This window comes from Lepidochelys olivacea (assembly GCF_965140295.1).
Source record: "Lepidochelys olivacea isolate rLepOli2 genome assembly, chromosome: 2".
Taxonomy (NCBI): domain Eukaryota; kingdom Metazoa; phylum Chordata; order Testudines; family Cheloniidae; genus Lepidochelys; species Lepidochelys olivacea.
In genome coordinates, this window is record NC_140412.1 from 260,378,673 (window position 1) to 260,450,761 (window position 72,089).

Below are 72,089 nucleotides of genomic sequence, written 5' to 3' on the forward strand. Positions count from 1 at the left end.
TTTATGTTAACTGAAAATTTTAATGGGTAGATTAATAAAGTTCCCACTGAATTCCTGTAGGAGATCTTGAAATTCAAATCCAAAAATGATTGCAAATTCCATATGCTTGACATGCACAACAAAATTACACAATTAAAGAGGAATATGTTTTTTAAAAATAAGTTCTCATGGAAAAGTACAAGACAGGGCCAAATTCACACCTGGTGTAAGCCTGTGTAACTCCAAAAATTCAATGGCACCATGCATTGCTTTAATTTGTCAAAATACAGAACTATGTAATTCATATCTGTCTCAAGTAAATGTAATTAACTTCATGCTGTTATCTGCTATTAATTATGTAAGTAGGACTCAGAATGCATGAACTGGGAAATAAACTCTGCTAAATTAAATGCATCATTACTGTTGTCAGCCATCCAAAACGTTACAATCACTTTGACATCAACATGGTGGAAAAGAAAGCCGGTTAAGGCTATTTGTGTTTATATACATGAGTCATGTTTAACAGAGGAGAGTGAACGGTGAATTGCTAATTGGGGAAGGTTTACAGATGAAAAGGTGATAGGTGGAATGAGGGATTCATTGACGAGCTTTGCATCACTTGGCACCTGGCTTTACGTATGTTTAAGTTCAGGAGCAAGAATATAGATGTGTTGCTTCTGACAGTTAGGGATGAGCTAGCATCATAGGTTCTATTGGAAGAAGAGACAAATAAGATGCTTATTTGAGTCCTTTAATTCTGCTGAGGGTACTTCATCTCTCCCGGCTTGAACACAAGCCTAACTCTATGACATACCCATGGCCCCTTAGGTAAGGATCCTTCATTTGCTCCCTACCCTTTGCCATAAGCCTTCAGTCCCCTACCTCTGCTCCATAGCTCCTACAGCTGTGAACTAGTTACCTTTTACAGTGCACCAGCAGGGTCTACGTGGTGCAGTTATACCACCCCGCTCTATCATGCTTGGCAATGACACCATGCAGACTACAGCTACTTCCACCACTGGCCGCATGTAGGACATATGAGGCTACTACGTGGGGCAGTGAAAAGCCTGCTGTGTCCACACGTGTAGTTACATGTCCGTGAAAGGCTCTGATGGGGGGAAGGGGGGAGAGAGCACTGGGAAAAAGCTTCAACAGCTCCTCCCTGCCACAGCCTTTCCCTATGGAGGGGACAAGCTCTTTCATTGGGAAACTGGTGGAGCCTTTCCCCCGCATCACAGCCTTTCCCTGCAGCAGGGAAACGGTCCTCAGTGGGGAGTTGCTCAAACCTTTCCTCACTGCTTCCCCCCATCCAGAGCCTTTCCCCACCCAGCAGTCTTTTCCTGCAGGGAAAGACTAAATGCAGAGATGAAAGTAAGCCTGTACTGTCCGGTGCGGCGAACTGGCAAGAGCCGGTACACTGGACTGGACCGGCTTCCCCAGGCAGCAATTTAAAGGGCTCCCAGCAGTGGCTGGAGCCCCAGGCCCTTTAAATTGCTACCAGAGCCCTCCTGCCGGAGCCCCCAAATAGTGGAGGTGGCCGGGACCCCCGGGGGAGATTTAAAGGCCCCGGGGCTCCGGCTGCGGTAGCAGCGGCTGGGAGCCCCTGGCCCTTTAAATCACCACCGGAGCCCTGCTGCTGCTACCCCAGGGCTCTGGCAGCAGGGTTCGGGGGTGGGGGCAATTTAAAGGGCCCAGGGCTCTGGCCATCGCTACCACCCCGGGCCCTTTAAATCTCCACCAGAGCCCCGAGCCTCAGGGTAGCGGCAGCAGCTGGGAGCCCCCAGGGCTACATGGGTGATTTAAAGGGCCTGGGGCTCCCAGCCACCACTACCCAGCCAGGGCCCTTTAAATATGGGTGTAAAAGGCCCAGAGCTCTAAAGGCCCCGCCTCTTAGAATCATAGAATCATAGAATATCAGGGTTGGAAGGGACCCCAGAAGGTCATCTAGTCCAACCCCCTGCTCGAAGCAGGACCAATTCCCAGTTAAATCATCCCAGCCAGGGCTTTGTCAAGCCTGACCTTAAAAACCTCTAAGGAAGGAGATTCTACCACCTCCCTAGGTAACACATTCCAGTGTTTCACCACCCTCATAGTGAAAAAGATTTTCCTAATATCCAATCTAAACCTCCCCCACTGCAACTTGAGACCATTACTCCTCGTTAGTCAGATTAGATTAGTCAGGCATGACCTTCCCTTGGTGAATCCATGCTGGCTGTTCCTGATCACTTTCCTCTCATGCAAGTGCTTCAGGATTGATTCTCTGAGGACCTGCTCCATGATTTTTCCAGGGACTGAGGTGAGGCTGACTGGCCTGTAGTTCCCAGGATCCTCCTTCTTCCCTTTTTTAAAGATTGGCACTACATTAGCCTTTTTCCAGTCATCCGGGCCTTCCCCCGTTCGCCACGAGTTTTCAAAGATAATGGCCAATGGCTCTGCAATCGCAGCCGCCAATTCCTTCAGCACTCTCGGATGCAACTCGTCCGGCCCCATGGACTTGTGCACGTCCAGCTTTTCTAAATAGTCCCTAACCACCTCTATCTCCACAGAGGGCTGGCCATCTCTTCCCCATTTTGTGATGCCCAGCGCAGCAGTCTGGGAGCTGACCTTTTTAGTGAAGACAGAGGCAAAAAAAGCATTGAGTACATTAGCTTTTTCCACATCCTCTGTCACTAGGTTGCCTCCCTCATTCAGTAAGGGGCCCACACTTTCCTTGGCTTTCTTCTTGTTGCCAACATACCTGAAGAAACCCTTCTTGTTACTCTTGACATCTCTTGCTAGCTGCAGTTCCAGGTGCGATTTGGCCCTCCTGATATCATTCCTACATGCCCGAGCAATATTTTTATACTCTTCCCTGGTCATATGTCCAAACTTCCACTTCTTGTAAGCTTCTTTTTTATGTTTAAAAAACATAAAACATAAAACATGTCTTCCGGTTGAGGCCCCGCCCCCTGCTCAGGACTCCGGCGTACCGGTAAGTCCTTTAAGTTACTTTCACCCCTGACTAAATGCTAAACACAGTGGTGTAACAGGGATGCAAAGCTTAGGCAAATAGAGCACAGGCAGGTTAGGTAATCACATACATACCCACACCTTCCAGGCTGGTCTTTACTTGCCTAAGCCATGCCTTACTGGGTACACTGCTATTTATACTTGTCCTAGGGGGCTACGAATGAATGTATTCTACACACCACCGAAAGAAGCGTGTGCTCTAGCTGTACCATACATTTCAAAGAAAATTGCTCACAAGACTTTCTTTTTGTCATCCCACTTACAGTTAATATATTAGTCCCAGTCATTTGTGTGTTCTAAGTAAATCCGGACATAGAATAGTTCCCCCCTACCCCAATCATTAAGTATGGAATCATCTTCGTCAAGAATAGCGGTTCGCACAGTATTATGAAATCTGTTTTCAGATCCCAGTTAGGCATGCTAAATTTGGCATGACTAGGAACCCTGGTAACGGTTTTTGCTAGACTTACAAATAATTCTAGATTTCAAAGCAGCTTTTATCGAGAGATGTAGCAGTATTTCCAAAAGGAGAAGACCTCAATATGAAATTACTAAGGGTATGTCTCCACTGCCCATATTACAGTGCGGCTGTGGCCACGCTGACATGGGCAGTGTAGTCATGCTTTATCACCGGGGGAGAGCTCTCCCGGCGATAAGAGACCACCCTGAACGAGCAGTGTTAGTTCCCGGCGATATAGCGCTGTCTATACGGGTGCTTCTCAGCACTAAAACGTTTGTTGTTCAGGGGGTGTTTTTTCACTCCCCAACCGACGAAAGTTTTAGCGCTGAAAGTGGCAGAGTAGACAGAGCCTAAATTCAGCAGTAGGAGCTGCTTCCAAATCCAGCTGTTCAGTGTAGCATTGCTGCCAAGTATAGCTGCCACATGTGGCAACGGTTGTCACGTGTGGCGGTAATGCCAAATACTTAAGTACAGGTGTCGTTTCCTTAACATGCTTAATTTTTTTTACAGTTCATTGCCCCTGACAATGGGGAAATATGCCAAGTACAAGAGGTAGCCTACAGCTGAATGGGAGAAGATGAATTAAATGGGAGGATGCATGAAGCAAAGTCAAACTAATGAGGATTCAGCATGCTGTATTGCAGGCAGAACAGAACTGTGACCCCAGCTAAATGACCTAAACATAATGCTTCTGCCAGGAGGAGTCAGCAGCAAGGAGGTCCGGGTTCAATATCCAGAGGTCCCTCTCAACAGTGTAACACAGAACCAGCTCAAGTCCCCCAGGGAGGTGATCCACGCTGCATCCGGCATTTCTTGCCCCTTTTGGGAAGACGTAGCCTCCCCAAGTCTTTTATACCCGCCACCCATGCTCTCTCCTGTGACCTCCGTGAGTCAGTCTCTTGAGGTTCCACCTGGCTCTCAGTGATTTCAGCTCTCAGTGGGGGAATTTCGCTGCTTGTGTGGGCTGGGCTATCTCTTTTACAGAAACACTGTGCAGCAGCAGGTTTAAGCCCTTACACCTGATGATCAGTGATTTCAGCTCTAGTGGTCACTTAACAAAACAAAAGACTCTCAGTGGAACCTAATGAGCTCTATCTTTAAATAGGGGAGAAGGGCAGGTCAAATGGTGCCTGTAACTGTGAGGCAGAGCACACACCTCCAGGCAGAAACATTGTCCCCACCTGCTCTCTCTTTCCAATGGGATTTGACATCTGAACCCCCTGCTTAGTGAGTGCAGTTAAGTTGAGGGTGACCTACTCAGTCAGGACAGTTCTGCTGCCCTTTACTCCTGCAATAAGGAAAACATTTCATTACCCCTGCATTCCATATTAAAGTGATTTGTAACCCAACGCCAGCCAAAATTAATCACTTTGGCAACACAGCTCTGTCAGCTGGATACCTAGGCAGAGTAGAAAGAAAAGGAGGACTTGTGGCACCTTAGAGACTAACCAATTTATTTGAGCATGAGCTTTCGTGAGCTACACTGAGGAAGTGAGCTGTAGCTCACGAAAGCTTATGCTCTAATAAATTGGTTAGTCTCTAAGGTGCCACAAGTCCTCCTTTTCTTTTTGCGAACCTAGATTTTGTTTTCATTTAGCTCCCTCTTGACAAGGCTGACTTTGGTTCATAGGGAATTGCAAGCAGCCAGCCTTGGTTTTGATTTCAAGACTACTTTGAAAGAAAGCTTTCTCAATTTTCTGGAAGTGGCTGTGGCAGAAGTAATGAAGAAACTTGCTTCAGCATTGACTGTACTTTACAAAATCAAACACTTTTCTCTGGCTCTTTGTTTGAACCAAATCTGTCAAGTGATTTTCCCAATATTTTTTTTTCCCAATGTGACCTGCCTAACCTGTGGAAGCATTTAGTGGTGCAATTTAGCATTAGTAGATTGGACTGCAATAACTGGACCAATCCCAGTGGATGTTGCCACTTTCTGGTGCAAAGTATCTGACTACAAGGATCTGCTTGGCAGACATCCATTTAGTGAAATTTCACAGTGTGCATACCTGCCAATAAGTAATAGTATGGCTGAAAGCATCTTTTCTATCATGAATTTAGTAAAATGCAAGATTCAAAATAAGAGGTTGGCCGTTTATTAAATGCCATCTTATATGATCAGAGTTTCCCCTCAACAGCCATAGACTACAAATCATTTACTCCAACAAAAGAGATGATTGTCCCGTTTGAAACAGACATGAATGATTTTAAGCAATAATAACAATAGCAATGGCTGTAGCACAAGTAATTTTACTCTAGCAGAGGACAAATTGGACAATTCTGAGAAGATATGATGTGTGCTGGAACAGGGGAATGCAATACTTCTTTTCTAAACAACACGACTTTTGTACTTTTTTTTGCAGGGCGGTTGGTAGCTTTCATATCTACTTTCAAATAAACTGAGTACTTGGTGGAAGTAGACATATTCTTTTGAAATGGCAAACATTCAGGATTTTTTTACCAAACTGTTCGGCAATTTTTAGGATACGTTTCTCACGCGATTGGCAATAGTGGCCCTGAGGACTCACCAGTTGATAGAGGCAGGGCCAAGAATTGTTTCTGCTTTGAGGGCGGGTCCCAAAACCTGTTTCCTTTTGGATATAGGTGAGTGCCCTTTCAGCTTTATTGGCTACAGAAGCCCTGCAATAGGGTAAAGTTTGATCCACTGTGGTGTGTTTTATGAACCTACGGGGGGGGGGGAGGGCATTTCTCACCTCTAGAGACTACAGAACCTGTGGAATTTATATTTAGCTATCAGCTAACTGCTTTAAACTGGGATTCTGTCACACTTAAAGGGAGAATGGGGAAGTACTTAGTGAGGCATATCAATGCTTTGACCACTTTAGAAACAGGTGTACCAAGCGTGACCCCTGGGGTATTGAGACAGAGTCTGCAGAAAGTCCTCCAGCTTGTATGTAGAGGGCCCAGAGCGGACACAGGGAGTTGCTGACTTTATGGCAGTCAGAGTGGGAGGGGTTTCCCCCTCCAGAGGCCATGGCCCTGATGGAAGGGTTTTTGAATTGCTGGTTCCCAGGGGGCAGGGGCTATGGCAATCACAGATGGTAACTGGGGAAAATAGGCCTCAGGATACCGGATGCTCTTAGGTGGGCGGATTACAGTTTGGTGGAGTCAGATGGCAGTTGTAACTGTGGGTGAGCAACCCCTTTTCTTTTGTTTGGAAGCTGGTTCCAGGGCTGCCCAGAGGTACCAGACAGCCAGGACTGGATTACCCGATAGGCAGATGAAGCATGTGCTTAGGGCACCAGCAAAGCAGGGAGCACCAAAAAAGAAGAAATTTCTTTTTGGAAAAGAATTGATATTTGATATTTCAAAACAAGCATCGGAATAGTCATCATGGGAAAAATCAGAACTTTGTTAGACTTCCTTACACTCCACTACACACTCTTCCCCCGTATTTCTGTTCTCTTTTTATTAGTTATCCCCACCTAAACCAAGGGGGCATCCTACTAACGTAGATCAAAATAATGCGAGGAAATCAGATCCTGTCATGTATTGCAATAAATTTATGTTTTATTATTGATATATTCTTCTGAGTTATATGTACTTGATTTGTTTTTTTTTATATACATAAAAATAGTGTACGTTGTGTAATTTGTTTTTTTTGTTAAGTTCAGATAACTGAGATAAGGGGCAGGATGAAATGTAACCAACTGAGTGGAACATAGAAATGTAAACTGGCGGAAGAAAAGAAACAAAAAACTAGTGAAATTTTCCAAAATCTTCCAAAGCTGACATCATTTTTCAAAGCGAATCCATCAGAAGCAAGATATTCTCTCAGTAGCACAGACATCGTTCCAAAATCTGTAGGCATTTCAGAGACTGACCCTTCTTCCATTGGTGAAACAAACACCATTCCAGAACATGTGGATGTGTCAGAGACTGCAACTGATCATCCTACTCCTGGTGGTAAAACAGACACTGTTCTAGAAGGTGTGGATGTGTCAGAGACTCAACCTGCTCATGCTGTAAATAATAGGAGAAAAGATCCTGGTATGTGGGTTGATTTCAGTACCGATGATGTAGCTGACTGGATAGATCATGGACCAAATGACTCTCAGCACCACACTGGGCCATTTGAGAAATCACGTCAGACTTTTACCAATGGCAAACAAACAAGATATTGTCCACAAAAAATATTTTTTGGCATGAAAGCGAATGGTGAGCAATACACTCGAGAATGGCTACTGTGTTCACTATCAACAGGGTCTGTGTACTGTTTTGTTTGCAAACTTTTTGCATATAAGCCTTCAACATCCCGGTTTGCTGCAGATTTAGTGACTGGCAGAATACATGAAAATAGCACTACCCAGAGAGATTCAATGTTGACATATTTAAATCGAAGACAGCTTTGGATTGACACAAAAATTTGAAGAACAAATTAAAGGGGAGCATGAATACTGGCAACATGTCTTGCAGTGTGTTATGGCTGTTGTTCAAACATTAGCTGAATGTGGTCTGCCTTTCCAGGGATCAAATGACACATTTGGATCATTGCAGAATGGAAATTTCTTGGGATTGTTGGAGCTTGTGGCTCAGTTTGACCCATTTTTAGCAGGCCACATCTCAAAATATGGGAATGCTGGCAAAGGTAACCCATCATACTTATCCAAGACAATATGTGATGAACTCCTTGGTCTAATGAGTGACAAAGTTCGTTCAGCTATTGTGGATGAAATAAGTACTGCTGGATAACCAGTTGAATGATTTATAACATTCCTCAATTTGAAAAGCCACACTGGTGAAGAAATGGCAAATCAAGTACTGCATTATCTGTGCCAAGTTTGCAAAATAGATTTCTCAAAGTGCAGAGGTCAATCTTATGACAACGCTGCCAACATGTCAGGGCGTTATCAAGGAATGCAGAAGAAGCTTTTAGAACAGAACAAATATGCCATATTCATACCATGTGATGCACACTCTCTCAATCTTGTTGGCCGCAGTGCTGCTGATTCTTGTCCGGTGGCAATAAGTTTTTTCTCAACAGTCCAGTTACTTGATACATTTTTCTCTGCCTCAACACACCGATGGGCAGTTCTTAAAACATATTTGGGCCATGATCGTGTGTTGAAATCTCTTTCTAATACTCCGCTGAGAGGCACATGCAGTGGCAACAAATGCAATTCTGAAGTCCTACTCAAAGATTGTGGATGCATTAGAAAGTACAGCTGAAGACCAATCACAAAAGGGAAAAACTATATGAGAGACAGAAAACATTGCAAACAAGATGCAAGAACTAGTTTGTATTCATGTTGACCACATGGAATGAATGACATTTTACAACACTTTTACCACACAAGTCAAGCTCTCCAAGAAAAAGAATTGGATTTGAAAACATGTGCAGACTTCTGTCAGTCATTAGCAGACCACTTACACACTTCGAGGAATGATTTCAAAAGATTTGAAGACATATCAAAAGAGATCTTGCCTGATACTAACTACAAAGAAGCCCAGTCCCGCAAGCGAATCAGGAAAAAACAGGCAAATGATAGCCGTGCAACAGAAACAGCATTGAATCCAAAGACAAATTTCACATATCTACTTACTACGCCATAATTGATACACTTGAAGCTCATATGAAGAGGAGAGGTGAAGTGAACAAAGAAGTATCAAGTAGATTTTCTTTTCTGAACGATATGGACTTATCTGACTGACAATAGTCACAAGGTTCCTGTTAGCCGACGGCCAAGGATGTTTGGTGAGGTGCCAGCTATGCCCGTTTATACCATCCGTGACTTTAACCGCTAGGACGCACTGTCCCTTCGCGGCGGGCAGCCCGGGCTAGGCTGACGGATGCCCCAAGGTCCTATCCACCCGTGACTTTAACTGCTAGAGCTCAGAGCTCCTTCGCAGCGGGCAGCCAGGATTGACTGACAGGTGCCCCAAGAGTTTGCCCCGTGGAGGCGGCACAACTCAACGCTAGGCTCTTAGTACTCTCACCTAATGGCCAGGCTTTAGAGCCAAAACGGCTGAGGTTCTTTAATTGTGTTGGCTGCTTTACAGTAAACCAGAGAAAACAAGTCAGGCTTATGCATAAATGGTTACCATAATTTATTAAGCTAGATTCTAATCATGTGGTTACAAAATTGCTAGTGCCTACTTATTTAAATGTAGAGATGTTACACACACAAACAAGTTACAAAACTGAAGCCACAATCCCAAAGAAAGAAAACAAAGTATAGAGCTCTATTTCAAAATATGTGTACACTAAAGATAGGAGATCAGGTGTGGGTGCTTCTTACCCTCCTTGCATCTCTCGATTCCAGCGGTGCCAAGCCAGGATCGGTCACTCAATTCCGCGGAAAGACGAATAAGGGACAAGGCGTAGGGACCCTCTTAGCTGCAGAAGCCTTGGGAGGCTGTCACTTATCTGACCAGCAGATAGATAGTGAAAAGCACTCAAAAATCATGGTGCTGTAGGTCCCCTACTTATACCTCTGTACTCCTTTATTCTCTTTCTCCTTTCTTATGCCAAATTGAGGCTGGTCTGTCGGGGTGACGCCAGCTTTCGCAAGAGTAGTTTACACTTGCAAAGGAGAGAAACAATAAGTTTCGACTACTGGACATTTCTTTTATCAGGGTAAATATTTTCCCACCTAGGATGTTGGTGTGTGTGCATCACGCTATTTAGTAGGGGCTAAGAGCCATGTCTGTCACAGGGCCTCTGCCTGCTGTGAGCTTAATCCTTGTATCTGCTCCCAGAGGCACATTGTAGCAGCACACCTGTGCTTTCACAGCTTCAAAGGCTGTGCTGGAATATATGTTAAGTGCCCTGTTCCTGCTTCCTCCTGTGTTTCCAGCAATGCTGGTCTGAGGGGGGGGGGGGGGGGCTGGCTGTCTGGCTACAGTTCCCAAAAGCTAGTTGTCTCATACCCTGTTGACTTGAACATGAATCTCTGTGGAGAAGTGCGGCAGTTCCACTGTGATATGCGCACAAAGTTTAATAAAACAGGAAAAATGAAATTCAGTCACATTGATCTTCATGACACAATACTGAAAGACGGAATACAGTGTGTATTTCCGAATGCAGAGATCGCACTACGTGTTTTTCTAACATTGATGATTACTAACTGCTCTGCAGAACGCTCTTTTTCTCAGCTGAAAAGAATAAAAAACCCTCAGAGAACAACAATGTGTCAGGACAGACTTGATTCACTTTCCCTATTGTGTATGGAAGCGGACATGCTTCATCGAGTCAGCTTCGATGAACTTATCCAGAATTTTGCAATCAGAAAATCTAGAAAGAAGCTATTTTAATTTCAGTATACATGTAAGTTTTGTGTCATTTCAAAAAATAAAATTTTATTTTATGGTATAGTATTGTTTTTATTTTGAATTACATACGGGGCGGGGGTGGCACCATAATCTTTTCAGTGCTTAGGGCCTCTAAAGGTCTTAAACTGGCCCTGCAGACAGCTGTACACAATAAAATGTTCTGCACCGTGTAAACAATTTCCTTGCGCCCAATTTCTCCAACTCTGGTTCCAGTCATCAAACCCAGAACTTCCCTTGGTCAACATCCACTCTGGCACCCGAGATCCCTAACCTTACCACACAGGGAAAAGGGAAGAAACAGACGTGAGTGCTGTTCAAGCTTAATTTACTTGGGAAGCCCTCTGTTAGGATAATGTTTGCTCCACCACAGTGTTTCATGTCAGGAACACTAGTAGATTTACTGTCTAATAGCGGTTGTTTAAAAGTTATTCACAGTGTTCCAAACATAATTTACAATGAGCGCTCCTCACCATCTAGTTACACAGAGTCTCTATGTACAAAGGTGAACTTCATCTACAGTGAGTTGTCTTTATTAAAGCAGTTTGAAAAATAAAAGTTGTTCAAATATCCCCTGAAAGAAGAAGTGAGCAATAAGGGAGAAATGGGGGTGAGGGGCACTAAACTCACTCAAATTTTCATTGGGGAAAATATGCCTATTTGGAAATTCTCCTGACTTAAGACTCCCAGTCATTAAAACAACCACAGGAGTTTGTGTTGTTTAAATCTAGCAAGAAAAGTAAAACGTTAACAAATGTACAATAGCAGAAACCATTAATGCAACCTGCTTTGTGACAGCACACAATGAAAAATGTTTCATTCTGTGCAAGGCCACATTATATTTATTTTTGAGTGGCTAGCGTGAAGTAGTATAAAATGAAAACTTCTAATGCACTCCTTTCTCTATGATTGCTTATTTAAGCCCACGAGAACTATTGCTGTGTCTGTTCAAACCACATTTTCGATATATAACTTTTTATATAGAAAATCTTATAAACTCACTATGTTACATAAAACAATATTTAGCTTTACTGCTGCAGAATTCACTGATGCAAGATATCATGGACACCAAGAGTTTAGAAAGATTGAAGGAAATGATCAGGTATACTAGATAGATATGATTTTTTAAAAGGATATATAAGTCCTCCTGCATCAGGGCACAAGCTATCAACTGATGGGGTATGGAACTCGGGAAGTAACATTCTCTAAAGACTGGTTACAAGGGTTTACTTTGGGATTTCTTGTACCTTCTTCTGAACTAGAGGACATTGGTCACTAAATCAGGATACTGGACTAGATGCAGGAACTGGTCTGTTCAGTTAACTACCCCAGCAGCCTTCCTGCCACCTGGAGTACACAACTCAACATCAGTCGCTTTCCTTTGCTCACACAGCTCAACATTGCTCCGGTAACCTGCCTTCTGAGGCTGCATCCCTCCTCCCAGTAGCTCTCCAGGGACCCAAATCTTGAGATGTGCCAGGCACTTCAGCTCCTAGTAATTTTTCTTGTAACATGGGCAGTCTGTGCAATCAAATGTGATCCAACTGAAAATATGAGAATGGCCTTTGGAGAAAGAGTTGCCTGAAGGCTAACTGCACTTCATATGAATAATACGAAGCAGCTGTCACGTTGCTTTAGAGTGGGGCATGTGCTCCATTAGTCCTCACCTAGCTGCACTTTTACAGAGGTGCTATGACATGTGCCTTCCCATTTTATCTCCACGCCTCCACCCCATTCACCCCCACTTGCTATTTGCATAATCCTGCTTCTGCTGGTGAATTGAGCAGTGTGAGAGTGGTCATTGTTGTAGGGAGTGCCCAGGTTAATGGAACTGTTGTTTGAAGTAGGCAGGCATTCTCTGATGTCAAGGGAGCAATGAGAGATACAAAGTGGTCTACAGTAACTGCTTATCCCACTGCTCACGTCTGAATACACTGGGAATTAAGAATTGATTACTGGGTATTGTAGCACAGAAAATTGAGACAATGCCAGAGGGAGCTGCTTCCACCGGCATCTGATGAGCTGCCTGCCTCCTACTCATTTGATCCTTTCAATGCTCACTATAAAACACTTCAACAGAAGACAATGCATTTCTTTCTCTTTCTATTACATTGTCCACAATCACCTACAATGGCTTTGAAGCCAACATATCAAATTATATCTATTTAGCTAACAACTGAGCAATGTGGGCTGCAGGCAGATAAAAGACTATCAAGGTAATGGACCATGGCCTAATACATATGCAAGGCAAGTACTGTTTGGGTATTCTCCTGTATATATATGTAATTGCTTCCCATGACCTCCAAAACCATCTGTTCCAATGGAATCATGAAATTGTTGACAAGGAGTGGGGGGTAGCGGAGAACTTATGAAGTGTGGGAGAGAGCGTTCATAGAAGTTGGACCTAGACTATGGGACTCTGACTAGTGACCTTAACAGCTTCAGAACTAAATGCAAACTTCATCTTCTGCTGAGCTTTCCTTTAGAAAACCTCTCACGTACCTGCATGTACACCTCCACACTAATCAAGCCTCAGACTGGGTAGGAAGAAAAATATGTTCAGACAAGCAGTGTGGCCCAGTGAACAGACTCCTAGCCTTGGAAACCGGGGGTCCATTCCCAACTCTGCCACAGACCTGCTGTGTCATTTCACCTCTCTGTAGGCCTTTCTGTTTCCCCCTACCGTTCTTTGTCTCACCTATCTACATTTTAAGCTCTTTAGAATAGGGGTGGCCTCTTATTACATGTTTACATAATACCAATTACAATAGGGCTCTGATCTCACTTGGGACCACTAGATACTACCATAATTCAAACGGTACATATTTCTATTTTCAAATTCTTAGATGGCATTCAGGAACTGCAGTGATAGGGGCCATAAATATCCAGATACAGGGAAAATGTCCTTTTACTCTTAATTAAATTCCCATCACACCTAGATGTCATGTTTGATAGGCACTTTATAAGCACAAAAATGTTTGATCTAAATATCGCAGTGAAGAACAAAGATTTTGAATTGCCATCTGGCAGAGGCTTCTCCTTCCACTCACCAACAGGAGGGAGTATTTCCTTTTGCTCTGATACGTCTTTCCTGTGTTGCTGTAATGTGCTGTATTTAATGAGCTGATTAATTGATATTTAGAACAACCTCTCTCCAGCTTGACATCTTAACTGCTTGTTGTATGCAAATAGGATACCTGTTGGCTCTTTTACCTTTTTGAAAAATAAGATGTTTTAACCCATCATAACTACTACTTTTGTTTGCTTAAATATCAATTGTGACATATTTTAGTCACAGTCAACCAGTTTTCCAGTATATCGTGCTTATGAAGCCAGATTTTTGTTTTCTTTTTTAAAAAATGTCCCATTTTTGCCTATAATTTGCAGACACATTGCAGGCAAAATTTAGATAATTTATATGCATGTCTACATTTACATTTGCAAGTAAAAACCTAGAAGCTGGATCCACATGGATCCTACCAATTATTCCCGCTAAGCCGCTGAGTTCCACTGCCTAAATAAAGAACACATCCAACCGCAAATAGCATGCCAAAAAGGTGGATCTGGAATACAGATCATGCAAATTTTTGTGCCCACTCCCCCAAATTCCACTCTCTAAATAAAGAAACCTCTAACTGTTACTTATGTGCCAAAGTATTCTGGAGTACTGCATATCTTGGGGCTGCGACATACTAGATCCAGGACATGGATCCTGCCAATTTTTGTGGCCAAGTTCCCCAAACTGTTCATAGTTTAGTCAGCGATTTTTTTCTAAAAAAACAAACAGGTAACTCCAATATGAGAGAATCGTTTCAATGGAGTCTTTGTGGAAATGATACATTAACAGCTCAACGACCATGTGTCAGACCACAAATTAGATTACACATACACACACACACACACAGAATACCTATCTCTGTGTCTTTTAATAAGTAATACTTAATATCTTTTATTGTATAGCACCTAAAGTGTGCTAGGCAAATTACAGATCACAGGAAGGGCATGGTACATTCCCTGCAGAACCTCAGTCTCAGTATAGACATAACCGTCTGACCTCAGGTTGTAGTTCTACTGGCAGGATGTAGAACTGGGGGATAAGCAGACGGCAGGTTCATTATAAGAAAAGATGGCAGGTTCATTACAATAAAATTAAGATCTACTCTGAGGGCATGCTTATTTCTGGGAGGCTTTTAACATAGTGCCTGGTGGCATGGGTGCAATCTCCCCAAACATGCACAGATCCATTCAGCACTGTCTTCAGGGGACAATGGGTATAAATATGGCCCCATCCACTTTTGGGAGTGAAGCAGAAATTCAATCCCCCCAGGCTATTGTGAAGCAGGAAGAGCAAGGTGTTCTGGGGTTGTTTGTTTTTTAATAAACAAGAAAACCCTGGCCAGTACTGGGGACTCGGGTTGGGGAGACGAGACGGGGAGGCACTGCCCCCCTGCACTACTACCCCGGCAACAGGCCTATAGAAATGTGTTGGCTTCCCTGGATCTACAGAACGGTTTTGTACTGCAAGCAAATTGTTCCTTCTACAGTAGAAGAGGCTTAGGAGATTCTATCATGTCCCAATCAAAAATTTAATACTCATCCCCATGTAAACATGTTCCTATGCTGATGTGTTCCTAGCCCTTTTAGAGGTTGGTCCTGTAAGGGGAATGAAGGGTGTGATCATTATTAATGGTGGCCAACATCTTTGGCCAAAATCAATAAGTGTCTAAACTCTGGACATTTAAAAATCACAGAATCAAAACTCAGTCAGGTACAGGAAGTTTTGATAGACATGGTTACAGGCTGAGTGATTTGGAATCCAAAATGGCCCTTTTACATTATATAGAAGTGTGATGGGGCGTATTAGGCGTTTGCTGCCTCCTGCTGGAGGCGTCACCGCATTGATGCACCTGGTCCTAAGGTTCCAAGGTAGAAGGAAAGATCAGAAAGTTCAGACCTCCAGGAGTTGCTCAGAGGGGCTTCCCAGGATCAGCTGCAGGCAGAACCAATCAGAGTTGGTCCTCCAGCACCTACACAGACTAGCAGCAGGCAGAGGCCAATCAAGGCCCAGCATGCCAGATAAACAGGCCTACCTGCATTTCTAGTAGGGGCCAATTCTGGATGAAGCCAAGCCACAGAAAAAAGGTGTTTTTTCTGCCCTAACCCACGTAACCTGGGCCAGCAGTTCAGGGCTTAACCCTGATAGTATTTGTCTTGGATCTCTGTTATGGACTTCAATGCCCAGGGGGCTATTTTGAGTTCAGCATAAACCTGCTTTCCTATAAACCTGAGGCAAGCCTGTTCCACAGGTGTCCGGCTCAGACAAGCCCTTGACAAGGAGATAAAAAAGGATTCCACCCGCAGCCTCAGAGAAACAGGTAGTAGTATTTAGGAAGCAAACATGCACAAACCACACCTTCAATAATTCGAAAATGATTGAGGAAGCTAAAATGTATCACGGCTGTGTAACAAACTTGTACCAAGTGCAAATCATATACTTGCCAGCATAGTCAAGATACTTGGAAGTACGGAACCAACAAACTGGAGAGTCAAAGCTAGAATAAAGTCATGATGACATATATATTGCATATGGGCTCCCTCTCCCTACCTTCCCCCCTTGTGGGATTACAACAGAATGTTGCCAGCCTCAGCAGAAACCACAGAGGAACTGGAGCACTCTTGACGGGGTTAGGTCCCTACTTCTCCAACCACTCTCTCCCACCTCCCCTCCATGGGGGTGATACTGAAGCAGGGGAGTGATGACCATTCACTTTGGAAAGGAAAAAATGAGGAAAGGAGAAATGTTCTTCAACTCTGACAGTGCAGGAATGAGGAAGGTGACTGACACTTGTCTCCCAGCCCCTCCCTGAAGTACAGGAGCCACCTAAAGGATGCTACATTTCTTACAGGTAAGGGACACTGAGTCTCAGCCTGCTCTTTCAGTACTGGCTACTATCTTCTGGTCAGGGAGGCCCCTTTACTGCTGTAACTCACATGTTACTAAATAGTAAATACCATCTCCTTCCCTCAAACAGCACTAGGGGTGCCATGACACATGGCAATGTCTGGAACCACTTTTTTAATTGACAGGTTTCAGAGTAGCAGCCGTGTTAGTCTGTATTCACAAAAAGAACAGGAGTACTTGTGGCACCTTAGAGACTAACAAATTTATCTGAGCATAAGCTTTCGTGGGCTACAGCTCACTTCATCAGATGCATTCAGTGGAAAATACAGTGGGGAAATTTATATACACAGAGAACATGAAACAATGGGTGTTACCATACACACTGTAATGAGAGTGATCACATAAGGTGAGCTATTACCAGCAGGAGAGCAGGGGGGAAAAAGCCTTTTGTAGTGATAATCAAGGTGAACCATTTCCAGCAGTTGACAAGAACATCTGAGGAACAGTGGGGGGTGGGGGAATAAACATGGGGAAATAAAACTGGGGGGAACTGTAGAAGAAAAACAGCAAAGCAAGCATAAAGAAACCAGATACTAGACATCTACTACCTATCCACTGTGCAGGACCATTATGTAGGCATGGGCCTGAAGCAGGGAGCATAGAGTGACGTGAACTAAGATTGATGAGGATAAGCGCAACATCTGTTGCCAATAAACTGATCAGTGATGAAGCACCTGGCTGGATGATACCAGGAGCTTTTTTCTGCTAACCCACCTCATCCCTCCAGACTCCTTGGCCTATCACAGACTCTGACATGGCAAGAAGGCAGGCAGCACAACATTCATCTTCTCTGCAAATTAACAATCCAAGTGAGGTTCCTCAGGTAAGACAATTTCATTCAAATTCATTCGTCTAAGAATAGAAGCCAAAGCTAATAGATTTTATGCTCATTTACACACCAGTGCAAACTAAAGAATTCCTAAAAGAGCTCACTGATCCCTTTTCAGTGATGGTGATGAAATACCCCAAACTTCTGGTCCGGTGAGATTTCAACATTCAACAGCTGCAAAAGCTCCAAACCACATCTCCACCTCTGCTTCCCTAGGTCTCTCTCAGGTCATCTCTGATCCCCCCTGAATAGCTGGTCACACCTGGGACTTGATCTCCCACCTAGGTGTCAAAACTGAGGAAATCACAACCCAGCCACTGTCTTGTACAGACCCTCACCTCACTGAGGCAATGGCCAGAGCTCTCCCAGCTCCCAAGCAACAAGACCCATGATACTGATTTGGCCATGAAAACTCATGGACTCCATCAAATTCCAAAACCTGCTAGAGGACAACAGCATTCCACCTACAGGACAAGGAGTTCAGGATCTGGTGAATCATTAACACTATATACTAGCCTCAACCATTGACACACTGTCCCCCAAATTGCCCCTCCTCCCCATCGCCCACACAGATTTCCTTGGTTTTTTGACACCATGTGCCAGATGAAGAGAGAGAGGCAGAAACCTGACTGACAGTGGCGGAAAACAAAGGCGGACACAGACAGGATGAAGCATAATGCCTGTTTCTAAGCTTATGCTGATGCTGTATTAGAGCCAATAGAATCTTCCTATCAGCTTCCACTGAAGCTGCCAAATCCTGACCCAAGAATTTAACCAGGGTGGAAAATCACTTCATTAAGGCTGAGAGCTTACAGCTTGCATCAAAACTGAGCACCAAGCACTGCAAAGAGCTATAGTCCTACTTTGTTGAGTAGATCATGTACATGCGGGAAGATGTTATGAATAAGGGAGCTGAAACAGACTTGTGGACTTGGCAGCTAAACAAAAGAGGACAAAAGTGTGTCTGGTGTGTCTGGCCAACATCCCAGAGCCTGTGCCCCTCTGGACTTAGGGATATGGAGTCTCTATCTGACTGGAACCTGAGGAGATGGATAACTGTTGAATCTGGGACTCCAGTTGCTGCTGATTGCGAGTATCTTTGGATTTCTTTTGCTGAGGTGATTCTGAAGAGTTTGTAGGAGACCTGAGGCTGCCAACAGACAGGGAGAAACCTGATCTTCCCCATTCCGCCAAGAGGCAACTCAATTTTTGGAATGCTGTACTGTTACCTCGATAGGCCTTGAAGCCTCTGACCTTCCAAGAGTAAAGAACAATCGGTCCATGGGAGAGGTTGGCTGGGTTAAAATTGATCCCTTGATCCTGAATAGAGGTGATTCCAGCACCAGGCAACAGAGACGTCTTTGTGTGTCCGAGATTGCTGCTGTGCCCAGGGATGCGGCACCGAGGGTTTGTGGTTAGGTGCCGTTGGCTTGGGCGTCTCGTATTTAGCCACGCTGGGTGCCGGTGGGCCCATTGTGGTGTTGTCAGCTGGTCCTGGGTGGCGTATTGGTGCCAGTGGTGTCATCAGTGCCAACGTCCTTGTTGGCGCCCAGATGAGTTGTATGAAGGGCACCGACTCCGACATGGGTGTCATTGCCTTTGGTGCCGAGGAGACCTGTCCATTTTGGAGTCTCGACTCCTTATTTTTCTGCACCATGTGCCCGGTGCCGGGGTAGTCGTGGGTGCTGACTCCTGGGGCTGATGGCATTGCTGGCATCGTCCTCACCGGGGACCGTTCCTTTTTACCTGTTTGCCTGTGTGGGGAGGTCAAGGCTCTCTTCCTCTTCTCGTGAGAGGGTGGAGCCGTGCTCTTGATTGGTTCTGACCTGGCTGGAGAGCAGCTAAGAGAGGGTTTTGTTATGCCCGTCTCCGGTCCTGGTTGGAGAGATTTCTCCATAAGGATAATTTTTAAACACAGGTCCCGGTCGCAGCGAGCCCTTGCTTTCAAATTGTTGCAGTGAACGCACTTTGCTGGGAAGTGCGTCTCACTGAGACATTTCGCACAGAGTGAATGTCCATCCGAACATGGCATGGGGTTCTTGCAGGAGCCACATTTTTTAAAACCAGGAGATCCTGGCATCTTGAGAGTTTGTCTTGATAGAAGGTACAAGAACAAGTACTTATGGGGGGTTCACTCCTGAGGGAGCACAAAATTGGAAAACGGGGGATAAACTAACTTATCTAAAAATAGGGTAATCACTGGGATGTTTTTATCTAAATTTCTCTAATTATTCTCTCAATAGGGGAAGAGATTCAGCACTGCCCCAAGTTCCGTGTTCAGCCGAGGACGGTTGAGAAGGAACTGAGGGGGTCAGGACGTGCACGTGCCAGACAGACTCCAATGATGCCACAAGACAGCAACTGCGCATGTGCATCCCGATCAGGCACTGCTACCGAAGATCGATCAACAGCACCAGGACGCACCATCACCTGGAGTGGAGCACCCACAGGGACAGTTTACTTTCAGCCATATATCGGAGGTAACATCCTTTACAGTGATGCTGTGTTTTAGCTATTACCACAGATGCAACACAAAGCCTGACCACTTCAGCAAAAGCTCCAACCTCAGCAAAGATGTAATGGTTGTCTGTGGTTGGTAAAGCTAGTAGCTGGTTCAAACACCTGGTCAGTTTATAGGATAATTCCTAACCTTACCCAAGGTGTTTGTGTTGTTACAAGGGACCAGATTTTTAAAGGTATTAAGGTGACTAACTCATTGAAATCACTTGGAGGTAGGTGCCTAAATACATTCAAAAATCTGGGTCCAGGTGACTTGTGAAGTGTCATTTATCACTAACCATCTAACTGGGACATCTACCCTCCTCAGGATTTTTATGCTGAGCTGTAGATTAAAACTGTTCCTTTCAGAAGAAAATAAACGGTGACAAACATGTATTTTCTTTAAGAAACAATTATTTTTTCTTACAAAAGCATGATAATGTTATAAAATTAATCATGAATAGTTCTTAATTCTTTTAAACAACATGCAATTACATACTAATGCAATCAAGTTTAAGTGCTCCAATTCCATCAAACAAATAGGAAGTATTTACCACTTTAGTTTCTCCATAGGTTTAATACATCTGGTACACAAGATGTATTTTAAACTGGTTCCAGGGCTTCAATTTACAAAATCAGTAAATTGTCCCATCACTAGATTTAACTGAATTAGTTATTTCTGAAAAGGTAATTGCATTTCTCAACTATTGATGTTAACTCGTCCAAATTATAACATGAGATTTTTTTTTTCCAAAATGTTTTTCAGTGCTATTTATAATTCAAAATCACAACCACAAGATTATCCAAGGAACAGGAAAATAAAGCAATAAGAAATGCTTTAAAGTCAATACAGAGAAAAACCACATAAAACAGCAGTCCATTAAACCATCACTGTTTGGAACTGAATTTAAGAAATCAATTAAGGAGGAAAACTGAGTGGGAGGAAATAATTACCACTAATTATCTCAGAAAATGTTAAATGAATCATCTATTAGACTACAATATAGTAGACATTTCCCACCTAATAGGGATGATAGGAACAATGGAAATACATCATTTTAAAAGGATAGGTTTCAGAGTAGCAGCTGTGTTAGTTTGTATCCGCAAAAAGAAAAGGAGTACTAGTGGCACCTTAGAGACTAACCAATTTATTTGAGCATAAGCTTTCGTGAGCTACAGCTCACTTCATCGGATGCATTCAGTGGAAAATACAGTGAGGAGATTTATATACACACAGAACATGAAAAAATGGGTGTTATCATACACACTGTAAGGAGAGTGATCACTTAAGATGAGCTATTACCAACAGGAGAGCGGGGCGGGGGAGAGGTGGGCAGAAAACCTTTGTAGTGATAATCAAGGTGGGCCATTTCCAGCAGTTAAGAGGAGCATCCAAGGAGCAGTGGGGGGGGGGGAATAAACATGGGGAAATAGTTTTACTTTGTGTAATGACACATCCACTCCCAGTCTCTATTCAAGCCTAAGTTAATTGTGTCCAGTTTGCAAATTAATTCCAATTCAGCAGTCTCTCATTGGAGTCTGTTTTTGAAGTCTTTTTGTTGTAATATAGCAACCTTTAGATCTGAAATCGAGTGACCAGAGAGATTGAAGTGTTCTCCAACTGGTTTATGAATGTTATAATTCTTGACATCTGATTTGTGTCCATTTATTCTTTTACGTAGAGACTGTCCAGTTTGACCAATGTACATGGCAGAGGCAATGTACATGGCATATATCACATTGGTAGGTGCTCAGGTGAACGAGCCTCTGATAGTGTGGCTGATGTGATTAGGCCCTATGATGGTGTCCCCTGAATAGATATGTGGACACAGTTGGCAACGGGCTTTGTTGCAAGGATAGGTTCCTGGGTTAGTGGTTCTGTTGTGTGGTGTGTGGTTGCTGGTGAGTATTCGCTTCAGAATGGGGGGCTGTCTGTAGGCAAGGACTGGTCTGTCTCCCAAGATCTGTGAGAGTGTTGGATCGTCCTTCAGGATAGGTTGTAGATCCTTGATGATGCGTTGGAGAGGTTTTAGGCTGGACTTTACAAAAACTAGACAAGCCATTTACAACACACACTTTGCTTCTCTACAAAAGAAAAAGGACACTAAACTATCTAAACTACTACATGCCACAAGAGGCCACAGCAATGGTTCCCTTAACCCACCCAGCAATATTGTCAATCTATCCAACTATACTCTTAGCCCAGCAGAAGAATCTGTCCTATCTCGGGGCCTCTCCTTCTGCCCCTCCACCCCCACGAACATGATACAGTTCTATGGTGACCTAGAATCCTATTTTCGATGTCTCCGACTCAAGGAATATTTCCAACACACCTCTGAACAACATACTAATCCACAGAGACCTTCCTACCAACACTACAAAAAGAAGGATTCTAGGTGGACTCCTCCTGAAGGTCGAAACAACAGACTGGACTTCTACATAGAGTGCTTCCGCCGACGTGCACGGGCTGAAATTGTGGAAAAGCAGCATCACCTGCCCCATAACCTCAGCTGTGCAGAACACAATGTCATCCACAGCCTCAGAAACAACTCTGACATCATAATCAAAAAGGCTGACAAAGGAGGTGCTGTCGTCATCATGAATAGGTCGGAATATGAACAAGAGGCTGCTAGGCAGCTCTCCAACACCACTTTTTACAAGCCATTACCCTCTGATCCCACTGAGGATTACCAAAAGAAACTACAGCATTTGCTCAAGAAACTCCCTGAAAAAGCACAAGAACAAATCCGCACAGACACACCCCTGGAACCCCGACCTGGGATATTCTATCTACTACCCAAGATCCATAAACCTGGAAATCTTGGACACCCCATCATCTCAGGCATTGGCACCCTGACAGCAGGATTGTCTGGCTATGTAGACTCCCTCCTCAGGCCCTACGCTACCAGCACTCCCAGCTATCTTCGAGACACCACTGACTTCCTGAGGAAACTACAATCCATCGGTGATCTTCCTGAAAACACTATCGTAGCCACTATGGATGTGGAAGCCCTCTACACCAACATTCCACACAAAGATGGACTACAAGCCGTCAGGAACGGTATCCCCGATAATGTCACGGCAAATCTGGTGGCTGAACTTTGTGACTTTGTCCTCACCCATAACTATTTCACATTTGGGGACAATGTATACCTTCAAATCAGCGGCACTGCTATGGGTGCCCGCATGGCCGCACAGTATGCCAACATTTTTATGGCTGACTTAGAACAACTCTTCCTCAGCTCTCATCCCCTAATGCCCCTCTCTACTTGCGCTACACCGATGACATCTTCATCATCTAGACCCATGGAAAAGAAGCCCTTGAGGAATTCCACCATGATTTCAACAATTTCCATCCCAACATCAAACTCAGCCTGGACCAGTCCACACAAGAGGTCCACTTCCTGGACACTACGGTGCTAATAAGCAATGGTCACATAAACACCAGCCTATACCGGAAACCTACTGACAGCTATTCCTACCTACATGCCTCCAGCTTTTATCCAGACCACACCACACGATTCATTGTCTACAGCCAAGCTCTACGATACAACCGCATTTGCTCCAACCCCTCAGACAGAGACAATCACTTACAAGATCTCTATCAAGCATTCTTACAACTACAATACCCACCTGCTCAAGTGAAGAAACAAACAGAGCCAGAAGAGTGCCCAGAAGTCACCTACTACAGGACAGGCCCAACAAAAATAATAACAGAACGCCACTAGCCATCACCTTCAGCCCCCAACTAAAACCCCTCCAACGCATCATCAAGGATCTACAACCTATCCTGAAGGACGACCCATCACTCTCACAGATCTTGGGAGACAGACCAGTCTTTGCCTACAGACAGTCCCCCAACCTGAAACAAATACTCACCAGCAACCACAAACCGCACAACAGAACCACTAACCCAGGAACCAATCCTTGCAACAAAGCCCGTTGCCAACTGTGTCCACATATCTATTCAGGGGACACCATCATAGGGCCTAATCACATCAGCCACACTATCAGAGGCTCGTTCACCTGAGCACCTACCAATGTGATATATGCCATGTACATTGCCTCTGCCATGTACATTGGTCAAACTGGACAGTCTCTACATAAAAGAATAAATGGACACAAATCAGATGTCAAGAATTATAACATTCATAAACCAGTCGGAGAACACTTCAATCTCTCTGGTCACTCGATTTCAGACCTAAAGGTAGCTATATTACAACAAAAAGACTTCAAAAACAGACTCCAACGAGAGACTACTGAATTGGAATTAATTTGCAAACTGGATACAATTAACTTAGGCTTGAATAGAGACTGGGAGTGGATGTGTCATTACACAAAGTAAAACTATTTCCCCATGTTTATTTCCCCCCCACACCCCCCACTGCTCCTCGGACGTTCCTGTTAACTGCTGGAAATGGCCCACCTTGATTATCACTACAAAAGGTTTTCTCCCCCCCCCCCACTCTCCTGTTGGTAATAGCTCATCTTAAGTGATCACTCTCCTTACAGTGTGTATGATAACACCCATTTTTTTCATGTTCTGTGTGTATATAAATCTCCTCACTGTATTTTCCACTGAATGCATCCGATGAAGTGAGCTGTAGCTCACGAAAGCTTATGCTCAAATAAATTGGTTAGTCTCTAAGGTGCCACAAGTACTCCTTTTCTTTTTGCGAATACAGACTAACACGGCTGCTACTCTGAAACCTTAGAGAGTAACAAATTTATCTGAGCATAAGCTTTCGTGAGCTACAGCTCACTTCATCAGATGCATTTTTTCCACTGAATGCATTCGGTGAAGTGAGCTGTAGCTCACGAAAGCTTATGCTCAGATAAATTTGTTAGTCTCTAAGGTGCCACAAGTCCTCCTTATCTTAAAACAACTCTGCTTTTTACAATGGCCAAGCATAATTTAAACAGATGCAATGGTAAACTACATTACATTGGTTAAATTGTGTCCTTTGCTGTCCCTATCAGGTCACTCATGGGTATTACATTTTTGCATCTGCTTCTGGAGACGAAAGATGAGTATTTTTCAACATTTATATTGTAATACAGGGCAGGGCAAAGTACGGCCTGTGGGCCAGATCCAGCCCGTCAGGGCTTTCAATCTGGCCTGAGGGATTGGCAGTCCCATGGTGCAGCAGAGTTAAGGCAGCTCCCTGCCTGCCCTGGCCCCATACCGCTCCCTGAAGTGGCTGGCACCACATCCCTGCAGCCCCTGGGAGAGGGGTGGGGCAGAGGGCTCCATGCACTGCCCTTACCTGCAGGCACTGCCCCCTGCAGCTCCCATTAGCCAGGAACAAGGAACCGTGGCTAATGGGAGCTTCAGGGTACCCACAGGCGAGGGAAGTGCGCAGCAGATGGGGCCACCTGCCCCATCCCACTCACAGGAGCCACTGCCGGACATGCTGGCCACTTCTGAGAGCAGTGAGGGGCCAGGGCAGGCAGGTAGCCTGCCTTAGCCCCGCTGTGCACCACTGCCGCTTCGGAGACGCTCAAGGTAAGCAGCGCCGGGCTGGAGCCCGCACCCCGAACCCCTCCCGCACTCCATACCCCCTGCCCTGAGCCCTCAACCCCCTGTCCGGAGCCCCCTGCTGCACCCTGTACCCCAATCCCCTGCCGTGAGCTCCCTAACCCCCTGCCTTGAATCCCCTCCTGCAACCCAACCCCCTGCCCTGAGCCCCTTCCTGCATACTGCACCTCCACCCCACCCCGCGCTCCCTCCTGCATCCCAACCCCCTGCCCCAGCCCTATATTCATGGTCCTACATACAATTTCCCCACCCGGATGTGGCCCTCGGGCCACCCCTGATGTAGTAGTATCAAAAAGCCACAGACACATTTGATCCCATTGTACTGGTCATGATACAAATAAACAACAATCCCTGCCCCAACGAGTTTACAATCTAAAAACAATCACACACGTAATGTGGGTATGTACAGTAATTTTACCAAAAGTAGGTAGCTCCTTGGCAAACAAAAAAAAAAACACTGCAAGCCTACACTGCCTTTCCACATCCTTCAGCCAGAGAATGTGTGACAAAACATGGTGGAGGAGGGGCAATTCTTCAAAATGTAGACACTGATATCTTTGAACTTGTTTAAGTAAAATGTTACCTATTTGTGTGAAATATTTATATAATAGCATATTTTAGTGGAACTTTTTTTTCCTAAAATTTCATCTCCTGCTTTTAATTCTCTTTTCTATCTCTCTGCAAAATCTTATTTATTTTCCCTTAAACTTGACTTTCTGCGAATTACATGCATTCTGATCACTGACAGGACTTTTACATTGCTTTACAATTACAATTGATCCTCAACACATCTGTCAGATAGTCAGTGATGTTAGCCATACTGGGAGAGAGTGTGGCTGCCAGAATTACAATTCAGGAGTCCTTTGACTCAGTCCCCATGCTAAGGAACCTAAGGAAAGCCTGGAACAGACAAATTGAAATAAGACAGAAAAACATTTTTGCTGTGTAATAAGTTTTCCAAAAAGCAGGCTACTTTCTGGAAGAGTAATATGGAAGTTAACTGTTCAAGATACCTTCTGCTCTGATAAACCTATGAAAATTAAAGATCTTCTTTCAGAAAGTGGGGAGAGGATTTCTTCTGATCAGCTGAAGTTTTTTCTCTTCTTGAAGAAGATACTGGCTGTTCACCAAGTCAGCCTGAGGACAACAGCTTCACTCAAGCAGAATCCTCCTAGAATTAGTACTGCACCTCGGTGCCTTAAAAATCGATCAGCTGAGAAAGTTTGTTTGTTTCACTTTCACATAAATAATTCACAGAAGTTTGTGATTTATTTTAGCTTTGTTTGCCCCTGTCCTTCACAGGATTTGCTCAATATTAAGGATCTGAGACTGCCAATGGAACACACATCTACAGTGTGAAAGGTACAGGCAGGAAAATACGTTGAAACACACATCTTTTCAGTGCTCTCTGTTAGTTCTTCATTTGTTTCCACTGCAAAAATGAATAAAAGAAACTTTGGTCTAATTGAAATCTTTAAGATCCTAAACAGGCTGATCCCATCTACATCAAAAACCATCTCTCCATTCATGACCAATCGAGACAGCAGTATTCCTCAGGGACAACACAACTAACAGAATCTGGCTTGACTCTCACAAGTGCTGGACATAGGCTGTTCTCCTAGGGTGCTCAACTGTGGAATGGACTGATGGAGGAGATTAAATTTAGCACAACCCTAACTGTTTTCAGAGACTTTTGAGACGTACGACTTTTGCCTTTCTCCAATCAACATGAAAGGAACTGCAACACAGTATGCACAAACTGCCACTGTGGACATTTGTTCAACATCTTTTGGACTACTCTAAGGACCTGATCTTGCTTCCACTGGTCAATGAAAGTGATGCTGCTGATGTCAGCAGGAGCAGAAATCAAAAGGTGGGAATCCAGAAGTTCTCAACAATGCCTAAACTACACCCATTGACTTCATCAGGAACAGAGTTAGGCCAACACTAAGCACTTATGAAAATCTCACCCTAAAATGTTGAAGGCAAGTGTGGAAAATAATGTCATTGTGTAATTAATGACTGTTCTAAAATACATAATAGCAAAGTGGCAGAATTAAGGCTGAACAAACAACTTTAACTTTCTTGAGCTTTAATTGTTCCTCTTTGCTGCCTTAACGTTCCTCTAATGTAATTCTTGGACAGAATTTTCTGTGTTGTTTTTAAATATGAAAACGGTGAAGGAAAAAAACTGCAGCATGCCAAACCATTTACTAACCATCAGTAGACTGCATCACTGAGTGCACTTCTTGTGCAAGAGAGAGCTAAGCTCCTGTGAAAGCCCTGCCTCATTCACTGCTCAAAACTGCACACACCGTGAGGCAAGGCAGAGCACATCAAACGACTGTTGTTATGATTATTTATTATTTGTATTACCATGGTACTTGGAACCTCAAGTCATGGACCAGGACCCCACCGTGCATGGCTCTGTACAAATGCAAAACACAAGAACACAAAGATGAGACTCCAGTGAGCTGACAATCTAAGTTTAAGACAAGAGACAACAGATGGATAAAGAAAGATGGGAGAGTATAAAGAACAAACAAGATTGGTCATCGGGATGGGCAGTGCCTTTAGTACACCAGAAGCCTAAACATCATTGTACTTGTTGCCATGCATTTACACTAGAAGTGTTCTTGTGGTGATTTTGAAAAGCTCTTTATTATTCACACAGTAGATTAGAACACATTACTGATGTTCGTAAATAATTCACAGTTATAACAAGGACACTCTCATAGGTCATTTAATCAGGGAACAGGAACAATACTCCGAGTTGGAGGACAACAGCAAATACTCATAGCAACCATTTCATGAACAATCCTGAGGCTAAATTTGTTCACATACGTGCATGCACACACTTCAGAATAACTGGGAATAGTAAACAAATTAATAAAAAAACCTCACCTCCTCATCATAGTTAATTCATGAATGTAAAAAACAGCCACACTCACACACTAAATTGCTGGTTGTGTATAGCTCATCAGCTGTGCGATGTAGCACTTGTTTAAACATCAGCCTGATCTGAAAACTATATTTAAAGAGCCTTTAGTTTAATATGAACTAATTGCTTTTTCTAGCTCAAAGCAAAATTTGAAATAAACCCAGGCTATTTATCCTCAGACTGCCACAACTGTTGCACGAAGAAATTATATTGCTTAAAGATTTCCATTGCTTACACAAAATAGATATTTACACCAGAGACCACTGCTCCCATCAATCAAGTAAATAACAGGCTCTTAAAAACTTTCAGAATTCATATTTACTTGCAAAACTCCCCCTCAACAAGAGTTTTCCAGCTATCATTCGGAACTGTCAAAACTCATACAACCATGCACTTCAAGAAGAAAATATTTTCCTTTTCTGTTTAAAGTGCCTAAAACTGACGATACAAAAATTGTGAGCCTCATCCTTTCCCTTTCGAATTGTTTGGAAGCATGAGCAGGCCCAGTGTTGGTTGCTTAGACTGATGATAGCTGGTATATTTCTGGCTCTCCGTATACTGAATGCATCCGATGAAGCTCATGAAAGCTTATGCTCAAATAAATTTGTTTGTCTCTAAGGTGGCACAAGTCCTCCTGTTCTTTTTGCAAATACTAGAGTTACGAACTGACCAGTCAACCACACACCTCATTTGGAACCGGAACTATACAATCCGGCAGCAGCAGAGACCAAAAAAAAAAAAAAAAGCAAATACAGTAAACAAACTACTAAAAAGGGGGAAAGTTTAAAAAAAAGATTTGACAAGGTAAGGAAACTGTTTCTGAGCTTGTTTCATTTAAACTAAGATGGTTAAAAGCAGCATTTTTCTTCTGCATTGTAAAGTTTCAAAACTGTATTAAGTCAGTGTTCATTTGTAAACTGTTGAAAGAACAACCATAATGTTTTGTTCAGCGTTACGAGCATTTCAGAGGTGTTTGTAAGTCTGAGGTTTTACTGTACTTTCTACATGTACAGATCTATGGTTTCATTCTAGTAATATTGTGCTGCTTCCCACCACCACTGTGTTCTGGGCTGCTTTATGTCAGGCCTCCGAGTAGTACTGGGGTCAGCTGTGGAAAGTCTGACCCGAAGCTATAAAACTAGCCCAAAAGAAAAGACAAGAGTTCAGAATCTGCTTGGACCTGTGCTGCCTGGAGTCCTAAATGCCTACAATTTGCAATTTGATGTTTGCAGGATTATTTTCATCTACACAATTTATTTGGCTTTAGGTACTTATATCGCAGCAGTATCTGAGCACCTGAAAAACGGAGAACTTTCTATACAAGCACCACAAATTAAATGTTTTTTTTCTAATAAACCTCTTCCAAAGCTTGGTTGCCCCTGCCCTCTTCTCAGTATCTAATGAAATCCTTAGCCATCTGTTCATCACACTTCTTACCCACTGCGACCACCTTCTCTATGATCCTTCCTGAACCCTAGCTTTCTACATCCCAGCAAGCGTAGACTGCTGCTGCCTCTTTCTCACATGTATTACACATCATAGCCTTATCATCCCCATCTTCAGACAACTCCATTGGCTCCCTATTGATTTCAGGGTTAAGCTCAAGATCATCTCCCTCTAGGCTTTCCCCTCCTGCCCACCTCAGTGTGTTTTTCATCTGTTTGGTAATGACTGCTAGCGTTTTCCTTCCTCCTGGAGCTTTCTTAGGAGCCCGGCTAGGTCTCTTGCAGTTCCCTTGTGTACAAGCAATGCCATCACTTTATTAGATAGAAATCAGGGTGCTTCAGGTGGCTTTCTCATGTACAAATGGATTTTTGAAGAGTAGTAACATTCAGGCATGAGTACAAATCTGCTAGAATGCAATACCTTGCACGCTCCAGAAGCTCTTTTATGATTAGGGTTTGCCTGTCTTCTTTCCACCATGACTGCTTCACACCTCCCTGGGGGTTTGTCCCCTTTTTCTCTTGTTGGTTCTAAGGCATCTCAGTGCAAGGTATGGATTTTTCCCCTCCCATGGCTTGGCTTTCTCTCTCTCTGGTATGACATATCATCCTCAGTCCAAGGCTCTAAATTAATTGGCCACTAGCTTTTCTCCGTGGGTTTTCTCATGCTCTTCCAGGCATAGCCTAAAGCGAAGTAAATTGCAGTTCCAATGAGAACCTTGGCTTGTAGTGCTGCTGTGCTACGGGGGAGGAGACGGGGGAAAGCTGTGGGAAACAAAATGGATTTCACTAAAACAAGGCTCCACTGGAAAAAAAAATTTCAGCATACAGTACCTCTATTCTCTCCCTTTACATGCTTAAGTACCATAACTACGGACAGTTTTTAGACATTACTGAGTACAGTCAACAGTTGAATGTGATGAAGCAAGATGATACTAACAAACGGGTATCCTGAATTACTCACAGATATTGACAGCCTCACATATTTACCTTTTCTGATAAAAGCAAAGATTTCCTCACTTTTTTTCGGGAATGAAGAGATCTTTGAAAAGTGAGGCAACAGCACTGACTGGATGCTGAATATCTGTGGTATCAAATGGCTTATTAGGTCCAGCCACAAGACTTCTGCCACCTAGAAATGAATTATTAATCTGAATTGGGTTTTTGACAGTAGTTGCAGTGCTTATTTTTCTGTGAGCATTTGGGCTTCTGGATTTTTAATCTGCCTTTACTTTGAAAAATGCTTCACAACTGGCCTTAAATAGAACACTTTCAAACGGAAAATAGTGGTTTATTTTTAAGGACAGCCGTTTCTCATCACTCCTTGGTACAATGTCTGAACTGTACAGGGGAAGGGGGTAATGTGCCATTACTGACACAACAGTTTCAGTATTTAGGCCACTGTCCAACACGTCTATTATAATATTTGGCTGTTGTGCAAAGCTAAGGAATTTACATGTTGTACATAAGGCATTTTACATATTTTAAGAGAACATTTTCCAGGTTTTACAGGCTTATTTGTTTCTTTTTACTGATTTTAATCTAAATCATGGACCACCTGATTACAGGAAAACACTAATTATGTTAAGAACATCCAGTATATTAGGTGGATGTGTTTAATTAATAATAAACTAGTCTGAGTGTAAAATGCAAGGCTGTCATTAAACCAAGGCAATGTAGTGAAAGATATATGAACACGCATGTGTGTGCACATGTGAATGTACTGTAAATGTCAATCCCACACCTACCACATACACATTACCAGCTTTACAGATAACTATCTGCCCTGTGAACATTCAAAGCAAATATAAATTAACTCTTTTTCATGCTAAAATCAGTCAAAAACAAAAAAAAAAACCTGCATCCAACTATGTTTCAAAACATAAGGTTGTTTTTGAAAGTTAAAAAAAAAACAGGAAAAGACAGTTTGGTTGAATGCTCAGCAAAGTTGTGCCATGGAAATTGACATCAGGCTGACTGGATTAAAGAACATGTGGAAAGCAAACACTTAAGGAAAGAAGAAATTGAAAATAAAAGCAAACACATTGGAAGCAACATTCACACAGGCACGGCAGAAAAATCAAAATCAGCATGACAAGGGGAGGGATAGCTTAGTGGTTTGAGCATTGGCCTGCTAAACCCAGGGTTGTGAGTTCAATCCTTGAGGGGGCCATTTAGGGATCTGGGGCAAAAATTGGGGATTGGTCCTGCTTTGACCAGGGGGTTGAACTAGATGACCTCCTGAGGACCCTCCCAACCCTGCTATTCTATGATGTAGTTTGTGAATTCGTCTGTGGCTTATGCTTCTCAGGGCAGCCCTAAGGCTTCGCTGATAGCTCTTTGGGCAGAATTTTCACGCAAAATCCCACAGATGCAAAATCCCTGCCAAATTCAATCAGCCTGACCATGAAATATTTGGAAGGGAATGATGTTGCCCTGAACAACAAAATTAAAGAGAGGTTGACTGAAAACGTGCTTAGTTCTTTTGAGTTTTGACAACTCGCCAGACAGTCTTGATGGACCTACAGTGGCCATTTGGTTTAATTTTTTTTATTTTGTTGTGGAGAAGCCTACACTCATTTTGGCAGATTGAGTTTGTCACCTCAGCAAATACAGTGTACTCCCAATTACCCAAATAGCATAGAGGGCCACACATTTTATTTGGATAATTGAGAGTTCGGATAATGAAGGAGGCAGGAGCACCAAGGGGGCCTCCCCTCCGTGACCAGGGGCTTGTCATCCTCCTTGCAGTCGTGGCCAGTGCTCTCTGCTCTGCCCCGGCCACTGCTCTCTGCTCTGCCGTTCCAGGACACAGACTCCTTGCACATTTCGCCTGGGTGCAGGCTGCTCTCCAAAGCTCCTCTGCCACAGACCCGCTCACTCACACCATGATAGCAGGGGTGCAGAGTGCTCCCTGCGCTGCTGCAGGGACCATTCAGGAGCAGAAGGCTCGTCCTTCTCTTCACAGTCCTGGCTGGGGCTCTCTGCTCTATTATCCAAACGTCCGCAGGATCCAAATCCCCTCCTTGCCCCCCAGCATGAGATATATGCTGTAGAGGACATGTATCTCACGCTGGGGGACAAGGAAGGGATTCGGATACTGCAGAGGTTCGGACAATAGGATTTGGGATAAACTGGAGCATACAGTAGTCAGACAGCTGCAGTTTGCATCAGGGAAAGTTTAAATGGGTATGTACCTATCTGGCAGGATGTGGCAGCAGTGAATTCCAACTCAGCCTCTTCCTGCGGGAAGTTCACACAAGACAAAGCTGAATTTTGTTTGTCTTGCCCAGCTCATCTACTGCACATTGCTGCCACTCATGCAATGGTTATTCTGGAACTAGCTAATTTAGCCCTGGTCTACACTAGGACTTTAGGTCGAATTTAGCAGCGTTAAATCGATGTAAACCTGCACCTGTTCACACGATGAAGCCCTTTATTTCGACTTAAACGGCTCTTAAAATCGATTTCCTTACTCCACCCCTGACAAGCGGATTAGCGCTTAAATCGGCCTTGCCGGGTCGAATTTGGGGTACTGTGGACACAATTCGACGGTATTGGCCTCCGGGAGCTATCCCAGAGTGCTCCATTGTGACTGCTCTGGACAGCACTCTCAACTCAGATGCACGATTGTTTGCCGTTGCTCTGACGCAGGGAGGGGCGACTGACGACACGGCTTACAGGGTTGGCTTACAGGGAGCTAAAATCAACAAAGGGGGTGGCTTTACATCAAGGAGTATTTCAGGCCGGACTTCACGGAGGGTTCCAATAAGAAATGGTGCACCTAAGTTATTGTTCTTATTGGAACAAGGAGGTTAGTCTGGCCTCTGATTGATACATGACTAGATTTACCTCGCTGCACCTTCTCTGTGAGTGACTGCAGTGTGACCTAGAGGAATGAGTCCCCTAGATGGGGGGGTGGGGGGGAAGGGGTTTGCAAATGAGTACAAAACAAATCTGGTCTATTTCTTGTTTTGATACACTCCATCTATCTTTTACATCTTTGGCTGGCAGCAGACGGTGCAGAAGGACTGCATGTCATCCACATCTCATGGCTGCTCGGCAGAAGACGGTACAATAGGACTGCTAGCCATCCTCATCTCTTGCCTGCCCAGCAGAAGATGATGCAATAGGACTGCTAGCAATCCGTATCACCTGCCTGCTCACCATAAGATGGTTCAATAGGACTGACTGCAGGACTAAAGAGAATGACTTGATCAAGTCACTCCAAATTTAGTCCCTGCGCCCATGTCTGCCCAGGCGCTCCTGATCGACCTCACACAGGTGACCAGGAGCACCTCGGACAGGATGATGATGGCTACCAGTCCTATTGCACCGTCTGCTGCCACAAGGCAATGGGTTGCTGCTGCTGTGTAGCAATGCAGTACCGCGTCTGCCAGCACCCAGGAGACATACGGTGACAGTGAGCTGAGTGGGCTCCATGCTTGCCGTAGTATGGCATCTGCACAGGTAACTTGGAAAAAAGGTGCAAAATGATTGTCTGCCCTTGCTTTCACGGAGGGAGGGAGGGAATGGGGGCCTGACGATATGTACCCAGAACCACCCGCGACAATGTTTTAGCCCCATCAGGCATTGGGATCTCAACCCAGAATTCCATTGGGCAGCGGAGACTGTGGGAACTATGGGATAGCTACCCATAGTGCAATGCTCCAGAAGTCGACTCTAGCCTCGGTACTGTGGAAGCACTCCGCCGAGTTAATGCACTTAATGCACTTAGAGCATTTTCTGTGGGGACACACACACTCCAATATATAAAACCGATTTCTAAAAAAACGACTTCTATAAATTCGACCTAATTTCGTAGTGTAGACATACCCTTAGAGAAGTTCATAATTAGGGCTTGTGAGGATTCCAAGTATTCCAGTAAAATGAAAAACACCTTCTATATCTGTGAAGAGATCTAACTTGAACGCAGCCTTCCAAATGGCATACTGACAAGATGGATTAATCTGTACTTAGCTGCAGAATGTGGCTTTTAGATCAGGAAGAGGTCAGCAGCGTAAAAGCTCAAAACTCAAGCAGCTACTCAAGAAATTAGGAAAATCCTTTGCACACAACTCAAATTTCTAATTCAAAGCCTTCAGCTATCATATGTCGCAGAGCACAAATTGGAATCCTGTTCTTCAACAGACAAAATGTTCTCCAACCCAGAGGCACATGGCATTCTGGTCAACAGTTGTGTCTGCAGAACCAGTCATTACGCTGTTTGAGCGTGGCTTCTACTGAGAAATTTAAAGATTATTTTCTCCCTTTGTGGCATCTAATGAAGAAAGGGCTAAACTGGAAAGTGAATTCCATGAGTGCACGGCAATGCCTTCTCCAAGCAACAACAATATTGATCTCTTGAATTTTGGAAAATCCACTGCATCGACTTCCTGCATTTGAGCCATGCTGTTTCTCGTATCCTCAGTGTCCTGCTTGGTTCAGCTGATGTGGAGAGAATATTTTCTAAATTTGGCTACACCAAGAGTGCAGGGGAACAAGCCTTGGAAAAGACACTTTGAAATAAATGCTGTGCGCCTATGCTATCCTGGAATTTACACTGAAGCCCCTTATAGCAAACATAAGTCACCAACACTAAACTGTTTGTTAAAAAGAAAAGTTAAAATTTTAATGGAGGATTAAAGATAATGAGTTCATAAACTCTGAGGTGACATGCAGCGTTTGAGTTCAATTTAAGTTCTACAGTGAACCACATTAAATTGTGTTTGGTACAGTATTTCAGGGCTCAGATAGATTCAGGCACCATGTAGTGACACTACATATTAGGCACCTAAACACAGTTCTTCTTCGAGTGCCCTCCCTGTGGGTGCTCCGCTCCAGGTGACGGTGCGTCCCGGCGCCGTTGATTGGAGATCTTCGGTAGCAGCGCCTGGGTGGGACGCACGCGCTCAGCTGCTGTCTCGTGGAGTTGTTAGGATCTGCCTGAGCGCACGCGTCCCGCACCCCCCTCAGTTCCTTCTCAACCGTCCTCGGTTGAAGATGGGACATGGGGCAGTGCTCATCTCTTCCCTGGTTACGGTAGGAAATAAGTAAAGAAAAATAGAAATAGTTAGCTAGCCATTTCCCAGTTCTCTCTTTCCTTTAGCATAGTCCGTTAGTTTAAATAAATAAATAAACAAATAAATTTTTTCCTCAAGTAGTCTCTCGTTGAGACTTCCCCGGACGCTCATACTTTCATTATGCTGCGGTCGCCAGGCTTTAAGAAATGTGGCTCCTGCAAGGAGTCTATGCCGCGGTCTGACGGGCACTCACACTGCGTTAAATGCCTCAGCAAGACACACGTCCCTGCAGTGTCTCCACTGCGTCAACTTAAAAACTAGAGCTCGCCGTGACAGAGACTTGCAGCTAAAAATGCTCCTCATGGAGAAAGCTCTGCAGCTGCCTATGGAGAAGGGCAGTAAACCCTCTCCCTCACGCTCCCCTGCCAAGTCAGAACCGACTGGGAGCCCGGCTTCACCCTCTCACGTGAAGAGGCAGGAAGCCCTAACATCTCCTCTCAGAGACACTCAAAAGGGTAAAGGCTCTCCCGCAAGGTCTTTACCCCTGGTGCCGACAGTGCCGAGAGCAGGCAACTCTGACCGCTGCAGCACCTCAGCAGCAACTCACGTGGGGCGTGTCAAAGTCAGATTCAAGGCTCACAGAATTTGTCAGACCACTCTGTTTATTAGCAAAGCACTTGATTCAAGGCTCACAGAATTTGTCAGGCGCAAAAGCAGGAACCCGACTTCCCCCAGCGGGAAGCTTTCCTCCGCACCAGTCCTGCCAGCACCGACAATGGACCCGGCTGCCGGCACCGCGTTCCACCCCGGTGCCGACAAGAACGTCAGCACTGAGCCTGCCTGCCACCTCGGGAGCAGATTCAGACCCCCTGTGGGGCTCTCACAAACATCTCACGGCTCCTACAAAAGCGAAACGAAAATCACTCTGGGCTGCCGTTCACACTTCATGCTCCGCAGCACACCAGCCTAGGGAGACGCAACAATTCCTGCATCACAGGATGTCTCTGTGGCCCCTGAGCCTGACTCTCTGCTCCTAGACACGGAGCACTCACTGTTTGAACAGCAGCTCTCACCACCTGACCTGGATACTTTCACTGATAGTGAGAATGACATACAGCAGCAGGCAGAGTTCTCCCTGCCTGAGTCTCCCCCTCCACCGGAGCCATACACACCCCAAGACATGGTGCATCATAAGAATCAGCCTCAGTTTCCCTACTTTGTCCCCCAGTGGCTGGGACCCAACTTTTCCTACCTGGTGCCCTGGCCTCAGTGGTATCCATGGTCAGCTCCTGCCACCATTCCTCTTTATGCCCCTTCTACCAGACCACAAATTTGTCCTATGCCTATATTCCCAGCTCCATCAACATCTAGAGCTCCTGATGAAGAGGTGGGCTATGAACCCTTCCTTGATTTACCAGCTCCTGCCTCGCCATCAGCCGCAGAGGACGCCCTCATGCCTCCACCTCCACAAAACGTGGATGACTTTAAGTAATTCCAGGAACTTTTCAAGAGAGTGGCACTCAGCCAGGACATCCCTTTGGAGGAAGTCCAGGAGACACAACATAGACTCCTCAAAATCCTCCCACCCTCTGCACCCTCAAAGATCTCAATACCCATAAACAAAGCCCTCCTAGAACCAGCTGATACTCTCTGGCAGACCCTGCCTCCATCCCACCAACATGCAAGAAATACTATGTTCCCACAAAGGACTATGTTCCCACAAAGGACGTAGATTTCTTAATTTCCCACCCACAAACCAATTCTCTTGTGGTGGATGCAGTGACGCAGAAAACAAAGCAGCCACACTACTGGCCCACTCTGCAAGACAAGGACCTCAAACGCCTTGACCTCCTGGGCTGCAAGGTTTATACCTCTTCTACTCTACAATTTAGAATTGCAAATTATTCCACCCTCCTCGCAAGCTATGACTATGACAACTACAACAAGCTCTTTGATTTTGCCTCCCATATACTGGAGGACAGGAGAGCGGACTTCAAGTCAGTCCTCATCGAAGGTCAATTGGTGTCTAGGACAGTACTACAAAAGACCAAGGACATGGCAGATACAACAGCCCGCACCACTGCCAATGCAGTGGTGATGCGCCGGTCTTCCTGGCTGTCTGCATCCGGTATCCTTAAAGATTTGCAGACCAAAGTGGAGGATCTTCCCTTTGACAAAGATAAACTCTTTTCTGAAAAAAAACAGATGAAGTCCTTCACACTATGAAAGACTCTAGAGCCACCCTGCGGACACTGGGCACATACCTGTCCCTCCCCAGGAGATCATGGTATCAACCTTATCAGAGGCCCCATGCACAACAATATCACCGACTCCAGTCCAGACTGTATGGCACTGGGAGAAACCACAACAGACCTCCTAGGTGCAGGCGAAACCAGGTGCAACCAACTACTTCCCACCCATCGGAAAACAAACAACAATTTTGAAGTGCTGGTCGGGGGTCTATGTGACCACCCCTTGACTCCGCCGCCTATTTGCCTACTGCCTCCAGGCTTTCCATCATGTCCGGCAACAGATCATGCAGGACCGCTGGGTCCTGGAAATAGTTCAGTCAGTAACCTCCATCCCTTTCTTATCTTCCCCACCCTCCCTTTCCCCTTCCCTGTCCCTCTTCAAGGACCCCTCTCATGAGCACCTTCTCTGCATGGAGGTGGCTCATCTTCTTCACCTAGGAGCAGTCGAACATGTACCAACGCAACATCACAGAAAAGGGTTCTACTCTCACTACTTTCTGACGCAAAAGAAAGGTGGGTGGTGGAGACCTATATTAGACCTATGCCGACTGAACAAAATTGTACGTGTACAAAAATTCAAGATGGTCACATTGGGCACAATAATACCCAATCTGGAACAAGGGAACTGCTTCACAGCCCTCAATCTACAAGACGCCTATTTCCATATATCAATTCATCCAGCACACGGACGCTTCCTGCAATTCACACTCGGACACAACACTTTCAATACAGAGTACTTCCGTTCGGTCTCTCCACAGCACTGTGGGTATTCTCCAGGACCCTAGCTGTAGTTGTAGCCCACCTCAGCAAACACGGGATTATACTTTTCCGCTACCTAGATGACTGCCTTATCAAAGCCAGCTCCTATGACGAGACGTTAACAGTGACAAACTTTACTCTCTCTCTTTTCCACAGTCTAGGCCTGCAAATAAATTTCCAGAAATCCACCCTGATACCTACACAGCAGTGTTCATTGGAGCTCACCTGGACTCGATTCGAACCAGAGCCTCGCTTCCACACAACAGATTCCTCACTATTACGCATTTCATATGCACAATCTCTGTTCGCCCCAGAATACAGAGGCCTACAGCTTCTTGGACACATGTCAGCCACCACCTTAGTGGTCAAATATGCCAGGCTGCACATGAGGTGCCTTCAGGGTTGGCTCAACGCCAACTACAAACCCAGCAGACAAAGTTTCTGCATAACACTGACTCTGCCACCGAAAGTATTGGCCTCCCTACATTGGTGGACAAAATCAGAGAACCTATGCATGGGTGTTCCCTTCCAACCACACTCCCCAGTACTCATGCTCACCATGGATGCTTCCCTGAAAGGTTGGGGAGCGCAGCTGCACGACCACAAGGTACAGGGCCGCTGACCCCTCTCAGAGGCGCGTCTGCATGTCAATCTTCTAGAACTCAGAGCCATCAGGTACGGTTGCCGTCACTTTCTTCCCACCGTAAAGAACAAGTCCATCTGAATTCTGACAGACAATATAGCATATATGTTTTACATCAACAGGCAGGGAGGAGCACCATCTCACTCCCCGTGCACAGAAGCCATCTGACTATGGAATTGGTGCATACAACATCACATAGAAATCGCCGCTTCCTACTGGGTGTCAAAACACTACTGCCGACACACTCAGCAGACACTTCTCCAAGGAACATGAACTGGAATTACATTCCATGATACTCCAACAGCTCTTCTCCCACTGGGGCACTCCATCCAAACTCAAAACCGTAAATGGCATCTATATTGCTCCAGAGCGGGACTCGGGCACGCATCTCTAGGGGATACGTTCCTCATTCCTTGGAACAACTCCGTCAGGTTTGCTTTTCCACCGATTCCACTGATACACAGGGTTCTATGCAAGATCACAGAGGACAAGGCCCGGGTCATACCATTTGCCCCAGCTTGGCCCAGAGAGACATGGTATCCTTACCTGCTATGCATGTCTATCAGTCCTCCAAGGACTCTCCCCGACAGACCAGATGTCCTCTCCCAGAACTGCGGTTGGCTTCTTCATCTGCAGCTCTGGAAATTCCATCTGACGGCATGATTCCTTCATGGTTTCAATCCCATGAATTAGCCTGCTCAGAACAGGTCCAATACAGCCTCCTGCCCAGTAGAAGGGACTCCACTTGTAAGACTTACCTGCAAAAGTGGAATCGCTTCTCCATCTGGTGCTTCCACAGACACCTGACACCCCAGACTGCAACCCTCCCTGACATCTTAGACTATCTTTTCAAACTAAAACAGGACAGGCTTTTGCTCAGTTCTATCAGAGTACACCTCACGGCCCTTACCACCTTCCACAACACTCTGGACGGCTATTCACTTTTCCCCCACCCCACCATGAAACGCTTCCTTATGGGCCTGCAAAATCTCTACCCTGAGATTCATTCACCAGTAGCCTCCTGGAGTCTCAACCTAGTCCTCTGTGCCCTTATGAACCTCCTTTCAAGCCCCTGGCTACCTCATCCCTGCTCCACATGTCCATGAAAGTGGCTTTCTTGGTTGCCATAACATCAATGAGAAGAGTTGGTGAAATAAGCACCCTGATGGCCTACCGGAGAAGGGACCTCTGGTGAGTGTACCTTTTTAAACAGGGTGTCTGTGTATGGCTTCATAAGCCAGGGCATTAAGAGGTAGGCTGGGTCTTTAAGGATAACTATAGGCATTTCAACATCCCCAACAGTTATTTTCTGGTCTGGAAAGTAAATCCCTTCCTTCAGCTGTTTAAACAGACCAGAATTTCTGAGGATCATGAACCTTTCCCGGCCATCCCATGTTGATGTTGGTGAAACGTCCCTTGTGATCCACCAGTGCTTGCAGCACCACTGAAATGTACCCCTTGCGGTTTATGTACTGGCTGCCCTGGTAGTCCGGTCCCAAGATAGGGATATGCATTCCATCTATAGCCACCACAGTTAGGGAATCCCATTGCAGCAAAGCCATCTAGTACAACCTGCACATTTCCCAGAGTCACTACCTTTGATAGCAGCAGTTCAATGATTGCGTTGGCTACTTGCATCACAGCAACCCCCACAGTAGCTTTTCCCACTCCAAATTGATTACCGACTGACTGGTAGCTGTCTGGCATCGCAAGCTTCCACAGGGCTATTTAAACTCGCTTGTGAACTGTGAGGGCTGCTCTCATCTTGGTATTCTTGTGCTTCAGGGCAGGGGAGAGCAAGTCACAAAGTTCCATGAAAGTGCCCTTACGCATGCAAAAGTTTCGCAGCCACTGGGAATCATCCTGACCTGCAACACTATCCGGTCCCAGGCCCAGAATCAGCGTTCCATGGCATGAGCCTGCCCCATTAACACCATGATCTCCAAATTGCGGGGGACCATGATTTTAGAAAAAAGTGTGTTCATGTCCTCATCACAACGCTGCTGTTGCCTCCTTGCCAGGTTTTTCAGGTGCTGGTTCTGCATAAACTGCACAATAATGCACGAGGTGTTTACAATGGTCATAACTGCTGCGGTGAGCTGAATGGGTTACATGCTTGCCATGCTATGGTGTCTGCTCGGGCAATCCAGGGAAAAGGGCGTGAAACGATTGTCTGCCGTTGCTCTGACGGAGGGAGAGGCAACCGACAACATGGCTTATAGGGTTGGCTTACAGGGAATTAAAATCAACAAAGGGGGTGGCTTTGCGAAAAACAGAATGGCCCCCTCAAGGATAGAACTCAAAATTGGGTTTAGAAGGCCATTGATTTCACAGAGGGAGGGAGGAAGGGAGGAGAAAATGAATACAAAACAAATCTGGTCTATTTCTTGTTTTGATCCTCTTCATCTATCTTTATACATCTTGCTGGCAGCCGAAGGAGCAGTACGCCTGCTAGCCATCGTCATCTCCTGGGTGGTCGGCAGGAGACGGTACAGTATGACTGCTGGCATTGACCTGGACTGTGGGTTCCACCAGAGGGGAAGGTCTCTGGCCTGTTCCCCGCTCCACTAGGTGAATCAGCAGAGACTGCGGGGATTGTTCTTCTTCCTTTTCTCCATGCTGGCCAGTGATGAGGCTAACTGAGTGAATGGCAGATCTGAGCCACGAAAGTGACCAAACTGAGGGCTGCTGTGAACCTCTGAGGCAAGCAAATCCACCAATAAGCGCAGGACCCACTAAGGCAGAGGAGGAACTTTGTCACAGTAGCAATGCCATACCGCGTCTGCCAGCACCCAGGAGACATACAGTGACGGTTAGCTGAGCGGGCTCCATGCTTGCCATGGTATGACGTCTGCACGGGTAACATGGGGAAAAAGGCACGAAACGATTGTCTGCCGTTGCTTTCACGGAGGGAGGGAGGGAGGGAGGGAAGGGGGCCTGATGATATGTACCCAGAACCACCCGCGACAATGTTTTAGCCCCATCAGGCATTGGGATTTCTACCCAGAATTCAAATGGGTGGCGAAGACTGCGGGAACTGTGGGCTAGCTACCCACAATGCAACACTCCAGAAGTTGACTGTTGCCTTGGTACTATGGATGCACTCTGCCGACTGTATGCACTTAGAGCATTTGTGTGGGGACACAAGCAATCGACTGTATAAAAATGCTTTCTACAAAACTGACGTCTATAAATTCGACCTAATTTCACAGTGTAGACAAGGCCCTAGGCTATTTGTTTCTAATTACCGAGAGATCAAAGGGTGAGGCTATCTCTAAGCAAAGACTCTCCAAGTGGATCTCGGACTGCATCAGATCCTGCTATCAGACCCACAATGTTCAACCCCCAGAGAGTGTTAGAACTCATTCTACTAGAGCAATGTCAACATAGGTTGCCTTCCTTCACAACGTACCTATTACAGACATATGCAAGGCGGCCACGTGGACATCTGACCACACATTTGCCAAACATTATGCAATCACACGGGATACCACGGCAGACACCATAGTTGGCCATATGGTACTATCTACCATTATTCCTCACGCAACTCCAAAATCCCACCAACCATAGTGGGTACTGCTTCACATTCACCTGCAGTGGAGCACCCGCAGGGACAGCATTCGAAGAAGAAGAGAAAGTTATTCACCTTGCAGTAACTGAGGTTCTTGGAGATATGTGTCCCTGTGGGTGCTCCACTCCCCTTTACTTTGCAGTACTAATCGGACAACTCTACGGTACAGAAGGAACAGAGGGGGGTGCGGGACACGTGCACTCAGGCAGACCCTAACGACACCGCGAGACTGCAGCTGAGCGCGTGCGTCCCAACCAGGCACTGCTACCGAAGATCTCTGATCAGCGGTGCCAGGATGCACCGTCACCTGGAGTGGAGCACCCACAGGGAAACGCATCTCGAAGAACCTCAGTTACTGCAAGGTGAGTAACTTTCTCTTCATGAAATAAACCACATCATATAAGTGCTTTTATTTTCAAGACTCTGACTTTTCTCTATTTGTTATTTTTTTCTGTCTTCCCATCCCCCAATATCAATCCTGATATCTACCAAGAAAACTGTAAAGGTATTTTTGTACCAATTTTCATCCAATTAGTTTTGTGACAAACACTGATAAATTCCCAGCAAATTTTAACCAAATAAAAACCGAAACTAAAGAGCCCTAGCTATACAACATATGGTAATATCTTGCAGCAGGTATGGTGATAACAGATGCAAACTAAACCAGGAGCTAGAAAATGTAGCCTCTTTGCAGTGGCAGAAGACTTGTAATAAACAAATCCAGAGGAGATGAAGGGTATACATAATGTATGTAATGTCCCTTTCTTCATATCAATGTTACGGAGTAATTGGATTGAATACCAAAAAACCTGGGCATTCAGCATTAAAGAGGGAATTAGTGCATTTGTCACTTGCACAGAAGCCACAGGTGGAGAGAAATGGGATTCCTGTTGTAGAGTGACACATTAAAAGTCATGCCATCTCTCTGGTAATGATGCTAGTATATTTTCCATGAGATAGAAACCGCATTACAGCTGTAAATTATTTCTGCTTCAATCGGTGAGGGAGAGAATGAGAAGAGGAAAAGGAAAATATTTTATAATCACACAGTAGTTTCCCTTACTAAATCCGCAATAGAAGCTTTAAACACATAAAATATATAGCCTGTTACCAACTATCAAGGTTGGAACTTGGTGAAAGTACGTTTATTTCTCATCTAAAATATGAAAGCAGCAAGGTATGTTTTAATGCTACCCGATGAATCAGTCACATTTGTTAGAAGACAAGAATCATGACTTACCACAGTTGCATCCTGTTTATTGCTGAATTGAGTTTACACTCATATTGGAAGAAAGTCAGATTTCTAGCTGTATGTTGGCTGCACTAATTAACCTGCTTGGGAATCTCAGACCAACATAATTGAAACACTATAGGCATTTTTGTACTAATCGTGTTCTTAGCGAGAGAGGTACTTGTGTGGAGTCCAATCCATCCCCACCAATACTGGTCCCTAACACCACTCACCTAACATTAAGTTTTGTTGAATCAAGAAAAAAGCTGCTGTAAAAGCAGTTATAATCCACTGCTTGTGGAGGGAGGAGAGAAGGTGAAATTATTAATACTTGTTTGTAAAACACTTTCTTCTTCAAGTGATGGTCCCTATTGTAGACCTCTGAGGGTTATGCATGCACACCAGGCGCTCGGAGTCAGAGAATTTTGAACATAGTGTCCGTTGGTCCGCACATATGCCCTGACTTGCCTCATGCTTCTGAGTCGACAACAGGTGGGGTGGAAGAACGGCGTTGCCAGTTCCTTCTCACCGCTGCATGGGCCGGGTTGGAACTTTTACTGAACTCATCTCTGATGAACTTCAAAAAAAGATCAAAGTTGTAGTTACTTTTACCACTTTTTATCTGTAGTTTCCCTAGTTTACATTTGTCCTAGTTTTAGTAGTTTTAATGTTAGTTTAGAATAGCTTCCGGGCTTTTTCCCCTATCCTCCCATCCGACAGGTTCTGGACTATGCCCAGGACTTCAGCCTTCAAACTCTGCACCTCCTGCCTGTGATCCTTCTCAGTCAGCGATGACCATCGACACTGCCTCTACTCCATGAGAGAAGCTCAAACCACAGCTAGGTGCAGTATTTGTCAATCGTTTCCCAGCCGAACCTGAGAAGGCAGAGCTCTTTGTCTCCACAAGTATCTCTTGGAGATTGCCAGAACACCGCACTCAGACCCAGGCTGTACTCCCTGTAATCCCAAGGGATACATACATTGGCCTGATTCAGTGAGGAGTGCACCTCCCACTCCTATGTCCGATGCCGGTGCCAGTGGGACTACCTCAACTGAACCCATGGCAGGACCTAGTCGGGAGGTTTGAAAGCACCCCACAGGCATGGGGCTAAATCTTCCTCTAAGTCCAAGAAAATGGACATTCCCTTCGCTAGCTTGGCCAAAGGGAACGGAGCACATTCCAAATCTTACAGGCACAAGAATATGACCCAGAAACAACGGGGTCCAATGGTCTTGGGTGTTGAAGTGCCAGAACCTCTGTCACCAGCACCCCACAAGGCACAAGACCTGCCTGTACCAGGGAAGTCCTCAGTGCCAGTACCAATAACTGAGGGGGGGAAGGGGGAAAGAGTGCACCTCACACCAGGAAGATCTGGATCTGTGGCAGACCCCAAGAGGTCTTCATCTGACTGGATCCAGAGTCTCCTCCTCCATCAGGCCCGTCCACATCCAGGGAGATCATATCCCCTCCATGGGATGTGCCTAGGATACGGGGTCTCTCACTCTCCTCACATATACTATACTTGGTTCCATTAGCTCCGATGGTATCACCACTAGAATCGGAGCCCAGCTTCTCCTCTTCTGAAGGATCGGGACTGGGAGAAGAATTGCCTCTTCCATACTGCTCCTATACACCATCACAGAGACATGCACATCCATGGGAATAACTACCTTTCACCATTCTTGGAGTCACTAATACCCCCACTACCTCCAACAAATCCAGTTTACTGGCCATATTGGAGATCTTGAGCAGTATCCTCCCTTGGAACCCACTCGATCCACAAGAGAATCACCACCTGCTTCTGTGCCAAGGGACCCATCAAGCAGGTAGAAGGATCTTACACCCTGGTCCTGGTGGTTCTGCCAGAGCTGGCTAGGTTCTCATCCTCCTCACCAAATGAAGTGGTAACTGCATCGTTTCCCTCCTCACCAGATTACTTCAGATAGTTCCAGGAGCTTCTAAAGAGAGTTGTGGGAGAATTCGAGGAGGAGATTCAAGACTCACAGCATAAGCTCTGGGATATCCTACACACCTCGACACTGGCAAGAATACCGCTCCCAATTAACAATGCCATATTGGAGCCTGCAAGAGTTGTACAGCATACCCCTGTCACATGTTCCATCACTCCCAAAGGATAGGACAAACAATACTATGTCCATGCCAAGGGAAGAGAATTCCTTTTCTCCTACCCTGCTCTGAACTTGTTGGTGGTTCAGGTGCTGCAGAGAGGACCAAGCAGCAACACCCTGGGTCCCTCCTGGGGACAAGGAAGGGAAGCGTCTTAATGTTCTGTGGAGGAAAGTCTTCTCTTCCTCCAGTTTGCAATTCAAGATAATCAATTTTCAAGCACTGTTGGCTAAGTACGACTTCCTGAATTACACTAAGTTTGAGGAATTCACTGATGCCCTATCACAACAAGATCATACCTGCTTCCAGTTTTGAACAATGTCAAAATAAACTGTTTCAAAAATGTTATTTTGAATCCACATTCAAAACGCTCCACTCAACACCCAAATGAGCTTTTGGAGAGGTTCGTTTCATGAGAGAAAACAAAAAAATTGTTTTGATTCTAAACTAAATGATATTTCCTTTTAACTTTGGCCTCTGAATCACAAAATCAATTATTCACTCATCACGGCTGCAATCATACCACTCAACTGAGTTGGAGTTAGCTCAGGTGTCCTACACAACAGTCTTCTCTTCAGCAGCAAACTGAGTAACCCGTTGCAGGATGATGGGAGGAACCCGACGCAGATCAGAGACAGGTGGCGAAGACAGAGGCGTTAGAAGCGGGAGCAGTGGCACAGATGGAATTATTAGTCTCAAGGAATGGTAGAGGAGAGCTCTCTTGGGAAATCTGTTCATTAAGGTGACAGATTGGCTGATGTTCATTGTATGTTTATGCTAGAACTCCTATAAAAGATGAGAAAGCAAGCATTTAACTATGTGCATGTGTGAACTAGTTAAAATGCTGTCAATGCACATGTGCAAATACGTGCCATATTGCAACAATACTGTTACATGATGAGAACTGCATTTACTAACTATTCATAATCAAATTAAAAACCATACTTATTTTAGCAAAGATTGCAAATGTTCCTTTAGCCCCAACTTTCCCCAGTAGCCTCTGTTAAGAATTGTCTCTACAGTCTAGTAGTCCTTGAACATTTTGTTCAGGATTCTGAACAGTTGCTGATTCTTAATGAGTTTCAAAGATTACTACATACTGCTTGCTCTGAAAAAATAACCTCTTCCTGAATTGCAGGAGACAATGATTCTTTTATTGCATTATGTTATATCCTTGTGTCAATATTTCTGTTTGTAGCAGATGAGCTTTAATGTGTTCATGATTACTACTGATGTACAGTAGAATTAATTTAAGAATTAATAAGAATTGTACCCGCCTTGTACTTTTAAAGCAGAATGAGTCAGCTTCAAGTTGACACTGCCAGCCAAGATACCAAAACAAGATATCTTGCTGGTTAGGCCAGCACAATTAGCAGTGTTAAAAGGGGCAGTGTTTATTTGAGTGCAAAGATAGACAAAGACAGTTACTGTGTGAACACAGCACCTTTATAAACACCTGAATTTGGACAGGTACCAGGTACATCCACATCACCAAGGCAGTGGCTGCATCACAGCATTTCCTGTACATCAGCCCATTCAGATGTATTAAATGCACACAGGAAATACTACAGCTATGACAACTGTTTGAGCTCCATAAAGAGACAGCTTCCTCCATCTTCTGAAGATGAGTGAGACATACACAGAATTCACCCAAACCATGTGACACCTTCTCTGAGAAAAGTTTCCTTGCAATGCTGTAAAGAATTACCCCTTGGTAGAAGTTTCTCCTGTGGATGGGAAGTTACCAAGGTATTCAGGTGTGTTACTGGACTGAACCTGGAAACCACAGCTACCCCTAAGTACCATTCATTAGCTTAAAGGAGTCCAAGGTAGACAACTGATTTCATATATAGAGGCTGTGTATACCACATTGAATTAAACACGGGGATAGATTGTAACACTAAGACTAAAAGTGTTTGTGTATGCGGGATCTTTATATGCATGTTACATTGAAACTACTGTATTCTCTGTTTGTGTTAGATATTTTATGCAGTTTGTGTCTTTTATTTTGCTACGCTGTTTTATTGTATAATTCTTAAATGTAATTCTATTGTATTTCATTAAATCCTATGTATCTTTTCTTGCCTTATTAAACTCTGTATTTTTTATTATTTCTGATAAATAATTCTTTTGTTTTCAAAGAATTTCAGCTTGTGTGTTATCAATCCTTGAGCGGAAGGCTGTATCTGTGTCCTTTCAGGGGGTTAGCAAGACTAGCTTGCTCTGGGGAGCCCTCTGCAGGTTGGAGACAAGCCCCTGGTAACACCCTGGCAATTCCTTTAGGGTGAGCCACAACTTTGTTACCCTTTTCTTAAATTAGAAGAGCTATTATAGGCTAATTTAATTGGCTTCTAAAATTTAGAGTAACAGGAGCAAGAAACATAAAGCCATTATTAATCTTGCAAAATTTAGGAAACAGGAAACAGCTATTTGAATTTTGGTTTTATTTGTTCTGGAAGTGGAGATATATCTCAACCGCGGTGTGTAATTTGAGGTTTCAGAGTAGCAGCCGTGTTAGTCTGTATTCGCAAAAAGAACAGGAGGACTTGTGGCACCTTAGAGACTAACAAATTTATTTGAGCATAAGCTTTCGTGAGCTACAGCTCACTTCATCGGCTGCATTCAGTGGAAAATACAGTGGGGAGATTTATATACACAGAAAACATGAAACAATGGGTGTTACCATACACACTGTAACCAGAGTGATCAGGTAAGGTGAGCTATTACCAGCAGGAGAGCAGGGCGGGGGGCAGGAACTTTTGTAGTGATAATCAAGGTGAACCATTTCCAGCAGTTGACAAGAACGTCTGAGGAACAGTGGGGGGTGGAAGGAGGGGGGATAAACATGGGGAAATAGTTTTACTTTGTGTAATGACCCATCCACTCCCAGTCTCTATTCAAGCCTAAGTTAATTGTATCCAGTTTGCAAATTAATTCCAATTCAGCAGTCTCTCGTTGGAGTCTGGTTTTGAAGTTTTTTTGTTGAAGTATTGCCACTTTTAGGTCTGTAATCGAGTGACCAGAGAGATTGAAGTGTTCTCCAACTGGTTTTTGAATGTTATAATTCTTGACGTCTGATTTGTGTCCATTTATTCTTCTACGTAAAAAAAAGCAATGATCAGAAAGCAGTCTGACGTCGTGCAAAAATAAAAGTAGTTGTATACCATGCTATTTGGACACACGGCTTTTTACACTGAAAGACTTACACTTTTTACGCTTGCTGTGAAAGATATTGAACCAGGTCTTCACTGTGTTCTGAACACTGTGGAAACACTTGTTGATTCTATTAAATCCAGAGCAACAAACTCTAGGTGTTTTGCTACACTTTGTGAGAAGTGAGTGCAGAGCACCATTCCTTGCTCATGCATACAGAGGTGAGATGGTTATCTCGAGGCAGAATGCCTACCTGTATGTTTAACCTCAAGGAAGAGTTATGTACTTTCTTAGATGATAAGAAACCTGAACTTGCTGAAGTGCTGGAAGTGTGCCCTTGTTGCCAAGAAGGCCAATGGCATTTTGGGATGTATATGTAGGGGCATTGCCAGCAAGATCGAGGGATGTGATCGTTCCCCTCTATTCGACATTGGTGAGGCCTCATCTGGAGTACTGTGTCCAGTTTTGGGCCCCACACTACAAGAAGGATGTGGAAAAATTGGGAAGAGTCCAGCTGAGGGCAACAAAAATGATTAGGGGACCGGAACTCATGACTTATGAGGAGAGGTTGAGGGAACTGGGATTGTTTAGTTTGCGGAAGAGAAGAATGAGGGGGGATTTGATAGCTGCTTTCAACTACCTGAAAGGGGGTTCCAAAGAGGATGGATCTAGACTGTTCTCAGTGGTAGCTGATGACAGAACAAGGAGTAATGGTCTCCAGATGCAGTGGAGGAGGTTTAGGTTGGATATTAGGAAAAACTTTTTCACTAGGAGGGTGGTGAAACACTGGGATGCATTACCTAGGGAAGTTTTTAAGGTCAGGCTTGACAAAGCCCTGGCTGGGATGATTTAGTTGGGGATTGGTCCTCCTTTGAGCAGGGGGTTGGACTAGATGACCTCCTGAGGTCCCTTCCAACCCTGATATTCTATGATTCTATGATGTGACTGGCAAAACTGGGTTACCGCACAGACATATTCAGCAAAATGAATACGCTGAATAAAACTATACAAGGTGAGATCATTTTATTTCCCAGCATGAAAGAATCGAGACATCCAAATGAAATCTACAACTCTGGAAAGTTCGTGTTTGTGGGGGCAGTACTGATATGTGTGAGCTCTTACATTCTTTCATTCAGGAACAAAACATGGACTTTGATGTAATTAAACCTCAGCTAGCAGCGCTTCTGTCTGCTCTGCTTAACAAATGTAATGCTCATTTTCCTGAACTCACAACCCCATTTATTACCACCTATGTATGTGAAGCTGGATTTTTCAGCCATGGCATCAATGAAAACAAAGGATCAACACTGACCATGACATGCACATGTCCTTGTCAAAGATATCCTCATGTCTTCACAGAATTGTTGATCACCACGAGCAACAAATTTCACACTAAGTATGACAAAAATAATATTCAGTTTTTTAATTTGTGAACCTATATTATCCTTTCCTTTTGTATATTGCATAAGTTTGGGTGTTTAACTGTATAACGATTAATTTAACACAACTTTTAATCTACTGCGTATGCAGAAAAACAGGTGGAGTGGCTCAGGTGGGCCACAGAGTTTTTATAGCATGTTGGGGGGGCCTCGGAAAGAAAAGAGGTTGAGACCCCCTGCACTAGTGCCTGCATAACAATGGGGTAGTACCCTTTGCAGTTTATGTACCAGGAGCTCCTGAAGGAGGGCAAATTATGGGCACTAGTTCCATCAACTCCACCACCCAAGTTAGGATCCCCATACTTTCAAAGCCAACAATTACCTCTGGAATATCTTTAATATCCGCAGTAACTAGTCATTGGCTGGGTGTGTGTGTTGCTGGTGCATGCTGTCCCAGCTCTGCGCAGACCTGACCCAGCAGACCTTGTTCAAACTGCCCAATAAGATCACAAGTCTTGGTTCAGTTGCAAAGGCACCCAGCCAGGTTTATTGACGAGGAAGAATGGTGCTAATGCCCTGGCTCAATGGTTACAGGTACAGTAACACATGTATGCCTGTGACAATGGACCAGCTCAGTGAATGGTGGGACTTTCCATTCCCACTTTGGCTGGCCAAGGACAATCCCTAGAAAGCTCCTTATTATATTCTGATACAAACAAGTTATCTATTGTTCCTCTGACATGGTTATTTACCACCCTTTCCCTTGTACATGTTGGTTCAATCAAAACATCTCTATCCATTACACTGTCTTCTGACCTTATCTTCAACAGGGGATCAGTGTGCCCTTGTATCATCTTCGGGGAGTGTGTTTGTACCATACTTGCTATCGGGGTTTTTGGTATCACCCTTCTGGAATGTGCTTGCATGAGTGTCCTGTGCTTAGTACTCCTCAGGAATGTGCATGGTTTTGCACTATCAGCCCCGTTATTCCCAGTTTCTGTGAAGTTGCAAGCAGGCATGTTTCGTAACAGGGCCGGACTTCTACTCACAGCCTGACTGTTGCTCACTTTGCTTTAGATTAGGGAGGCCTGATTACTACTTTAGTCCAGGTCTCAGGCCTCATACCGGGCTTCTTATACAAAGCCTCATGTCTCAGGTTCTCTCTTTCTACTACATTCCCCCCATGTTTTGTCTTTTTAGGGGAAAGGTTATTACCAGAGAAAACTCTCCAGTCTCAACTTCGTGTTTCTGATCTCCGTTCTGAATAAGCAAAAATCACTCTGAGATGGACGCTGCGGACCCTGAGCATGCTCAGTAAGAACTTAGGATTTCTTTAAAAAAAAAAAAAGTGTCCTAAATGAATGTGGGTGTGGCTTGGCAGAATCACAGCTCTGAAGTAAAGGACATCAGTGAGCATGTGCAAGATCGGCAACTATTGAGCATGTGCAGAAACATGTCCAGGCAAAGAGCAGACATGCCCAAGCACATCAACCTCCAGCTCCACCACAATAGACAAGACCTGCGAGGAGATTCTGGGGGGGCATTTCTTTTTATTTTATTTGTGGGTACCTTGTATTCACTGTTGTAGGATTGGTTGGGTCCTCTTATTTGGTATCCTTGATTCCTCTGCCTGTTCCTTTCCCTGTTTAATTTATGCCCTTCCTTTACAGAAAAGTTGCTTCTTTTTATCTGTGATCCTCAATTCCCTATTATAAATTGTAATATCCTAGAGGCAGTAGGGGTTAGTTTATGCACCTAGGTGTAGGCACCAAGTGCCAAGAACCCAGTGCTCACTAGTCCTAAGGGGGGGGGGGAGTCACCAAGCCCCTGGAGAGGGAGAACTAAGGGGTTCTACCACCCTTGGTAATCAGAGGTGCCCCAGGAAGGGGTTCCATAAATCAAATAAAATATACAGTATCTACACACAAATCTGAGTCTTTGCTCAGCCATTGGGATGGCAGCTTTAGGAAACTGCCCTCAAGAGAAGGAATTAAATGGGTCACATCTGCAGGAAGCACTTCAAGGGCTTCACATTAGGGCTTGCACACTAACTAGCCACATATCAATCCATCTCTCCTCCCTTCTCTGGTAACTGCAGACAGAGCATTCTCCCTTCCATCCCCTTCAGATGGTCTTTGGGGATGAGGGAGAAGCACTGCCAGCTCCACTTCCTGGGGCTAGCCGTAGCTCTGACATGGAGGAAAGCTTTTTACACAGAATCTTGTGTGGGGGGGAAAATAGCTGAGTATTTAACTGGTGACTTAATTATCGGAAATGCACTTAAGTAACCTTAACTAAATCATCAGATTTTCGGATAGGCATTTCACTGCTAACTCTTACGCCTTTACAAAAAGGGTGAGTTTTTCAGCTTGCCCAAGCAGCATTGTTCCCTACAGTGTATTTTCTAGTACTCTGATACAGAAGCCAAACAATTTATACTGGACACAGTACACCAGTGTCTTAGAGCCCCTTTTTGAACCAGGGAACAGTTTAACAGCTCTCAATTTCTGCATAGGTGTAAAGTGGAATATAATGCAGCACGTGTATATCCACTATTTAAACTACTTATGTAAAATACAACCAGTGAAAGAATTTTAAGCCAAGTGTATCCTAAGTAGCTCAAAAATATCCCCTAAATCAAGTGTTCAGTTGCTATCACCTTAAACAAAATAAAGAACTGTTTCAAAAAACATTTGAAAATGATTTAATGGCAGAGTTGTGCTCTGAAAGGATTCCTGATTAAGGCTCACAATAAAGGTTAATAATAACGTTTAAGATACAGCATTTCAAATACTGCTATGTGAAGACATTTGGCCCAGGAAATAAAAGTGAACAGGAAACAACAGAAAGCAATTATTCCTCTGAATCAGACACAACAAAATAATAGCCAAGTCTATAAATCTAAAGCAGTATCAGACTATTAGAACCAAACAAACATTAGGTAATATAAAAGGAGTGAAAACAATTAGATGTTGTATACTTAAAAGGATATTGCAAAATTATTTTATTAAAAATAACCTCATGTAATGCCTTTAATGTAAAGAAAGGGGAACATGGCTGAAAGAAGAGTGGAGGAAAATTGTATGTATTCTTTTTCTGGTAGTGCACACTATGAACTTTTGTTTTCTAGAAACAAAAAGAAAGGCATGGTCTCCTCCCCCACCCTTTCCTCCCAAAGGAGTCTACTTCTAAAGAGAGAGCAACATTTTGCATGAATATAAAACGACTGAACAGCTAAAGCAGAACCAGTGTACAGAATAGATACAATAAGGCACAATACTGTAATAACTGGGTACCAAAAAAACTGAGGAAGTACTAATTTATATAGTACCATTTAGGTGTTTATGTTACTTTACCAAAAAAAAAATAATCCTGCCTTACTCATCATACTGATATGCTAATTGTAACAGTCACAAAAGACAGAGTTATAGTAAGAGTGTATGTTGCTTTGGTTCATTAAGGAAGCATATTTTTAGAAGATTTTGTGAACAGTTGTATGCCATTCCATCTCACAGTGCAAATGAGTGCAGTACAAGGAGATGGCTGCTATTACTCATTCCCTGAGAGGTGGCAGGTGAGAGTGGTTGAACCTGAGAATGAATGACACAATGTCATTGTCATTCTACTTATGGAATAGAAAGAGGAAACCATAGCATTATCTATCAGCACTGATTGATAAGGATATAATCCTCTCTACTGCATGTCTGTCAAATTTCAGGCAGACCAGTATAGCCTGGAGTGGCCAGCAGATCTCAACCACCAGGAACCATTCTCTATCAGTTCTTTCCAAGCTGTCGGTAATGTTTTACACTCCATAAGGAAGACCAGCTACAGCAAATAATAGACTGCTGTTGTCTGCCATCTGTAGGGCTGATATGAAATAACATTCCTCTGAAATCTAAAAATAAAGGGGGTGGGCAAGCACCATGCAAATACTGAATGGAGTCCTGACTCCGAATGGAGCACTCTTTCCCCTTGAGTTTGTAAAACAGTTTTCTTGCCATTAAGCTAGAAAAAGCCACACTGGAATACTTGCTAGCCAATACTGTTTGGAAGCAGTTGGTTACACTAAAACTGCTTGATGGGCAGATGTATAAGGGGCCTGCTCCAGAGAAGAAAGTGCTAGCGGTCATGCTGTTCATATCCCAGAACAGCTGGTTTTCTAACCAAGTGCAGTATTATCAATCCTGTAAATAGCAGCAGCTTTACAATAGACCAGGAAGTGGGACAATTTCATCTATCCCCATTGGCAGGGGGCAGAGAGAACGAGAAATGCTATAATGCAGACATCTTTTACCCTGACTTGAGTGCTACATAAAAATAAGTTTGCTTTATCCTGCCATTTTGAGTGCCTCCTGAACTACTTACACAACCTGGTAATGCCAGTGGAAGGACCAATCCCTTAGTCTGTGAAATCTGACAGGAACACAGAACAAATCTGTATGATTACACACAGATCACATGCACTCTATGCATGCATTCTAAGTGGGGATAAGAATAGAGCACTGACTTACATGTTTTCTCCATACTCCAGTTTCTCTCTAGTGGTCTATTTTAAAGAGATGTTTGAATTTAGCATGACAGTTACTTTATAAGTTTTATAATAATTTTATTGTAGCCTTCCACCTTACATCCATAAACAGTCAAATCTAATCAACTAAATCCTGCCAAGAATAATGTCTCCTCAAACACCTTCTTATTGCTGCACATGAAAATCCTGCATAATGCACTGGAGGATAAAAAAACTGATTGGAAATGCAACCTAGCATGACCATACTATCAAACACCATGTCGTCAAGTTTCACCAGTGTGGTACTGTCCTCTATCCAGTGTTGATAACAGTTGGCTGCGTGTGCGTGTTCCCTCTGTGTGCTGCCCTGGCTCTGCGTAGATAGCTGTTACAGCAGACCCCGAGAGAAACCCCAAGGACCACAGACTCCGATAAGGTACGAAGGCAGCCGGCCAGGTTTATTGCCAAATGAAACACAGTCTCTAGCTCCCTGAATCAGATGTCTACAGTTCTGCTAGTACATATGTGCTCCCTGACAAAGGACTGGCTCAGACAGTGGCGGGATTTACGACTGCCCCCTAGGCCAGACAAAGACGACCCCTCAGGGGTGCATTCTTATACACAGGTACAAACAAGTTACACCTCACTTCCGACGTATTGAGGTACAACTCCTCTATGTAGTAAGGTGCCGCCAATCACCTTGTACATGTTGGTTCAATCAAAACAACCCCATCCATCATATTACCCTTTTGCGCCTGTCTTTAGGATGGGTCCGCCTGTCCCTTGTTATCTGTGTGGAATGTGCTAGTATCGGAATGTTCTGGTACCATCCTGACATATGTTTATATCTCGTGTCCAGTACCTTTTAGGTATATGTGTTTTTGCAACATCACCCCTCTCCTTGTCAGACTCTGAGCAGGGTGTGCCTCTTGCTCACAGCTTAACTTTGTTTTATGTTAACAAAGTCTTGACCATTACTTTAGTTCAGGCCTTAGGCATCATACTGGGCCTCTGATACAAAGGTTTTTATGTTTCAGGGCCTCCTCTAACTACACACCATACATGCCGTTCAAAATACACCAAAAATTAGCATGCACAGTCATAATAGATATGTCATTTAACTCTCAGATTACTGACTGGTGAAGAGGTGCGAAATATGTTTACTAGATGGTCAGTTGGATTTGTTTGCATCCTCTTCACTCTTTAGCTATCTATGCATATTCCAACAAATGAGTTTACTGTTAACTGTTTTATCAAATGTTTCTAAGACAATACTGAAAAGTATTTGCAGAAAGCTATTTTCCTATTTATATTAGCACACACAATTTGATCCCAAGAATTATGTTCATACAAAAAGGGCTTTGAAGCATACTGTGTAAGCAGTCAAATACCTCAAATACTGAATAAATACTGAATCTTTTGCAAGTGAGTTAGACCACAGATTGGAAAATTATTCATTATACAGAACTAACTGTGATAATAAACTGGGGACTAGTTGTGACCATTAAGAAAAGAAGCTACTGTACATATTATTTACCCATCTCTGATGTGTATGTTCTTCCTCTGAACTGCACTGAAGAACCAAAAGGAACCATGGCTTATTTTCAGGCCTCATTTCTTCCCTGTCTCCCATTCCCATAACCTTATCATCCACCCTGCTGACAGAATGGTTGCCTCCCTTTCTCCTAATCTTTATAGAGCCCCAAGCTGTCCTCTTCCCCTTCTTCCACTGATTTTCTCATTCTCCCTCTTCACATACCCATTCTGCACTCCCACCCAACCCACCCTTTCCTATGATTGGGATGAGAGATGAAACAGGGCAGACATGTAAAGAGGACAAAACAGCAGTGAAGGAGACTGGGGTACAGACACTGAATGAATCCCATCAAAATTCCCATTGCAAGTAATTCTTCTCCATATCTACCACCTGCTTGTCCCCTCATAACCTTTAGAAACTCCCATTTCCATAGCTGAGAGCTAGCCTCCTTGGCACCAAGTGTATTGTTTTATAAAGTAAAACTTATGAGTAAAAGGCAGATCGTGCACTTCATATCCTGCTTCCAAAATTCTTCATGAGTCTCTGGCTTTTCCATTAGTATTCAATGGAAGCTTTTCATTTCCACAACAAAGACCAGAACATTATCGAGACATATGGATCATTGAAAAAATCAGCATCTGAACATTAAGAGAATTAAGTAAAATGCCATTATATTCTCTACTGCACACAGTACAAAAGAATAAAAATGACAATTTAGGAGATCAGTGCACTATAGAACATAAAGGAAAAGTACTGGAAAGCTTACATAACTTGCCTTAGTTACTTCTCATTGATACACGATTCTATTGTATTTCTATTATTCCTTCCATCAGAAGTGCCAGCTAGTTTGAGTTGGTCTATAATTGAAAGCCAAATATCTTTTCATTGTGTAGTAAAGGCGTTAACTTTCAAAGAAAAGTATTAAGTCTTTCAGACCTTACACTCACTAAACTAGGGATTCTTACACTCTGGAGGGTTAACAATGAGCTTCAGCTCCTTTTTTTATCCCTCCATTAAAAACTGTGTCTGATCTTTACTGTTATGGAGGACTTCCAAAAGCGTGAACCAAGTTTAAACCAACACCGTGATGCTTGCCCAAATTTGCAGGCAGCCTGAAGCAATTAACTCTAAAAGAGGTGAACTGGTCCATTCTCAATCAAACCCTTACGGACTCTGCAGACATTTACACTTTTCCAGCACAACCCAGGATTTAGCATCCCCCCCCCACCCCGAATTTGCTGTTTTGCTGAAGTTGCCTCCTACTCTCCAGCATTTCCTACGAGCAGAAGTTAACTGAATCTGTATTACACCACGTTCTCCCAGCTATGTGCTATGTTTTGACCACTATCTTACTCTTTCTTCCCCTCTATGGATCAGCTGCTTGCAGCTTGACTTTCTTCTGTGGTAGACTCAGCCTAAAACACAGCCGAATGCTGGTTAGCTATCAACCAGTAGCTGGCAGAGGATTTGGGGGCATGCATACAGCCATTAAAAAGGAGGATATACAGAGCCATTTGGAGACCAAGCATACATTGTTATAAACAAAACCCATCAAACTAAAGTTCATAGGCTTAGAAAAAGCAGAAGACTGCTTTGTTAAATGACAATACTGTAGACATGTAACCCCTCCATGCACCATACTTTACATCACTGCAAACAGCAAAAGCTGCCAAGCCTAATAATGGGGGAACATTGAATGCACCTGTCAAGCTGGTTGAAATATTTCCAATTGAACAGTTTTACCAATAGAAAATGCTGTTTTTCATCTAAATCAAAATGTTTCTCAACATGTTGATTTCAATAATTTTTTTTTACATTGACAAAAGAGTTTCTAAGGACGGCAATTTGAAATAGAACCTAAGTATTTTTTTAACTCTCACTTTGTATCAACTAGATGTGAATAAATCATGTACTGATTAGTCAGTCTTGTCACATTGCTCTGTGTTTTCACTGGATAGGACCACAGTGTTTCAGATTGGTTCAGTTTAACCATGTGATGTCACAGCTGCTGTTAGTGGCAGGGCTGTCTTTGGAATTGAGAAGTAGGTTTGATAACCTGCATCTTTGATGAAAGGGAGTAGTTAGATTGCCAGCTACTGTGGCTCTGATCCTTCACAGCCAGGTGTAAAATCCAGATGGAAATCCAACTTTTGTTAAGAACCCCCACCAATAGGCTAAGAAGAAATCTGATGAGCACAATATTAGGAGGAACAGGTACAGGATTAGACGTGTTAAATAGTATAGATACAGAGGTATTAGCCAATAAATTTAACACAATGGGATGACATTTAGGAACAGTATCTAAGCCTTTAATGACATCTCTAACTGATCTGAGTGTTAGCCTTTATTTTGTAAAAAAATTGCTTCCTGGATGGGACAAATCACAAATAAAAGATCATTTAAATATTTTAAAGGCAGTTGAGGTACTACAAAACTATCTGTCACAAACGTGGACTAATGATGTAGTAAAGGATATTATAAGAGATGGAATGAGTGGTATTCTACCTTTGGAGAAAAGGAGTATTATGTGGAAACATGCCTCCGAATCTCAGAAGAGATACTCTTGGTGGAGGATGGTAAACTTCACATACAATCTTCAATGGAACCAAGCAAACACATTCATAATTATGATGTCTGAAGCCCTTACTGAAAGCATATCTCCTATTGTATCACTTGGGTTAAATATTAACACAAGTGTAATGCAACCAGTTGGACATAAACGTGGGGCAATCAAACAGAATCAGACATGGAAGACTGTGAAACTTGAGGCCTATATGGAAGAACGAGGAACCGGATATGTGTGTAATAACGATACAATCCAATCTTATGACGTATGTTTAAATAGAGAAAGAGGAGAATGTCATTATCAACCGGATCCTTTTCCATTTAATGGATCAGTTGTCATATATGTTGGGAGAAAATATGTTAATATTAGAAGTTGGTGTACATTGTTTAAGGTGAATTATATATATATATATATATATACGTATAATGTAAAATAATCCACATGAGAATAAATGTTTATGTAATGTCACCTCTGTGACAGGTTGTGATTTCAAGTTCACCTTACCAGAAATAGGAGAGGAGGAAATCAAAGATCAGTATCAGTTATATGAACTAATTGATCCAGTATCTTTAGGATTAGATATAGGTTTAGTTAAAGAACTGTTAGAACATCCTGAATTGCAGAAGCAATTACAAAAGGTTAAGGAAAATACTCAAAAGAGTTTTGATCACTGTTCACCACTCTACCAAGAAAATTGAACAGGTAATTGAACATATTAAAAGAATCACCAAGCATAGCTGGTGGGATGTATTTTGGGGATTATCTCCCTTGGCTTCAAAATTCTTTAACATAATCTTGCATTTAATTGTTATAGTTTTGATAGTGCAAATAATAATGGTGGCAATGCTCTTTATTTTGGGTTGGACTAAAAGGAAATTCCAACAACTTAAGCATGTACAGATTCCCTCCCTGAAAAGAAATTATTATGGCACACAAATGAGTGTAAGCAGTGTGAGAATCGAGAGTGGCAAGGAAGTGTGACAGTGCAAAGATGTGATGGCTCGGTTTCCTGCAAAGGAAAGCTTTGAGTCTATACTGGACAGGACCGCACACTCATTGGACTCACATGTTTATGAAGTGTTTACAAGCCAACAAGGAGAGGAATTGTAATGAGAGACTTTTGCCTTAGTTGCCCGGAATGCCGTATCAAGCTCTGAATGGGAAAATCTGCAGAAAACCCCCCGAAGGGGTTTAAATTAGTCAAAATTATAAAAGTGCTTAATTGAACATAAAATACGTGGTGATAGTATCAGGACCCTTTGATATGCTTAGAACAGTAATCAGTTTTAAGAATAAAGCTTTAATTAAATACAAATTAATAATAGTTTAAATTAGAAAATCTCGTAATGGTGGCTACAGGGCTATGTAATGTAGTGGAAAATCTCATAAGAATGCATGGGCGCCCATAGAAATTAATAGGGATGATGCAATCAAGACAAGATATTGCATCACTTCCTGTGGGGAATGACTCAGCAAAATCCAACAGAGATACTTTCTAGCCCATAGAAACAAATAGGACTTTAGCTAAGGTTCATCCAAAGGTCAGCTGAAGTAGCTAGGGTTAATTTAAAGGTCATCTGAGGAGTTCCATAGAAGTCTATGGGGCCTCTAGTAGGGAGGGACACTCCTTTTGATTGACAGCTGACAGTCCCATAGAGCTCTATGGGCAGAAGAGGAGTGCCTAGTCACATAGGTACACGTGACTGGGAGGAGCTAGGGTGTGACGACCAAAAAGCTGAAAGCTGATTGGCTGAGCCTAGGTGGCCAAACAGTATATAAAAGCAGCAGCCGAGAAGCTAAAGCTCTGTAGGGATAGGGACCAGCAAGAGAGCAGAACGCTGCCAAACACCTATAAGAAGATACCTGCGCAAGAGAAGTCACCTGAAAAGCTGAAAAAGGAAGAGCTGCTTGAAAGCCAGCTACTGTAACAGCAGCAGCAGCCGGCCACCCCAAGGCTCCAGGGTTGCCTTGGCAATGGCCGCTCCCAGCACCCCGACAACAGGAGGCCTCCACAGCAGCCCGGCGGCAGTACCCAGCAGGCTTCCATATCTCTCACTGGAGGAGCAGTTTTACCTCAGTGACAGCAGACAGCCGCCCACTCGCAGCACTGCCCACACACCACAGCAGCCACAACTCCGATGGTCATCACTCTCAGGCAACCGACAGAGCAGAACGACCTTGACTAGACGACTCAGAGGGATTTTCATAGAAGCCCCTGTAAGTTAAAAATCTTCTTCTATTTGACATCCTGAAGCATATGTGTCTCAAGTGTAAATAAAACTGGATGTCTCTGGTTTGAGTGAGATCTCCCTACCCATTTGGTACCTGTTAGGCCAGCATGATGCACTCCTGGGGGAATCTTTTTTCTCGTTGTCTGTATTGTTGACATTCTTATTGACAGGTATTTTGAAATAAATTACCAAAAGAATTGAAATTGGAATGGTTATATTGTGTTATTTTGACAAATATGCAGAATTTTAAAGTATTGTGCACAGAAGTTTTAATTTTTTTGTGCATAATTCCCCCAGGAGTAATACTTGAAGACATCCTGGTGAACCTCAAAATCCAAAGTACATTTAACTAAATAGCAGCTCTAAAGCATCTACATGGTAACAGATGTCTGAACTTTGGGAGGAGGGGAATGGATAGATGGAGTAAACTAATTGTAAGGAGATGGGATTTCCCCTCAGAAGGAAACACCATGTAAAGACATAGCCCCTTAATTGCTCATGGACAATTACATTTGTTCTACAGCTGACAGTGGCTGAAGAGGAAGTAGATTTGTGAAGTTTCCCATACGAACACCAAATCTCCAACTGTTACATTACCACCAAAGCCAAGAGGTGAGCCCTGATGGATGACAATAACAACAAAAGAGTTTGAGATGGAGCAAATACTCTAAAACAGACAGAGAGAACTGTATAAGGATCTGTATTACTACTGGTTGCCCATAATAAAAACCTTTACTTCTAAAGTGAAAAACTTGGGGCTCAGTTACTGCTCACCCCCTCCCCTCCAGAGGGGCATGGAGGAATGTTAGGGGGGTGCGAGCAGTGATGCAAGGCACTGTGTACCTGCTGGTCTGTTTCCCCGTGTAGCCTGTGGCCATTTTCAATGAGGAGAGTCAGGTGGCTGAGCTTCTTCCTAACCCAGGTGAGTGCTCAGCTGCTAGTCCCGTCTGGGAGGATATGTGTGTGTGTGTGTGTGTGTGTGTGTACGACAGGACTTCCCCTGATGGAAGGTAAGACCTACCCTAGGAACTTGCCCCAGCTGCAGGAAGCTTTGCCCCCACCCTCCATTTCCTGTCCCCATCACTTCTCAGCCACGGGAGAAAGAGGGGGCGAAGGGTCACTGTATAGGGAGCTAGCCCCTCTCTACGCCCAACCCCATGCATGCGGACCCCCCACTGAGCCCCCCGCCAGCATCCAGACCCCCCCCGCTGTGCCCCAACTACCTTCACCTGGACCCCCTGAAAGTTCCATTCCCCCTGCAACCAGAACCGCCCCCCCAACAAATCCCTGTGCATCCAGATCCCCTCTACATCTGGACCCCCACTGAGCCACCCACACCAAGACTGCCACACACAGAACTCTCTCAGCCCACACCTGGATTCCCCCCACACTAAGTCCTTCCATACTTGGACTGGGGAGGCAGGGCTGGGCATGCGTGTGAGGTGTTACAGCTTTGTGCACTGTGGAACATATATACTTGTTGCAGATCCAAACCGGGCACTCTGCACCAAAAAAATAAAAAATTCGGCAAAATGTATTTGTCAAACAAATGTGGAGACTCCAACATGGCATTTGGGAGCACAGCCCCCTGGCTGCACAGAGATGGGAGATCACTGTGCAGCTCAGCCCCCAGAACATGGACTCAACAATAAGGCTGCACCCAACCCTGACACAGCGCAATGACAGGGCTTGCCCCAGAAACACCCCAGGGCCCTGCCCCTCTGTGCCAGGCGTGGACAGGCAGGCTCAGCAAAGCAGGATCCAAGTGCAGAGAGGCTTAGCCTGGAGGGATCCAGTTGTGGGTGGAGAGGGTTCTGTGTGGGACAATCTAGGTGCAGGCAGCTCAGTGAGAGATCCGGGTGCGGGGTGGGGAATCTGGATGCGCAGTGGCTTGTTGGGGGGTTCTGGGTGCAACAGTAATGGGACTCTGCAGGGGGGTCCAGGTGAAGATGGTTGGGGCTCAGTGGGGGGGGATATCTGGGTGTTGGGGGGATAGAGATCGTCAGGGTGGTCTTGGTGTGGGAGGCACACTGCGGGGTCCAGATGCTGGGGGAGTGGGTCTCAGTGAGGTGGGGATCCAGGTACAGCTGGTTGGGGCTCTATAGGGTGGGGATCCAGGTACAGGTGGCTTGTCGGGGTGGTCCAGGTGCAGGGGGAGTTGGGCTCGTCAGAGGGGGTTCTGGGTGCAGGGAGTAAGGCTTGCTGGGAGGGTCTGAGTATGAGGGGGTCTGGATACACAGGGGTTGGGTGGATGGGGGAGCAGCTCCCTCTACAGGAATCCCTCCCCCTGCAGCTGAGGAGCAATGGGTGTAGGAAGCGTGGAGGGCAAGTGGAGGGGAGTTTGCAGAGCTTCCTACAGCCAAGGGAGATATCTGGGGATGGGTCTGGCACGGCCCCAGGTGCTGTGCAGCGGAAGAGAAAGTTTTGTCCTCCCCAGCCCAGCCAAGACTAGCAGCTGAATCTGGTGCTGGGTGGGAGCCACCAGCTGGATCTTCCCCAGTCCCACTCCCTGCCCCACAGTGATTTGTCTCTCTGCCAGCTGCCCTGGGCACCCAAAACATACTGCTTGGGAAGGTCACATGACCACATGAAAGTCATTTTTCTGCAGGGAAGCAAAGAAATATGCAGGGGGACATAAATTCTGTACATGCACACTGGCACAGAATTCCCCCAGGAGTAAAGTGGCAGACTGCAGCTAAGATAGCTCAGCTCTGTGTAAGTGGATTGTGGCAGGGCCCAGCCCCGAATAGACTGCAGAGAAGCCCAGCTCCGTGGGGAGTAACAGCTTTGTAAATTGGTGGAGCAGGCTGTAGCTATAAGCAAGCCTGGCTCATTGCAGAACCTAACCCAGTCTGCGGAAACAGCTGAGCTGCTGCTGAGGGAAGCAGTGACTGCTTCTGACACAGGCCAGCCATTGTTGGGTGTGCCATGAGTGCTGTTGTCTATAAGACTTCAAGTGCCCTGCATGAGGCATATGAAGTCCAGAGAGAGACCTTTCCTGTACCTGGATCCAGAAGAAAGGTCTCTGAGGTCACAGAGAGAAGCAGTAAGGGAAAGGGGCTCCCCAAGAAAAGTCCTTGTCACCAGCAAGGTAACAAGAAGCCTGCAATGTCCTATCAAAAACCAGAGAGCTATAAAGACAGCTCTTACTCTGAAGAACAAAAAGCCTTTCAAAACACCCTGTGGAGGAAGCTGCTCCAATTTGAAACAAGGGAGGCTACTGACAGGCTGCCGACAGAGGAGCTGGTGCAGAAGCTAGCCCAACATGAGAAGCAGCGAACAACCTCTAAAATGTGACAGAAGCAGAAGTTCCAAACCTATTGTGATGGGGCCAACCTCCGCCTCACTCCCCAGCAATGGCACCCATAATACTTGACAAGTGGGGAAGACCTACAACATCAGTCATAGTAGAGGGAGAGTTTGGAAAATGTGGTCAGCAATTGTGACTAGATACTGGTGCCACTGTACCCATTCTGTGCACAGACACTGAACCTAAGGTGAAGAAGATCCCCATTAAAGACACACAGATCTTAGAAGAGTTCAATGGTAAGTGAAGTGTGGTCCCCTTCATCAAACCTATTATGTGCATCATCCACACAATGGTTACCAAAGCTATCTTTGGGGTTCAAGCCCTAGGTGGCCAAGGTATCCTCGGCATAAACCTGCTGTCAAGGCTGGGCATAGTAGTAGATCTGCTAAATTTACAGCTTGTCCAAGACAAAGGAAGCAACCAGCATGCAGTAATACCTGCATCTCATCAAGTGGCAGCAGTGAAGGCACCTGAGAGCTTAGTGATGCCTAATTGGGATGCAGATGTGGGCATCGTTACACAGAAATACCTGGAAGTCTTTGTTACCAACAAGCTCCAGCGTGGGAGAACAAAGGTTGAGATGATGGTCAATGGACCAGACCACAAACCTCAACGGCAATACCGTTATCCTGTTGCTGCTGAAGAGGGTCTTAAGGACACCATCAATGCCCTAGTACAGCAAGGAGTCCTGTATGAAACCGAAAGCCCATGTAACTCTCCAATATGGCCTGTATTGAAGGCAGACAAGAAGACCTGGTGTCTTACCATCGATTACAGGGAGCTCAACAAGGTCACACCATGTCTTGCCCCAGTAGTTGCTAAATTTAATGAGATAATGGCAGCTATCACTTCAAGAGCAAGATGGTTCTCAGTGTTGGACCTTTCTAACACTTTTTCTTCTATCCCCCTGCATCCATCATCACAGCACAAGTTTGCGTTCACCTACCGGGACCGGCAATACACATTTAGCCATGTCCCTCAAGGGCTACACAGTGCACCCTCCATCTGCCACCACCACGTCTCTAAGATGTGGAAGTCCATGAAAGATCAGGTTAAGATTCTCAGCTATGTTGATGACATCTTGATAACAACCAACACCAGAGAAGAGAATCTCCAAATCCTGGATGCTGACTTAGACAAGATAAAGAACACAGGGTTCATCATCAACCCCATCAAGGCTCAGCTGGTCTTACCTGAAGTGAAATACCTAGGTATAAAACTAGGTAAGGAAGATAGGTATCCAGACACACAAAGGGTGGAGTTAATATGCAAGCTCCCTGCGCCACAAGACATTTCTGCACTCCAAACTTTCCTTGGATTCACAGGGTTTTCCAGAGAATTCATAGAGGGGTATGTGGAACTGGCCAAACCCTTGTATCTGCTGTTGAGAAGGAGTGGAGTGGGGCCAAGAACTTCAAGAGGCCTTTTGTTCCCTAAAACAAGCCCTCACCAAAGCTCTTGCTCTAGCATACCCCAAACCTGACCAGCCCTATCAGCTGCAGCAAGCATCCAAGCAAGGAATTAATGCAGTCCTTCTTCAGGACCAGGGCAGCAGTCTCAAGCCCATTGCTTATGGAACAGTAATCCTAAGCGAGGTAAAAAAACAATTCAACACCTGTGAGAAGGAAGTACTTGCACTAGTGTGGTCTTTGGGCCACTGGGAGTACCTCATCGATATGCCACCTATTGTCCTCAAGACCACCCACACTCCCCTGTAGTATGTTTTATCCAGCAGAACAAATGAGGGTTGAGTTTCCAGCCCCAGGCTCACTGGATGGGCGCTGAGTCTTATAAATAAAGGCATTACAGTGCTGAAACACCTCAACCTACTGCGATGCCATACACTCACAGAAGGACAAGATCATGAGTGTCCACTACCTGTCCAAGAAAAACGGATCAAGTCACCCTCCCACCCTACCAAAAAGTCAAAGATCAGAAATTAAAAATCTGGGTTGTCGATGGTAGTTGCTTCCACTGGGATGGGAGTCCCCATACAGGCTATGCAGCAATTCAGACAGACCTTCAAAGGACCCTACAAGGAACTGTGTGACCTCACTCAGCCCAGGCCACTGAGGTCGTGGCTGTTCTATAAGTGCCATATGAGGAAAATCTAAATGAGGACATCTGCATCTGCTCCTACTCTGACTGGGTTATTAGAGCGCTGGGCGAGTGGATGCCAGTGTGGTTCCAACGAGGGATATGAATAGCAGACAGTCAACCTATACCCCATGCAAAATATCTTCTGTATGTCTGGAGGCCATCCTCCAACAGGTCTGGTAGCATCTATCTATGTTTAGTGAGGGCTCACAGACGGGACCATGCAGAAATCTCAAATCTAAACAATAAGGTAGATCAGTTAGCCAAAAAGGCAGTCTTATTAGATAAAGAATTCCTATGGACCCACTCGGATGAGGAGGTGCTGACAATACAATCAAAAGATGTAGACCTAGCAGGGCAATTAGAAATCAGGGAACTGCAAAATCGAAATGAGGAGGTCCAAGACCTGAAAAGGAAAAAGGAATACTGTGGGTATCACATCTTTAAGGACAAGCACAACCTTATACTGGCCTTAAGAAAGGACATGAAAGACGTAACTCCAGTCCTGGTGATGCCCACCTGTCTTCACTGGGAGATGATCAGCATGGCCCATAACCACGGTCATTTCTGCATGGAAAAGACAGTGCATCAGGTAACATCTGTGGTATTGTGGCCAGACATCACCAAAGATGTGACCAAATATATTCAAAATTGTCTCACCTCTGCTGAGAATAATTTGGACAGAAAAGTCATCAAGGGTCTCTTGCTACATCAATGAATCAGGGGACAATGGTCCCATTTACAAATCGATTATATAGGACCCTTACCTGCACAGGTCGAGGACATAAGTTCTGCCTAGTAGTTGTGGACTCATTCACAAAGTGGGTGGAAGCATACCCAACAAGGAACAACACTGCTCTAACAACAGCAAGGGTACTGATGGAGCAAACATTTGCTAGATTCGGAATACCAGAAGTCCTAGACTCTGAACACAGACCGCCTTTCATGGGGAGGTCATGAAGACCACGTGGCAAGCCCTTGGTATCCGCCAAAAGCTATATATTGCAGAGCATCTGCAAAGCTCTGGGTTTGCTGAGCAGACAAATAGAACACTTAAATCTACACTGAGAAAGATCATCAGCAACCAGGGCAAGGACTGGGACACCTAAAGTTACCTTTGGTCTTAATGGCAATGAGATCAACTGTAGCATCCCATGGATTCACGCCACATGAGGTGATGATGGGTCAGTAAACGAGAACTCCTGAGCTTTGGTGGGCAGGAGGTGCCCCACCTGATGAGTTTCAGCCATGACTACTACTGGATAAGTTTATGAAAACCCTGCTAAATGACCTCAGTTCCATACAACCTCAGGTAGCCCTTCAGTTAAAGGCCAATGCCAGAGTTATGGACATGAGGTTAGGAAATCACCTCAAGCCCACAGACTGGGAAATTGGGAACAAAGTGTTATACAGGTTCTACTCTGATAAAGAGCATCCTCTAAGTCCAAGGTGGGTGGGGCCAGTAGTTATTACCAATAAGGCTAGCCCAATGGTTTATGAAGTTGAGCTAAAGGGCAAAAAGGGCAGAAACCTAAAATGGTTCCATTCCAGTCAACTGAAAGAGTGGAAGGGAGCTGAGTCATCAGGTCAGAAATAATTATAATTCTGTTTGTTTGTACCATAGGAGCCAAGACTCACCAGTTGCCTCTTATGGTGTATGACATTTGTAAATATGTATAGTGTGTTATCTGTAGACATGGGGGAACATTATTTTTGTAGCATTAAGCCTAAGAGGGTGTTAACCAAACTAAGCAATTTGGTAGTATGTTGCCATAGGTGTGGGGAGTATACCATGACGCAAAATTGGCAAATGATAGAAATGGAGCAAATTGTATTTTGTATTGGAAAGAGAAAAAGGGGGATAGGTCTAACATAGCCTTATGGCAGTGCCCTGACAGCACTTTTGGATAAGAATTTGGAACCCTTGGCAGGGTTGCCAAATTTGCCTAAAGCTGTGTATGGAAACTTCAAGACAGACGTATTGTAAATTGCTCCAGTGGACATGTTACTAGAAGTCCATTCAAATGTGCTTGCATGACTTCCAATTTGACACCTAGAGTCAAGGAGGGGATGATGCAAGTAGAAGTGTTTTTAAGTGCTCAGTTCTACACACTCAAAGTAAGCCTAGAATGGCACACTTTGTACACATAAATTGTAGCAGGAGTCCAAACCACTGCTGCAATATTTCAAATAATGTAAATAACTTCTGTTCACTATATAAACAAGGTTTATTTGTGGCCAGTTGTCATGGAAGTTTAAATATTTGTGTCTCTACAAATTATTCCAGGGTGTGGTATCTGTCAGATATATTTGGAGTTAAACAAAAAATTGAAGTATCTGTAATTCCCCAGCCATACACCAGCCACATTGGCCCTGTGGTAGTCAAGCAAGACCTGAAACAATTGCTAATCATAAACCCCAGGTATGCTTTGAAAAAGGTGACTGTAGACATGCAGGTACTAGTGGAAAATATCCAACCTGATTGCCCACCTTTCACAAAACCTTCAGTGATAGGATGGGATGTATGGGTTGCCAGCATTGAATCTAGGTATGTTAGAATGAAAAGAGACTTAACAGCTAAGGTCTTAGGTGGTGCAGAAGCAGGCTTGGAAGTGGTAAACGCCCTAAGTGCCGGTACTCTTGCTCAAAGAATTAGCAATGTAGGCCATGACATGTCATCTTTAAATCAACCCCCAACAACATCACAAAATAGAATCAGTGATTTCAGTTATGACGTTGTCACCACCATGCAAACCTGGTATAATGCTCAAAGGAAAAAACAGGAGAAGGTAATAGTTGCCATAGGTACCCTACCATACAACACATTATGGGCACTTACCTCTATCCAGGTACAGACATGGTTGCAGAGCATGGACAGTGGCATCATAAGGGTGGGATTCCAGGGTGTCATCCCTATGAAAATAAAGAATCTAATGCTAAAAGATGTCACACCCTTCGAGAAGGAGCATCACACTTGGTGGGACCTATTAGACTTCACCTTTGACTCAGATTTTAAAAGGGTAACGGCCCATATACTAACAATCAACAACGCCAGCACAAATTGGGTTTCCCAGCTTATCTCACTAGGAATTAACATTAATCAAACAATTATACCTGTTGACATCCCAAAATGGGTACTCAAAACCAACAAAAGATACCATACTGTTAATCTAGAAGCTTGTGTCTGGGAACCAAACAGCGAATACCTCTGTACTACAGATGTATACCAAGGACCACATATATGCCTAAGCCCAGATCAGGGAAGGTGCCACTATAACTTGCAGTCACATGAGAGTAATTATTCAGAGCTAGTGGTGGGAAACAGCAATTGTGTTTGCATAAGAAGCAATTGTAAAGAATTTGTTGTACATTTATTTTACACAGTTGTAAATAATCCTCATGTGAAAAATGTAACTGAAGTTGACGTAGCTTAAGTCAATCTACCGCGGTGTACACATTGTGCTGCATTGATGGGAGATGTTCTCCCATTTTCTTCCCTGACTCTACTCAGGGAGCTGGAGTACCAAAGTCAACCCAAGAGCATCGATCACAGCAGTGCTTATCTACTGATAAATGTAGACATGGCCTAAGAGATGTACTTCCTGCCTGTCTTCTTGATCTTTTCCTAACCCTTCAGGTGAATGCAGTTGGAAGGACTGAAGCAGCTGAAATGCCAGGCCTCATTTTATAGCCTTGAAAACATTTAGAACATTCATAATGCAGAGGGGAGGAGTAGAAGGGGTACATGAGTACTCCAATGGGCCCTGGAAGTTAAGGTTCCACAACTCAGGCTGCAGTGATTGGCACATCTCAGGAGTGGTACTATGCAGAGGACACTCAGTGTTCTCTCCATTTTTTCCATGTAATACTAAACTATGTTGTTTTCCTAATGGAAGTTTCCTCATACTGGTTTCTCTAACAAAAAGGGTCCCTACATATGAAGTGCAGTGATGATACAAGTATCTGCTTCATGCTCAGGAGGGATCACATTTAGCTTCTGTAAGATGCTGTATTCTGGATTTATCGTTTTTTATCAAACCAAAACACTTGAGAAATACTTCAAACCTACTTCTGCACGTTTTTATTTCCTCCCTTAAGATTGACTGACGTCTGCATAAATTTAGCTTAAGATATTCCAAGAAATACACCTGCATTGAAACTTTAAACAAATCTTGATATAGATCATCTTGGATTCTCCTATCTTCAGCACTCTTACATTACTTTTTTCCATCTACTTAAGATTAGCATTTTAAAACTGCAATTTTCTAAGGGTCTGTAACAGTTAAAAATAACTTTTTATGGAACGGTGGAATCAAAGCTGAGAAATTCAAGTCCATCAACACTGCAAAAAGAACATTCATTTCATAGCAAGTGAGACAAGTCGTGCTTAGAATTTAAGAGGTTTTATAGATATAATCATCTATATCAAAGCAAGAGGTTTTACTCTCAAGCAAAGGGTGACATACTGAATTGGATGTTAATTACTGATCAATAGGGCCAGTGTTTTCTGGAAATTGCTGCTGTTGTTGCATTTTTTTCCTAAATGACTCTTCATTTACAGAATTGCCCCTCATTTCTGGAATTGCAGATCAGAGGGTGATCTGTGAGTTCATGTGCCACCAGAGTTCTGCTCAGAGAAACCTGAGTCATCCTCGGGGCACAGGGCAGAGGCTGAGGGCAGGCTGCTGTTGAGACTCTCTGCCACCTTCTCCTCACCTCACACAGGCCTGAGCTCGGCAAAACTTCTTGGCA